The sequence below is a fragment of the Rattus rattus genome, chromosome 4 (genome assembly GCF_011064425.1).
Source record: "Rattus rattus isolate New Zealand chromosome 4, Rrattus_CSIRO_v1, whole genome shotgun sequence".
NCBI classification, from domain to species: domain Eukaryota; kingdom Metazoa; phylum Chordata; class Mammalia; order Rodentia; family Muridae; genus Rattus; species Rattus rattus.
The window spans coordinates 81,806,159-81,877,680 of record NC_046157.1 but is presented as its reverse complement, the minus strand read 5'-3'; the positions used below and the strand labels follow the sequence as shown (position 1 = coordinate 81,877,680).

At 50.4% G+C, this 71,522-nt stretch overlaps 1 protein-coding gene across 1 annotated transcript; it reads right to left on the bottom strand.

Moving 5' to 3' along the window:
- Positions 1 to 48,271: 48,271 nt before the first annotated feature.
- On the bottom strand, positions 48,272 to 53,918 carry LOC116898036 (the record flags this gene model as incomplete). The annotated part of the gene is made up of 3 exons (XM_032899428.1): positions 48,272 to 48,803; positions 48,946 to 49,096; positions 53,852 to 53,918. Coding segments are annotated over 3 exons (729 nt in total), but the record flags the coding sequence as incomplete, so codon positions are not given.
- Positions 53,919 to 71,522: the final 17,604 nt, after the last annotated feature.

Below are 71,522 nucleotides of genomic sequence, written 5' to 3'. Positions count from 1 at the left end.
GGGCTCAGCTCCTGGTACTGCCCACTCTCTGGGTGAGCCAGGTGGATGTTCTTGGTCTCTTTCCATCCATCTATTAAATGGGAACATTTACTCTCTCTACCTCAGAAGACGGCCACGATGACTACCCAAGAGAAGGAATTCATCAAGTGCAAGTGGCACAGAAAGCACTCAGAACATTCCCTTAGTGTTAGCTGGTTCCTGATCACCTGTGGCAGAACCGATGTGGAGAATTCTAGAATGTTATAATTGGCTTTTTGTATTCTACCAAACACATGTATTTATGAATAATACCAGTGGTAAACATGTTTCCCCCAGGAAATTAAATGGCCGACAAGAAGCAAAAGGCAGGTTCCATTCTTAACATACTGGGTCAACTCAGCCAGTCTGTCAGATTCTTTTAAGTCTTCCTTCAGGGGTTCCCGGTCCTTTGCACCCTGCCTCATCCCCACCATAGGCTCTCTTTTTGGTCCTCCCTGCCTGTGTCCCCTGAGTCTGCTCTGCTGATCCTGGCCCAGGCCAGAGCTCCTCCTGCCTGGCTGCAGGAGCCAGGCGCGGGAGCCCCAGCTCAGGGCTAAGCTGGGCCGGGGCCAGCTCCACATCTGGCATCCATTACTAACGGTGGCTGCCGAGTGGACGCCTCTGCCTGCCACTCACCTATCTGCTGGGGTGACAGAGGAGATGTGGAAAAGGTTTTCACAGCTGGAATAAATTGAGGGAAAGTGGAGGGGGAGGGTTGAAAAGAGACAAAAAACAACATTGAACTCAAGACAGAAAGAAAAGACAGTATTTGAGGAGGTAATGAGGAAAATATGTGTGTGTTCATGCACCCGGGCTTGCATGTGCATGTGTGTCTGGGGAAGGCGTGAATATGTGCCCGTGTTTGCAGATCAGTGTGTCTGGAAAAGTATGAATGCAAGTAGGTTTGTTTACATGTCTATGTAGGATACGTATGAGCATGTGCACCTGTGTGCTTGTGTGTGTGCAGTAAGTATATGCATGTGTCTGGGTTATGTGTGTGTGTGTGTGTGTGTGTTTGTGTGTGTGCAGTAAGTGTATGTATGTGTATGGGTTATGTGTGTGTGTGTGTGTGTGCAGTAAGTGTATGTATGTGTCTGGGATACATGTATGTGTGTGTGTTTGTGTGTGTGCAGTAAGTGTATGTATGTGTCTTGGATAAGTGTGTGTTTGTGTATATGTAATAAGTATATATATATATATATGTCTGGGATAAATGTGTGGATTTGTGTGTGTGTGCAGTAAGTGTATGTATCTTGGAAAAGTGTGTGTGTGTAGTAAGTGTATGTATGTGTCTTGGATAAGTGTGTCTGTAATAAGTATATATATATTGTGTGTCTGGGATAAGTGTGTGTGTTTGTGTGTGTGCAGTAAGTGTATGTATCTTGTATAAGTGTGTGTGTGTGTATGTATGTGCAGTAAGTGTATGTATGTGTCTGAGATAAGTATGTGTATATACATATAGTGCGTGTGTGTTTGTGTGTGTAATAAATAAATAAATAAATATATATATATGTCTGGGATAAGTGTGTGTGTGCAGTAAGTGTATATATCTTGGATAAGGTGTGTGTATATGTGTGCAGTAAGTGTATGTATGTGTCTGGGATAAGTATGTGTATATACATATAGTGCGTGTGTGTGTGTCTGTGTGTGTAGGCAAATCAACCATGATCTTTAATTTCCTGTTGCTGTGTTTTATTTGGGAGTTCTGCCTACATCAACTGAAGCCAGGCAGGGGTCTGCTTCTGGTCTTCCAGGACAGGCTGCATTTGAGGAAGGAGAAAGGGTTGAGGAAGAGACTAGAGAAGGAAGGGAGATGCCAGGCGCACCTTTCCATCCAACATCTGCAGGCAGAGGCAGACAGATTTCTGAGTTTGATGCTAGCCTGGTCTATAATAGTGAGTTCCAGGCCAGCCAGGGCTAAGTAGTGAAAACCTGTCTCAAAAGAAGGTGTGTGTGTGTGTGTGTGTGTTCTGATGTGGTTGGGGGAGCATGATAAAGAAGAAGAAGGCAGCAATAGAATAACTTGGACTTCAGAACAGAAAAGGTAGGAAGCCCCAGCAGCCTCCTTTCCAGCCCACCACCTGGTGCCGGTTCCCTCCCCGCTTCGTGTCCTTTCCGTGCCACACCTCAAGCCAGGCAGCAGAAATTCCCCTCCTCCTCCATCGGCTCCCCACTGACACGGCAGAGCCTTCAATTGCCTGCTCATTAGTCACCAAGATTCCCCCCAGCCCCTCCCCCCGTCCTCCGCTTCCTCTGAGCCACAGTTCAAGGGTCTGAGCCTCCCACCAGGCCCTTGTCTGCCACAAACCGCCCTGTCATAATGTCCTCAGACACAGAGGAACTGGGAGTGGAGCCGCCCTCTGAGGCCTCTGAAGTGTGTTGGAGGGGCCCCTGACTGTGAGCGGCCCACTTGAGGTGGCAGCCGCCCCCCTCATAATATTAGCCCTGTTGAGTTCATAAAAGCCCCCTCTAGTGTTACGGCATTTGAGAGACTATTAAGTTTTAAGGCTTTGGACCTCCGGGGAGGAGGCACCATGTCATAGGTGTGGCAGTCAGAATGGGGACTGACTGACTGGCTGCAAAGACACCAGGGCTGGGCATGGGGTGGGACAAGTTTGGGGCTCAGAGTGGCTTGGTCAAGCCCAACACGTCCATCAGACTGGCCTTCCCTGGAGTGAGTGGCTTCACAGGGCCGAGAGCCTCTCTTGACCTCTGGCTCTTGTGTATGAATGTGGGGGAGGAGGAGGAGGAAGGAGGGAAACTTAGGCCTAGCCTGTGTCACTTTGCTCTTTGAGACAGGGATGTGTGCCCCCCACCGCCCCCCCCGGGATCTGCCAGCATCTGTAAAAAGCCAGACTTGGCCCATTGAGATGGTGTAGAAAGTAAAAGTGCTCGCTGAACTTGATGACCTGCGTTCCATCCCTGGAGCCCACCGTGGAAGGAGAGGACAGACTCAGGAAAGTTGTCCTCTGACCTCTACAGGCACACCTCCCCTCCCCCACCCAGCCGCCCCATCTACTGTCCCAAGATTGATCGATTGATTTCTTTCCTTTTTTTCTTTCTTCCTTCCTTCTTCCCTTCCTTCCTTCTTTCCTGGCTTCCTTCTTTTCTTTTCTTTTCTTTTTTTTTTGTAGGCAGTCTTGGCGGTACGCATCTTTATCCCAGCAATGGGAAGGTGGACACAAGGGAATCCTTGCTGTTGGCTGCCCATCCAACCTGAACAAATTGCTGAGCTCCAAGTTTCGTGAGGGACCCTGTTTCAATAAATAATGTGGAGAATGACAGCGGAGATGCCCAACGTCAACTTCTGCACATATGTTCACAAGCACATATGTTCACATGCACATATGTTCACACAAGCACACACTTCCCCCTTCACACATACACACACACACACACACAGATCATACAAAGGCACACACAAAGACACACAGACACAGAGAGATGGTTTTCTAGTTATTCTTAGCATAAATCCAGGGCACTCCTTCACAGCCAGTCCCTCTGGACCCTGTCTTTTCTCCTCTGGATACATAGTGGCATCCTCCCCGCTGCTGTGTGGAAAGAGCTGGGGAACAGTCACTACAAAGTACTTAGCACACAGGGAGCCAGCCTGGAGGGCCCCTTGCCTCTCAGTTATTTCTATGATTAACACTTTGTCTTCATTGTCTTCGTAGACTGGGAGACCTGGCTTCAGCCAGTTCAAGAAGACGATTTCCCAGAGGGAGACGGCCCAGTGGAGTCATTGCTACCCAGGGTTCATCTGGAGGCAAGAGGAAGCTAAGGAAGGCTGCCCCCAACACTGTCCCTGTATCTTTTTTTCCAAGGGCCCATGACTTGGAGGTGACTGTAAAAACAATACCTCACATTTATAGAGCGCTGTCTTTAGGATTCCAATTTAATTCGACAAATATTTGCTGTGTGTCTAGCATGTGAGGAGCCTTCAGATTGATTACTTTCTGCTAATAGGCAGACTGTCTCCCCCGGCCCCAGCCCCACAGCCCATCTACCTGCTCGCACACTAGTGTGAGCCCAGAAACACACCTATACATGTGCACACTGTAGGTGGCCCTTCCTGCCACCTCTGTCTCCAAGTGAGTTCACCTTGGACTCTGGGCCTCTGAGCAGACAGAGTTGCTGACCTCCAAAGCCACCAAAGCCCTCTCAGAACGCATGGTCCCATGGGTCATGGAAAGGCAGGATTCTGGGTGGTTATCACACAGACTTTGGAACCACCAACCCCTGTTCAAATTCTCACTCTCCTTTGACATTTTGGGTCTCCGGACACATGACAGCCTTTCGGTGCCTCAGCTTGGTTGTCTATACAGAGATGGTGATGACAGCCACCTCTTAGGGTCACCACGATGAGCAAGGAGGACCTCAGGGTAGTCATCAGGCACTGACCTGAGGTGTTGAACCGGTTCCCAGCACTGACGGCTCCTCACAGGTGACAGAAGCATCTCTGTCAGGGAACCCAGCGGAAATATATGTCCCTTGGTCTCTTACTGTCAAACTTTGAGGCTAATGTATGTGTCCACTCTTTGACCATCCCTGAAGCTCGATAGCTTACTATCTTCATGTGAATGTGTTTAGCCGATGAGGTCTCCCCCAGAATGCTTCCTATCCCTTCCTGTATGCAAGGTCCTGGAGAGAGGCTTACATAGAGAGGGGGAAACATCCGGGACAGGAGATCACTGAGCGGAGGAGCCCAGGTGAGGGGCCTGCCTACAGATGGAGGAGAAGGTATGACAACAGGGGAAGGGACCAGAGTTTAGAGCTAAGACAAGTTCAGGACTACATCCCTAGTCCTCTACCTTAGTTTCTCCCTACTCTGGGGCACTTGCTAACATTGTTCAAGTTTAATCAGAGGTCTAACACTCCACCCACATCCTACCTCCCTTCCCTTTCATCCATCCATCCATTCATGCATCTATCTGTTCATGTATCCATCCATCCATCCATCCATCCATCCATCCATCCATCCATCCATCCACAAAAAAGGGTGTCATGTATTCCAGACTGATCTTAAACTCCTAGGAAACTCGAAAAGGACTGCTTTGAGCTTCTGAGCCTCCACACCTTATATGCCACCACACCCAGTTTGTGAGGTGTTGGGGGCTCAAACTGAGGGCTTCGGGAATGTTGATACAAGCATTCAATTAACTGAAGCAGCCATCCAGTCTTCCCCTGCTCCCATGTATACCGTACCCATTTAAAAACACTGTGTGTTAGTGGTTAATAGCATTGGCCGCTCTTGCAGAGAACTGGGGTTTAGTTTCCAGTGTACACATGGCATCTCACAGTCATCTATAACTCTAGATCCAAGGGTCTGATTTCTTCCTTCATTGAAGGAAGACAGGACAGGAACTCAAATAGGGCAGGAACCTGGAGGCAGCATCAGTTCTCAACCTGTGTGTAAGACACCTTGGTGTGTGTGTGTGTGTGCGCACGAGCGTGTGTGTGTATTTGTGTGTGTGTGTGTATTTGTGTGTGTGTGTGTGTGTGTGTGTGTGTGTGAAATGACCTTTTCACAGGGGTTGCCTAAAACCATTGGGAAGCACAGGTGTTTTCATTAAGATTCATAACATTAGTAAAAGTATAGTTATGAAGAAAATAATTTTATGGCTGAGGGTCACCGTAACGTCATATTAAAGGGTTGCAGCATTAGGAAGGTTGAGAGCCACTTCCGTGGAGGAATGGAGGAACGCTGCTTAGTAACTTGCTAGCAAGGCGACCGGCAAGCAAGCAAAGAGCAAAACCTTCCTTCTTCTGAGTCTGTAGGCTTCCAGCAGGAGTGGCCCAGATTAAAGGCATGTGCCTTTGGGCCTCAAAGATCTGATTAGATATGAATATACCTTCTTTAAATTAAGCAAAACCCCCTCACGGGTGCGCCCTCCACCATAGGATTTTAGGTAACTCCAGCTCTAGTCAAGTTAAGACCCAAGGATGGCCATCATTGCCTAAAACATCACTTCTCTTTTTTTCTTCCTATGTCTTCTTGATTTCAAATTTTGTTGTATGCCTATGGCTATCTTACCTGCAAGGATGTCAGTGCACCATACTCATACCCGGTGCCTGTGGAGGTCAGGAGAGGGCTTTGGATCCCCTAGGACTGGAGTTATAGACGTGGTGAGAAGCCAGGTGGGTGTTGGGAACTGAACCTAGGTCCTCTGCCAGAGCAGTCTGTGTTCTTTTAACTTAAACAAGTAAACAAACACCAACCAAATACTCCACCCCCTGCCCTAGGCTCTTGGCTGCCCTGGAACTTACTATGTAGACCTGGTTGTCCTCAAACTCACAGAGATGCACCTGCCTCTGCAGTTCTGGGACTAATGACATGAGCCACCATTTCCAACCTGTAACCAGTGTTCTCAACACTGGCCAGCCCCAGCCCCAGCCCTAGCCTTGAATTCTTAAATACTCTGGTTCTAAGCATTTTAGATAAGGTCTGCTTACCAAAGCCATGCACACACATACATGAATCTAAGTGTACAGTGTGACTAGTTGATGCCCTACTGAGTGCACCTGTATAAACAACATTCTGAGGAAGAACTTAGAAATTGGCTTTTTTGTTTGTTTGTTGTTTTGTTTGTCTGTTTGAGGCAGGGTCTCATGTAGCCCAGATCGGTCTCAAACTCTCTAAGTAGCTGAGGCTGGCCTTGAACTCCTGACCCTTCTGCCTCCACCTTCTGCATACTGGGATTACAGCCATGCTCAATCATACTCCGCTTACGAAACACAGTCTTGAGCAGCATCTTGAAATGTCGCTCGGGTTAGCCACCATCCACTGCCCAAGGAAGGGACCACTAGACCATCCTAGCTTTTAATATTATGTTTGACTTGCTAGCCTTCGAACTTCCCATCCATGTACAGTCGGCAAACTGGCTTTCATAACTCAAACGTATAAGTGCGAAATTTGATGATGTTGTTACACAAAGAAGTAGCACTTCTTTAAGTATTGACTCGTTGGTTGTGCCTGATGGTCTGTGCACACATGTGTGGGATGTGTGTGTGTAATTGTGTGTGTACACATGTGTGTGTGATAATGTGTGTGCATGAGGCATGGATTAGACGCAGGATGCATATGGAGGTCAGAGGACAAGTTTTCAGAAGCTGGTTCTGTTTTCTCACACTACCAGGCAGGGTCTCTCCTGCTCCTGCCCCGTGCTGTGTTCTCTAAGCTTCTGGATAAGTGTCCTGTCCACCTCCCGTCTTGTCACAGGAGTCCTGGGATTCCAGGTGTGGTCTGGCTTCTAGAGATTAACTCTGGTCATCAGGCTCCGTTGACTATTGTCATCATTAGGGGCTGAGTCGTCTCGACTCTGTCAGCTGCCATTCTTTTCCTTCATGGTGTCCCACTGTGTAATACTCTTTGTTGATTGTTTCATCCGCTCTTGACTTTTTCAGGATTTCTGATCTTCTCTATCACGTGACACGGACATTTGCCGACAATAGAGTTTCTGGGTCATGGGTTATGCGTGTGCTTGGTTTTGGTAGTTAATGCAAAGTAGGCCATGCTAACTTGCCGAGTCAATGCATACCCCCCTTAGTAGGGCAGCAGAACTTTATACCGCCATCAACCACTTGGCTGGCTGTATGCACGGCGGTTTTAACTCTTACCTTTCTCTGAATAGCCAATAAAATTAAAATGGAAACTTTTCTGTCTTAATTGTTGAATTTTAATTGTACAAAATAACGGGCTGAGTGTGATCTTTGATCTTTTTAGATTACTGTATCTTCAGGTGTATGAGTGTTTCGCCTGCACGCATGTGTGTACACCACTTACGTGCCCGGTACCTGCAGAGGTCAGAAGAAGGTTATGAATCGGAACTGTGGTTCTCTGTAAAGGCAAAAGTGCTCAACCTGTGGGCTCCATCTCTCCAGCCTGAGGGGTTTTCTTGTAGCGGGGAGATCTACTTTAAATGTGGACATCACCTTCTGGTGGCAGCCCAGATAAAAGGGATAGAAGAAGGGAGCTTCGCTCTTTGACTGCTTGCTCTCACTCTTGCTGACGAGTCCATCCACACTGCTGCTGCGGCCTGCCTTCGTGGCTATTAGAACCTACTACCTCATAAGGATTCCAGCATAGCCTGGAGACCAGCAGTTCTACAGGAATCCTCTCAGTGCTAGATTGGGACCTCAAAGACATCCAACCTTATAGGCCGAACACATGACCACTGGATCCTTGGCCCCTCCGGTGTGAGGCAGCCATTGTAAGGCAATCTGATAGATCCTTTTTAATAAATGAATTCATTCTATCAGTTATGTCTTGTTATGGAAGCTCGCCTAACGCACCAGGCAAGCGCCGTACCTCCCCCTGAGCCATGTTCCAGCTTGCTCACATATTTTGCCCAAGTTTCTGGTGATATTTATTTATTTATTTACTTATTTAATTTTGGGATGTTTCGCTATGTAGCCCAGGCTGTCCTGGAGCTCACTATGTAGACCAGGCTACCCTCTGATTCACAGAGATCCACTTACTTCTGCCTCCCGAGTGCTGGGCTTAAAGGGGTGCAGCTACCACACGCGGTTGTCCATAGGATCCGTCTGTGTGTCTTTCTGTCGTCTGTCTCCGGGGTGTGAGTCGTGAGCTGGGTTTGTGTTTTACTAATGCTGTCCTCCACCTGCTGGCCTATCTTCTCCCTCCCTACCAGGTCTCTTGATGGAGAGAAGTTTTAATTCTCCTGTTGGTCAACTTAGCAGTTCTGTGCTGTAAGTACTCTTTGTGTTTTCTTTATAAACAGAACACACACACACACACACACACACACACACACACACACACACACACTGTTGCCAAACCCACAGCCTCAAAGCTCTTCTCTGTTTCATCTTAAAAGTCACTGCTTCATTGTTCCACTGAAGCCACAATCCATCTGGAGTCTATGTTTGTATATCCTGTGAGGTAGGGGTCAAGATTCATTTTTAAAATGCGGGCTAGCACCATCTTGACCTCTGACCCCACCCACTCCTGATGAAAGACCTACTTTAATCAAGAAGGGCTTTTGTGTCCAAATGTATACTTTGACAGCTGAATTCAGGAGCAGCTTTGGGGCCTCCGAGTAGGGGTCAGGGTGGCTCATTCAACATGGGAGGTCCTGACCATGTGTGCACGACTCATCTCTTCCACGGACATGGTTTTCAGAAGAGGGGTGCTTGGATCCAGGGAGGAAGTGCTCCCCTCAACTATCAGTCAGGACTCTGTCCCTGAACCAAGAAGGTTTGTAGAATCCCAACTGTGCTGGGGGACCTTAGACACTGTCCACACCAATTCATACACCTCAGTTTGTCTGCTCTGCACTGGCCACTGGTCAGGGAGGATGCAGCCATACACAAAACAGATAGCAGAGCCCAGGCCTGTCTCACACTCGGAAGGTGAGTGAGTTGGGAGTTCAAGGCCACCCTAGGCTGCATAGCAAGTTGGAGGCTGGCCTGAGCTCCATAAGACCTCACCTCAAAAGCCTGGGTGGTAGTGGCGCATGCCTCTAACCCCTGTGCATGGCTTCTCAGATGACAGAGTAAGTCCAATTGAGTTGGGTTTATAGTAAAAAGGCTGGTTTGTTGGGGCAGCTCGGTTCACTGACCTTACTAGAGGTCAGTGAATTCACAAGGCTGGTCTGGGGTAGGGATTTCTTAACGGGACATTAGGTGAGGTACTGGGGTGAGTTCGGAGCCCCGAAGGTGGGTCTTAGGTGCAGTGGTCACTTTGGAATCCAGCACTAGGAGCTGCTGGCTTTGTTCAGTGTTTTGAGTGGGGTTTTACAAGTTCGGGCTCCTGGTCAGAAGAGAAGGGTGGGGCCCTTTTGGCCCAGACCATCTTCCCTTTGTCCCAAAACCTCGAGCACTCAGTTGGCAGAGGCAGGCAGATCTCTGAGTTGAGAGCAGCCTGTTCTACAGAGGAAGTTCCAGGATAGTCGGGGCTACACAGAGAAACCCTGTCTCAAAGTGGGGGTGGGGGGGGCAAACAAACAAAAATTTGGAAGCAAGCCAACAACCTCCTCCCTGCTCAAATAAAAATTTAGAACCCCCATTCAAGTGGGGGAAGGAAGGCAATTAAACAGCAGAAGGTAGGGCTGCAGAGGCGGCCTCGCTGGAAGAGTACAGGCGTGATTGTGGGGATCTGAGTTCAAATCCCAGAACCCATGTAAAATGTCAGGTGTGACTGCTTAAGTAAGTGTGTGTGAATGGGGGGTTTCTGGTGTGTGTGTGTGTGTGTGTGTGTGTGTGTGTGTGAGAGAGAGAGAGAGAGAGAGAGAGAGAGAGAGAGAGAGAGAGAACAGGAGGATGGATTGGGTTTGCTGGTTGTCAAAATAGCTCCAGACACAATGAGAGTCCGTCTCACAGAAACAAGGTGGAAAACAGTTGGACTCTCCACTTTAGCATCTGTCACAAGCACATAATGCACACTCATACGCACACTCAGAGTGTGAGAGAGGACTAAAATGTATACAGAAAAATATGAAAGAATACGGTGAGAGCTACAGGAGAGAGATAGAGCAGGAAAGGGAGTTACCACGTGCCTGGTGATTAATTTCAAGTTGGGGGCTCAGGGGAGAGAGGCTTCCTGGAGAAGGTGACCCTTGAGCAAAGTCTAAGGGCTCAGGGGTGGGGGTGGCACGGGGGTAGGGGTGTGACCAAATATAAAGAAGAACAAATACAAAATCCCAGAAGTGGTTATAAGGGTGTGGGCGGAAGTGGCTCTGTGGGAACTCAGGGACTACGGTCACCTGAGGACTAGCGTGTAGAGCAGCTGTGCCAGAGGGGCTAGAAGTACCCTGTCCTTACTCCTCCCTCCCTCCACTAGTCAGTGTCTCCCATTGGCAAGCCACTGGTCGGGAGCTAGGAGCAGCAGCACCCAGGGGCAGCCCCCTGAAACAGGAAGGCAGCAGGGTGGAGGAGAACAGGATTAGAGGGGGCTCAGTCGGTAGTCTTTGCTTGGCTTGCACGGGGGTGGGGGGATGGGGCAGCGGGGGGGGGTCCTGGCATGGAACCCTGGCACTGCATACTTAGGGTGTGGGAGGTAGAGGCAGGAGAGCCAGAGATCAGGGTTATCTCTACTACACAGTAAACTTGAGGGCAGCCTGAGATATAGGATGGGGGGGGGGGGGGGGGAGGGGTGGGTGATGGGGTGAGTGGTGGTCCTGGTAGAAACTCAGTAAACGAGCAAACTGACTCGGACAATTGCCGGCTCTGAACAACCAACCGCTGGCAGGAACAGAGCTGCTGCAGGATCTCAGATGCACATGACTCTAAGACAGTGAAACCGCACAGAAACTCCCTGGGAGCGAGCGTCTAACCCAGCGGTCACATCTAACCTAGCGATTTCACTACGAGGGATATTGTCCCAAGGGCTGTGAATGGGGCTCTGCTGGTCAAGTGATGGTCTAGTGTGCACTGAGGCCTTGATTCGATTCCCTCCTCGTACTACATGAATCAGGCCGAGAGGTACATGGCTGCAGTCTCGGCGCTCGGGTGGTAGAGGTGGGACGACACGAGATTCCCATCTCAAAATGAAAGCAAACAAGTAATGTGTGAGGACCTACTAAGCGCATATATGAGGACCTACTAGGTTCATACGTGAGGATCTAAGTTCCATTTCTAGGATTATCAAAACAAAACAAAACCAACCAACCAACCACACGTACACACAAGTTTGTGGACCAAATAAATAAGGACATTTTTTAAAATTTAAATTTTTCTTGTGTGTGTGTGTGTGTGTGTGTGTGTGTGTGTGTATGTGTGTGTGCATGTGTGTGTGTAGGTGAGTTAGGTGCTCAGAGGCATCAGGTGTCCCTGGAGCTGAAGTGGTTGTGAGCTGTCTAACATGGGTGCCTGAGGGGTCAAGCCAGGTGCTCCACAAAAGCAGTGCATGCTACCTCTCCAACCCAATAAACTTCAAGAAAAATAAGAAGACTTATAGGCAGGGGGCAGGGGCATGATGGGTCACGCCCAGCCCTCAGAAGGCAGAGGCAGGCAGATTTCTATGAGTTGGAGGCCAGCCTGCTTTATAGAGAGAACTGCATACCAGCCAGGGCTGTAGAGTGAGACCCTGGCACAAAGGAGGAGGAAGAGGAGGAGGAGGAGGAAGAAGGGGAGGAGGGGGGGAGGAGGAGGAGGAGGCGAGGGAGGGGGAGGGAGGGGAAGGGAGGAATCAGCTGTAGCATACTCACACAGTGGAATACTCAGCTCAGTAAAAATAAGTTTGCATTAGGAATGCATTGTGTGACATTCTATGCTATCCCTGCAGGGTGAATCTCCAAGACATTATACTGAGTGAAATAAGACAGTTGCAAAAGAGAAGCGAGCAGGGGAGATGCAATCTCGTGGTCCCATTCATAAAAGGATAGAGACAAGGAAATTTAATCTACAATGATGAGTTTTTTAAAAAGCGGCGGGGTGGGGGGGGCTTGCCTGGGGGCTGAGGGTTGGAAGGGGCAGACTTTGAGAAATCTGCATCCATATCCTCGTTTATCTTATGTGCTATGGGTGTTTTCTTTGCATGTTTGTACCATGCATGAGATGTATAGGGCTTGCAGAGCCAGAAGAGTGCATACGATGCCCCTAGAACTGGGGTTACTGATAGTTGTGAGCCTCCATGTGGGTGCCGGACCCAAGCCGGGTCATCTGTAAGAGCAACAAGTGCTCTTTAACCGCCGAGCCATCTCTCCAGCCCTTCTCTCTATTTTGAATAAAATCTCCAAGTCTGCTTTATGCTAGCTACTCCTGGGTCAAAGCCAAGAATCCCGGGTTTGCCCGAGTTGAAGTCCCTGAAGGGTTAAGGAAACCCCTTGGGCTACTGAGGGTAACAGTGTGGGGCTGTGTCTCTGTCCGCACACAGCTGATACAAGGACCGGAAGTGGAAACAGAGGTCTGTTATAAGGGTGGAGTCTTGAGTGATTGACAGCAGCTCCTGTGTAAGCGCTGACTAACGCAGCCTCCAGGGCATCTCTAGGCGCCGTCCCCCTACCTCTCCGGCCCATTTTGCAGTAACTGGGATCCAGTCAAACCAGTCCGCCCGAAGTCGCTATTCCCTCCTATCCGGCTTGTCCAACTGCGCTGGTGTCCCTGCCGCTCTGCTTCTACTGAATGCCGAAGGTGATCTGCCTTCATGGTCTATACCAGCCAAACCTCTCCCAGGAGAGCTGGGGAAGGAGGAGGGCCAGGCAGCCAAGCTTCTGAAGTGACAAAAGAAACAAAGCATTTGCTGGTGAGATGGCCCGGCAGGTAAGGGCACTTGCTCCCAAGCCTGCCCACCTGAACTGGTTCCCAGGATCCACACTGACAGGAGTGAATCAGCTTGCAAACGTTGTCCTCTGATCTCTGTGGTAGGGACACACACTCTCTTTCCTGCTCTCTAAATAATAAATAAGTAAATAAATATAATTTAAACAATAAAAGGAAATAAAGCTAATTCAGGCCCCACTTCCCTGGTCTGGTTCCTTGACTGCTTAAGCCTTGCTGGACCCTAGTGTGAGCTCCCTCTTCTGAGCTTCCCAGCCCTGCCCCTCTTCCCACCATGGGACACTAATGTCAGAGTCTGACTGGGCTAATTTTTACACACGAATCGGACGCCCTTTGTCTGTGTGTAGGTTAAGAGTCTTCTGTTGAACAAGGAGTCCATGCTTGGAGAATCCTACCTAGTGATTGAGTGATTGGAAATAGGTGAATGGGAGCACTGGGACAGCTCGTGGAGGGCATCCAGCTTCCCCACGACTGTAATTTCTCACGCTTAGCTTGAGGCAACCTCGAGGTTGTAGCTGCAGTGGGGAGAGACACCTGAGGGCTGCCAGGCATGGTGGTGCGTACCTGAAACCCCGGCACGTGGGAGGCAGGAGGACGCTCAGAAATTCCCCAAGGTCATCCTCAGATACCTGGGGAGTTAACTGTTCATTGTTTATTGAGAGGAACCTCCTTATACTACACGTTCATGTTTCACAGCCAGGAACACAGGTCCGCCATGAACGACCATGGGGCACAAGCCAAAGAATCCTTCATATTCCGGGATCACCTTGCTCTCCGAACAGCACTAACTTCCTCAGCTCCTCTCTCACAGAATCATCGTTTCTGTAGGAAGCTGCACACGCCTTCTTTCTCGGTTTAGCCATGGCAAACTTACAGGGAGTTGCAACTCCTAGGGTCACAATGAAGGCACCAACCACATGAACCTACAGGTTTGGCCAGAAGACCAGGCACCCAAGGCTTCTGTAACACACCAGAGCTCTTGGTAGTGAACGTCCTTTATACAGACATCCTTCCCAGGTCTTGGAGAAATGGAGACTCGTTGTATGTTTACGATGATTGAACGCTATTGACCACACAGTCTAGGCCAACAGTGTGCCCTATTCATTTTGGGTTTCCGCATTATTGTGGGTGTCGACCGCTTTGCATACAGCAGGCACTTGATAAACGTTTAAAGTCTTGCTGGAGGGTGAGTGAGATGACGACTCAACAGATTAACGCTCCTGACCAGGTCCGATGACCTTAGTTTGGTCTCCAGAACCCACATAGCTGGAGAGAGAACTGACTCCCAAGGGTTGTCCTATGACTTCCGTGTGCATGAGTGCACACACACAGACACGGACAGACACACGGACACACACACATACTAGGGGTTTACCAGTTTTGATGGCCTGATCCTTGTAGGCATAAGTTTTGCTCAACCTACTTTAATAAACGTTCAGCCTCTCCTCTAGCCCGAGCAGAGGTAGTGGGAGGGAGAAGTTATCAGGCTATGGGGAAGTTATCAGGCACTTGCTCATCAGTAGTTCTTTGGGGGCGAACTCAACCTTCTTCGTCGTCAGATATTCAGTCCTGTAGCAAACACCACATACGACTCAGCAGCTGCAGCCCAGTCCTCTCGGCAGGCAGACGCCACACAGGAACCAGAAGCTGTACTTCAATCCTGAAGAAAACTGCAAGGCTCGCCAACCGGCCCAAGGCCCCTGAAGCCACACGAAGCTGCAGAAAACTCACCAGCAGTTCTTTGGTGAGTTTCTTTCAATGTCGGTGTTACCGCAAGTGGAGCCCAGCCACCAGTGTAAGGGGAACCAATATATGCTTGCCATTAGTGAAGAATAGTGAGGCAGAGCAAACCAAGCCAATGTTCCCCTCCCACTCTCTGTGGGTCCTACTTAACACTCCATGAGCCCTTTCACATGTCTGTTTTAGCAAGGCATCCTTTCTCCCCCAGTAAAACATCATTGGACATAATGGACTTTCCAAAGACACTAAAAGTTCCACTTCAGGTCCTGAACAAGCAAAGAGAGACGTTGGAAGGACTGCCGGAAACGTCGAGCCTTGGCTATCACGGTGGCTATGCTTGCTGGCTTCTATACCAAGGTCCAGAGCCCTAGCAGGTTTAGGGGCTAGAGTCCAGAATGAAACCTTTGAATGGATGTGACTGGGCTGGGAAGAGGGAGTCGCAGTTGGATAGTGAATTAAGGCGGCTAACAGCGAGGGTGTGACCCCAGTGCTCTGTGGGGTCCCCATCTCTGAGATTTACACAGCTCCGATGCTTCCTTGGGGCCCTAAGTCCTAACTCTCGTCCCAGATTATTTATCTCTGGTGTGTCAGCTGAGAAGATGAATTCCAGAGCCTCTCAGCAGAGCACACAAGGGAATGAGCTGGAGTGGGGGACAGGGCAAGAAAGCAGTGCATCCAGACAGACAGACAGACAGACGGATGGATGGATGGACGGCCATGCAGACAGGTCACAATCCACTCATAATTCTACTTCCTTTTGTAACGACAAGCCTCTGAGCTAGACTCCGGTCCACTCTGCAGTTGCCCGAGGAACTGTGGAAGTTATTTTCAGGTTGTTTTCATATCCTTATCTTTCCCACCCCCATCCAGCAAACAGTCAGACAGAAAAACAAACAGGCCAAGGCCCACAGGGGCTGTTCACAGGGAGAGGCCAGCCCTGCTTTCCTGTCCCAGTCCCAGATTCTGCCTGGCACATTCCTCCAGGGAGGGCCCCTTTGCTGGATCAGAGGTCGAACCCCAGCATTCACTGACTCTTCCTCTCTTCTGGAAAACTCCTTTCCCTGGTCTACAAAACGCCTTGTTGTCTAGAAATTCTTTGGTAGAGTGTTGGCTAAAATGAGATTGGGATTTTGCTAACCAAGGAAACCCCAATGCTCTGAGCTGAGCCAGCCTGGCCGTTTGGTCAGGGATGCCAAGAGGGCCTTTTTTTCCCTCCTTTCCTTTTCTTTTTTCTTGTTGCCACATGGTGATTTGCAACCTGTCGGAGATTGGGGAAATGCTCAATTCCTGTCTGTACAGATCTGGAAACCTTACAGGGAGAGTTAAAGCCAGATTCTCGGGGGTCTTCTGTGGGTTCCAGGGTGGTTGGAGGACAGAGCTTGCAGACATAAATGCCGATGTCACCTATTTGTTTGCTTAGTGACTGGCCAGTGTGGTCCCAGCTCCAGTGGTAACAGGCCTGACTGTCTGGGGGGTGGGATGGGATGGAGTGCACTGGAGTTTAGATTCTAGTTAGGATAGGGGTGGGGCACAGGGGAAAAGATGTTGGAGCAGAGGGGGAGAATTCGGAGAAGCCGAGGAGAGTTGGTCTAGGGTTCCTGGGACCTGTGAGCTCCAAACAGCACAGATTCCGCTCACACAAGATGGGAAAGACAAGGGGGACACCTTTTCTAGACAAAGCCTGCAGTCCATGCTTTTGCTGAGACAGAAAGGGGTCCCCCGAGGGATCTGTGACTTGGGGTTCTCTTCCAGGTGGGTGCTGCCCTGGTAGAAACTGGGTATAGTTTTCAGCTAGTGAGTTCTGAGGCAGCCTGTAGGCTCAGCACCGGGCAAGGGTTCCTACTGCTCTCCTACCTCATGCTCCTACTCCCCCTCCCCCCCAGTCTGCCCCTCATTCTCCTTCCTCACTCCCCATCTGGCACTCCAGGTGCTAAGCAGGTCTTGCTCCCATCTGACTTAGCTCAGGTCCTCTGGGTTCTGAATCTGGGTATTTGTGCCATTTGGGCAGTCACAAGGCAAAGGCGGCCCAAGTCACAATGAAGAGCTGACCCCAGGATTTATGGGCCAGCTCTGGGGCAAGGAATGGAGCTCTGTCCCCCATCTGGCACCCCTACATCTTTCCCCACTCCCACATTATCTCTCCTCTGTCATTGCAGGCAAAGGCCCCTCCTCTATTCTCTGTGCAGGATGGATAGTCTTAGGGCACCAATGAAGCCCATTAGACAATTGGTCAATCAATCATCATCCATCAACCATCGTGGGAGGGACAAAACTCCAACCGAGACAAAGCTCACTAATTTGGAGAGTTTGTGGGTGTGTAATTAAAACGGACAACTCTTCCCTGTACTGGGATGAAAGTATCCTTCCTGGACTTGTGCTTTTAGTGGCTTTTTGGTGGCTTTTGTTTTCCCATGGAGGAGGGGAAAGTAGGCTGTGTGTGTGTGTGTGTGTGTGTGTGTGTGTGTGTGTGTGTGTGTGTTTTAAAGTTGAGACATAGTATCTTTCAATGGAGTCTGGCTGGAATTCTGTATATGCAGACCAGTCTGGTCTCGAACTCACAGAAGTCTATCTGCTCTCCAGAGCTGGGATTAAAGGCATGTGCACCACACAGGACCAAAGTGGCAAACTCCCATAATTTCATTATTAACACTGCATAGGGCCTAAGGGCTAGTGAATGAATGGGAAGTGTGTGTGTGTGTGTGTGTGTGTGTGTGTGTGTGTGTGTGTGTGTGTGTTTGTATATGTTGTGTGTGTGTATATGTGTGTGTGTGCGCGCATGTGTGTGTTCTTAACCTATGTTAACAATTCTTTACTCATAACCCGAAGGTGGCATAAAGGAGAATATTGTCCACTGTTGGAAGCCCTAAGTGTTAGAAGTGTGGGTTCTGTCTGGTCCCTTAAAGACCTAGAGACCCCAACAGATGCAACCCCTTTCCCCAGGTCTCTGTCTCCTCCTATTCTCTATCTCCCCGCCCAGCCTGATTGATATCTGCATGAACTGGACAGGGAGGTGAGAACAAATCTGTCACTGCGTATTGGGGTCAAGGAAGCCTCAAAAGATCAGTGGCTGCCACCCAGGAATTGAGAATCTACCTTAGGAGCCATGTTGGACCAACTCACTCTGCTCCCTGCACAAAGCCAGGAGCATCCACACAGAAGTCCTGCTCAAGCCCACAGGCCTAGGTCCCACAACCGCAGCATCTCAATATGACCCCTCCTTCCCTCTCTGCTGTCTCCCTCACTGCCTCTCCTCTCCTGCGCAGCGAAACTCTGGTCATCATTTCTCTCCATGGCCCCTTGAGCTCACAGTGGGCCTGGTCTCCTAGGTTGAGCAACAAGCGGGCTCTGGTGCCTGGGAAGATGGCGGGTTGTCACAGCCTCCAAAAGTGACAGACACAGGCCTTGAAGTTCCATGCCAGGCGGGACCACTTGCTATCTTGCGAGCTCTGTGGTGGCACCCTGCATCCGTGTTTCCGAGGAGTGTGGAATGCAGAGGTGGGCATGGGGGAGCTCCCAGGCTGTTCAGGGTTGGCACAGAGGGCACCTCCTCTTTCTCGGCCAGGGTGAGCAGATTAGAATGGTGTCCTGAGACACACAGGCCAGTGACACACTTGCCTCCACTTGTCACCTGTACCTTCTCAAGGGTGTACACAGACCGAGGAGTGGGAAGCGTCGAGGAATGCATATGTAGGATGGAGGGGCTCAGAGTCGCTCTCCTCAGAGTGCATGGGTCACCCGATCTTGTGTGTGTGTCCCTCTGTCTCTCTCAAGTGCATCTCGATGGCTGGACTTCCCTGTATCCTTCCTTTGCCCTCGCCTCTCTACTTGCCAGCCTCGTCTTGTTCTTTGTCTGACTGTCTGTCCGTCTCTGTCACTGGTCCCCTTGCGTATTGGGGTCAAGCAAACACCCCTTGCTCACTCGGAGTGTTTATCGCATTGTTTTTCTGCAAGCTCCAAGGCAGGCTCTCCTGCCGTCAAACTCTGCCATCTCCACTCTGCCCGTGTAATTTAAAGCTATAGTTAAATTATGACTTCTCCGGACCTGTTGTGGCACCCACGCCTAAGCCTAATTAAATGATCACATCCATTCTGAAGGCAGCTCTCCTCTCCCCTCCAACGTTAATTACAACATAAGAGGCTTTAATGGCCCGCCTCACCTCCAGCTCCTGGAAAGAAAGGTCAGGCGATTAATTTTCATCATTAATCTTTTCCCAATGTGGACACTGTGCTGTCATCGGAGCCTATTAAACCCCCTTTGTCCCCCCTGCCAGCCTCCCTCATCCCCTCACCCCCTCCTCCTTGTGTGACTACAGAGAAGGAAAATATTTAAGAATACGTGGTCTCTTCGCTTTCCTGGAGACAGCTTCTCTTTAAGGGGATTGGGGGTGGGGTGGGGGCACGCCCCGGAAGACTCTGCCTATCTAAAGTGCTATGACTGGAATGAGGCTAGAGGGCCTTGAGGCTGGGTAGGTGGCCTCCTATCACTCCTGCTGTGGGCCAGGGGTGGGGACGGGGGTCACCTGCTGCTTGTGTCCTTCGTTTGGTCCTTATAGGAAGACATGAAAGGGACGTGTTGGTTGGTACTCAAGGATTTCCACGTAGGACTGGCTAGTTTCCTCTGTGGTGGTTTAGGTCCCTTCTCTTCCTTTTTTTTTTTTTTTTTTTCTTCAGCCCCCTCGGGTGAGGGGACAGTTTAGATTTTTGCAGTCACAGAAGGCTGAGCAAAGGCGTCTCTGGAGACACCAGCTCTACCAGATGCCATTGTTAGGAGCCTGGGCTCACTCCGGCGTGGATGGCAGTCTGTAGCGTTGGGTGTACGGTGAGAAGCATTTATAAGCTGCGGAAGACCAGCACACGGAAAACGACTGACTTGGGAGGTGCATGAGACCCAGGAGAGCCAGCCAGAGCAGGGTTCGAGGATGGGCAGAGGCTGTGCTCTCTCAACTTGCTACGTCTCAACGGAAGGAGGAGGAGGAGGAGGAGGAGGAGGAGGAGGAGGAGGAGGAGGAAGAGGAGGAGGAGGAGGAAGAGGAGGAGGAAGAGGAGGAGGAGGAGGAGGAAGAGGAGGAGGAGGAAGAGGAGGAGGAGGAGGAGGATGGTCAATAGTCTCTCCGCAGACAGCTTCTCTTCCAAACCCAAGATTCAGCTGATGAAATTCTAGTGCAAGCTTGGTCTGTGGTGTAGGCCTGGAATCCTTGCTACTTGGGAACTCATGTGGCCTCCGCCCCTCCTGTCTCCTTCCTTGTCCTGTCTCTGCTCAGCCTCTGACCATGGCTGGTGTCTTGGACCTGTAATTCTAGCTGCTCCAGAAGTGAAGGCAGGAAGACAGAAAGTGTCAGGTCTGCCTGGGCTACGGAAGAATTCGAGAGCCAAACAGGGCCATTCGGCTTTCGGATATAAAGTAGAAAGGGGTGGGGTGGCTGGGAAGATGGAAAAGTCAGTCGGAAAATCGTGGTGAGGCTTTGAGTTTGCAACTGTCCTTAGAACATGGAAGAGCTGGTGGTGCGTGTCTGTAATTCCACTGTTGCAGGGGCGGAGGCAGGGGAATACCTGACACTTGCTGATCAGAGAGTCTATCTAATTGGTGAGCCCTAGGTTCGGCAAGAGACCATGTTTGTACAACAGTAGGTGGATAACAGTGGAGGAGGACCCCAAAAGGTGACTTTAGCCTTTACGATCTCTCGCATCTACATACCCAACACATAAGCACCCTATGAACACATACACACGAACACGCTCACACATAAATACCAGTGAGCTTGAGGTGTAGTTCTGTGGTTGAGCACATGCTGTCATGCATGGTGGCCTACCACCCAAAAAGGAGGAGTGTGGTTAAAAAGAAAGAGAGTTTCCAGGAAGTAGAGGAGGTGAGGCTTGCCCAGGGACGACCAGCTGGCCAGAGCAGAAGTGGAGTGAGATACACAGGTATGAGATAGACCAAGACATATAAGCAGTCTGTGCTTGGCCCCTTAATTGCTCTGACTCCCTATATGGCCCTCTGAGAAATGGGAGGGGCCCTTTGCACTCCAACTCCGTCAGGGCGGCCCTCTGGCTCTGGACTGGGGCTGGGCGCAGGTGAAGACGGTGGTTCACCAAAAGGCCTCAAAAGCGCTACAGTGAGCCAAACGGTCTATGTCCAGCGAGCCTGGCGACGTTCCAGGCACTGACATTTGAGAATAAGATGCCTAGGGTGAGCTCACCCTTGGATGAGCATGTCACAAACGACCCACCCTCAAGTCTACCCCATCCCTGTCCCCAAAACCTGAATCCTCCTGGCATCTGTCCGACTCGGGCATCTGAATACTCATGTGGCCCAGATTGGATCTCTCCATCCACAGCCAGCCCTCCCCTGTGCCCCCTACACCACCCCAAGGACATTGGGGACATCACGTCTACAGAGCCCTGCACGGCGGGTAATAATAATTAATAACCATTAGGAACAATAAGACCAGTGCCCACTCAGCCCAACGTGCAGCTCTTTTTTTTTTCTTTCTTTCTTCTTCTTCTTTTTGATTTGACTTTGAAGAAAGTGACTTTTTTTTTTTAAGTAAAAGCTGGATTGAGTTCTTCCTCGGCCCTCCCCCCCGCTCTCCCCCCTTCCTTCAGAGCGCCTCCTCTCATCTTGCCCCCTCCCCATTTTTCTCTTTCCCTTTTTTCTTTTTCTTTTAATACTCTGCGTTCTATCATGCAAATCCCCTTTCAAATTATGAGAGTATTAGAGCCATCAACGGTAATGTCACCGCCACAAAATGAGAGTGGGGACTTAAGCACCTAACGAACAATGAAATGTGCGAGCCGTGGGACAGGACAATTAAGAACTGGGCTTAGCCAGCCAGGGAAATTTATTGCTATCAAATCCATATTTCTATTTTCCCCCTGAACAGTAACCTATTTGAATATGATTAAAGGGTTTCATTACGGCAGAGAGAAAGGCCCATGTCCCACGGTTCCTTGTGAGCTCACAAACACAGGCTTGGAGCTGATCCCATAGGGGAGGCAAGGAGGAGAAGGTTGTAGAGGTCTGGGTGGGGGGGGATGTCCACATACTGACCCCTGGAGCTGGGCTCCCCATGAACAGTGAGGGCATCGGAAGTTGTCTAGAGGTGGGGTCCTAGAGTCTCTCATGATGGAAGGCTCCATAGCACATGGGGAAACTGAGGCAATAAGCTGAACATGTTGGTGATGGAAACGTTGGAAGATTGAGGGGTAGATCCAGGGATCTGAGGGTGGAAGGCCAGCGCTGCTCTGCCTCTCATAGCCTCCCCATCTCTACTCTTTTTTTCACGTCTGCGCTAAGTGTCGTGGCTACACACTAGAACCAGGAGCCCAGACCACACCAGGGGAAGACACTCAGTTTCAACTGCTGAGGCCTGGACAGAGGGTGCTGAGGATGGCCAGGGACCACGAGTGACGGATGAGTTGCATCAGCTCAGAGTGAATGGTGGAGGAGCTCAGGAGGGTCTGCAGAACACACACACTTGGGTGCTCACATATACATACACATACCTGCACACAGCACATGCACACACATGCACACACATACATACATACTCACCAACCCACATAAACCACACATGCAGACAAACGCATACACGTGCGCATGCGTGCACACACACACACACACACACACACACACACACACACACACACACACACACACACACACACACACACACACACACACACACACACTGTACACCATTCTGACAGACCGTACCCAGACTGGCCACTGCCCCTACCTGCTTTGTCAGTGGTACTCAAGTCCAGGGCAATTCCAAACAGACCCCAATGTTCCTGTGGGCTATGTACCGACCAAGAAAACCCTTTCTTATCCCTCGTGTCAAATCCTCAGGACGCCCCCTTTAAAAGAGGCAGGTTTGGGCTGGCGAGATGGCTCACCAGGTAGAGACACTGGCCACCAAGCCTCCCAACGTGAGTTCAATCCTAGGGGCCCACATGGTGGAAGGAAAGAACTGTTTTGATCAATCTGTTTTTGGATCTCTACACACATGCTGTGGTACATGTGTGCTCCCACCTCCTGTGCACACACAATTAATAAATAAAACTGTGTGTATGTGTGTGCATGTGTGAGAGAGATCAAGAGTGAGGGAGAGAGAGAGTGAGAGAGAGCAAGAGAAAGCAAGAGAGTGAGAGAGCGCGAGAGGGTGTGTGAAAGCGAGAGAAAGTAAGCAAGAGAGGGACAGAGACAGACAGAGACAGACAGACAGAGACAGAGAGAGAGAGAGAGAGAGAGAGAGAGAGAGAGAGAGAGAGAGAGAGAACATGAGAGTGAGAGAGCAAAAGAGCGAGAACAAGAGAGAGAGGTTTAAAAAATGGGGCCCAGAGAGGTCAAACATGTTGAAAGACACACCAATGACCGGTGACAGAGCTGGGGTTTGAACCAGGCTCTGACTCTCAGCCCTGCTTACAGGGCTTCTGCCAGTGACTTCTGCCGGGTGCTGAGACACACCCTTGGGCCACGGAGATGTTCACACTTCCTATTTGTATCAGCTTCTTGCTCACTGGCAGCCGAGATAGAGGCCTTGCCAGACAGATCAGCTGTGGCGATCCTGGCAGGCTGCAGGACAGCTGCTCTGGAAGATCAGCCTTGCACAGGAACAAGCGGAGACTCCAAATGCTAAGTGGGAAATGGCGAGGGACCGGACAGGGAGGAAGCTGACATGGGGCAGGAATGAGGCCAGTATATGGGACCAAATGGTAACATGTGGAAGTCCTGTCCTGCCCTTCCAGTGGACCTAAATGGAAAGAAGACCGGTTGGGAGTTGACATCAGCAAAGGCCTGCTTTGATGATCTGAGGGAGGTCACTGCATGGTGTGACTGGAATCAGGGACAAGGCTGACATGCTCTTCAGTTCTCCTAACTTTGTCACTCCCCTGCCCTTACTTGAGAAAGGTCTCATGTTGCCTAGGTTAGCCCCTAGCTGGTTATAGAGCCAAGGCTGGACTTGAACTCCTGATCTTCTTACCTCTACCTCCTGAGTCCTGGGTTTTCTGGCCTGCTCCTCTAGCCTTTCTGGTCGCATCTCATCCCCTAACTCTCTTCAAAGGTTAGGCCTGGAGCACAGAGGCAGCAGGACTTACACCCTGCAGTGCGACATGGTCTTACTGACAGGAGGATCTGCCCCGTGTCATCAGTAGCTGGCTCACCACCAAGAGAAAGGGCTGGCTTGGTGTATCAGGAGGGAGGGTGCACAGAGAGGCTGGTCTAGGCCAGGAGAAGATTCAGCTGATATCCTTCATGGTCCTCCATGGGGATTCTTTCCCAGCCTTCCTCAACTCATAACACCTCCCCACCCCGTCAACGGCCCCTTATCTTTAGTGCTGTTATATCCATCTATTCCTCTTGCTGTGCCCATCGCTCAAAGCAAAGCAAAGCAAAACAAAACAAAAATAACAACAACAACAACAAAAACAAAAAAACCCCAAGGAAACCACCAAGCACTCTGGAACGTGAAGATGTTTTACCCTGAGTCCTCATGTTTAAGGAGTTCCTTGTCTATTATATATTAAAGAAACATGCATGCCTAGTGTGCACAGTGCACAGCATAGAATAGTGGCCAGAAGGATGGGGGACGGACTTGCCACATCACCTTCCAAGGGGCAGGGTGGATATTGTCCCCACTGGAGGGCTGGGTACACTGAGGTTCAATGAACTCGACTGAAATCCAAGGTGACATTAAATGAAGAGTCAAAAGTCAGCCCATCCGTTTCTACCTACATCCTTCCTCCAAATCTCCTCATCTCACGCTCAGCTGTGTCTTCTGTTCAACTCCCCACCCATGAGGATCTGCTAGTACCAGGCAGTGAGAAAAGACTCTGGAGCCTGGTCCTGGTCCCAGGGCCCTCGGCTGGGCGGGTGCTAATATTCTTTTGCTGACTCTCAAGGTCATCCAGCAAGCCCCAGAGTAGAGGCTAAAATGGCAGTTAGCTGGCCTTTGGCTAAGACCAAGAGCGGTCTATTGTTTATCTGATCGTCCACCCTTCTGTGAACTCTATCCACCCGTAAGCCCATCTTCCCACTTCTGAGGCAGGAAGATGGCTGAAATTTTGGAGGCCAGACTGATCTCCACACAGTGAGACTCTGCCTTAAAACAACAACAGCAGACAGGTGTGGCGGCAGGCCTCAGCACCTGGGAGTCAGGGGCAGTGGAATCTCCATGAGTTCGAGGTCAGCTTGGTCTGTATATCGGAGTTCTAAGCCAGCCAGGGCAGAATAGTGAAATTCTGTTTCAAAACCAACAAACAGCACCAGGCTGGCAACAAAAGACTGAGCTCAACCTCCCAGCTTCCCCTGGACCTGTCACATGTCCCGTCTCCATCTCTAAAAGTCCTGATGAATCTCAGTTCACTGTCACATGTCTGTACACAGAGACTGTGCTGACTTAGACTCGCTGCTTGCTCACCGCCCCCCCCCTCTCTCTGGCAGGCAGGAGCCTCACCTCCTGCAGAGAAGGAGTGGCTGGATCCCCTGCTCCTCCATGCTCCCTTCTCACCCATTTTCCTTCCTTCCTGGGGCTGACAGTTTAATGGACAGGTATTTAATTCCAGCCTGGCAGGTGTCTGGAAATGCCAGCGCTGCCGCACTTCAGCGCGTGAAGTTCACTCTTAGGAGAGCAGCAGATGAACCCTGCCGTCTGCAGATCAGTGCGCCTCTCCGTTCTGTGTCTGATGTTTTTCACGGTGTGGCAGGGCTGAGCTTGGGGAGCTCTCGGAGGGACAGAGAGCCTCCCCAAGGGCTGCCCGTGGTGGCTGGCTTCCCGAGTGCTGGTGCCATCAATTATAATTATGTCCCCGGCATGCGATGGGACTGCTTTTTAACTATTAAAGCATGTAATAGCTAAGGCATACTTCTCCTGCAGCCTGGGGCAGAGAGGCAGCACAGTGCTGTTCTTGCTCTCAGACCCTTACCGAATGTAGCCAGGAGTTGTCTGCTCACTCTCAGCCTGGAGAAAAGGTAGAGGAAGCCTCTGGGATCTTCCCAGGGAGCCCTGGAATCATGGATACTGGGGCAGTATTATGGGCACAGCTGGCCGTGTTAATGTCATTCCCAGAAGGACTCTATGCCTTCTCAGCCCCTCTACGAGTCTTAGGGAGAAGGCCCCGGGGCTTGCATTAGGTACAGGCCTATAGTTGAAAAGGATGGCCTTAGCCAGGTATAACAGTAGCACACACCTTTAATCTCTGTGAATTCGAGGCCAGCCAGGTCTGCAGAACAGGTTCTAGGACAGCCAAGGCTACACAGAAAAGTCAAACTCAAAACAGAACAAAACAAACCAAAAAAAAAAAAAAAAAAAAAGGGTCGGGGAGATGATCTTTGGGAGTTTGGGGGTGAAGCTTGGGAAACTGGGTCAAATGAAAGAGACTTCCAAGTTCGTGAAATGGTTCATCCGATAAAGGCCACCAAGCCTGAAGACCTGAGTTTGATCCGGAGGACCCATACGGTGAGAGGAACCAACACTCCCACGTGTTGTTCCCTAACCCCACGTCCTGTCGCGTGCCCCCTCCCACATACCATGTAGAGACTTGGGAGCACAGCAGCTACGGCAGCTGAAAGAACGGAACAGCTCAGCTCAGGGGAAACCCTGAGTGGCATCTCAGGGGAACCATGGGCTATGGGGAGTTTAGGAGCGAGCAGACCCCTGCAGCTTCCTTCTGGTTATTTTCCTGCCCACCCTCATCCACTCCTCTCCCGCTCATTTATATGTTTCTCTTTTTCGACACCCGTTTTACCTGTCCCCAGTCCCCCAAGACCTCCACCTACCTTCCCACACACCCCAACGAGGCATCACGATTCCTAACGAAATGGAACCACTGCCAGACGAAATATATTACTATTAAATACTTAATTCTTCTAGTGAGCAGAGAGCAGGCAGTATGAATACGATTATTAAAGAAAATTACTTTGGCTGATCAGATATTTCTGCATGCTAATTTCTGACCCTTCTTCCCTCACTCTCGTTTCTTGTCCCTTAGAGACCAAGACAGATAAAATTCCATCACAAATAGCTAATTACCAAGGCTTGCATGGAAAAAAAAATCACGTTTTCCCTCGCTCTGGTATCTTCTTTATGCTTATGTCCTTGCTTAGAGAAGGGGTAAACCCTAGATAGCGGCTACGGGTTAGATATTAGGGAAGCCCTATTCTTTTCTTTCTAACTCCATATCTACCATTCCAACTAGTTCCCTAGATGGGTACATCCGCTCAAGAGATTGCTCTTCGGTCTCTAATCACAGCCTCTTGCTTCAGCGTTTTGTCCTTAAGTCCGTGGTAGGGCTGTCCACCAGCCAAGATGGCTGACACCAGGTGGGATGGGGGGGAGGGTGCTTAAGAGAGGAGCAGGAAGTTACATGGAGACTCTGCCCCGAGGGGAGGGACTTCCTTACTGTGCAGAGGTTTCTGATTGGAGTTTTAGGTTTCTGTAGGAACAACTAGGGAAAGCCTTTCGAAATGTAGTCACCCATTAAGTCCCCAAAGCTTTTCTGTGTGAATAGGTGATATACTTTTATATCTATCATCTGACTCAGAATTAGTTTGCTTCTATGCCTTTTTTTTTTTAATCTGCAAAATGAACCGCCTTCCCCCATGATGTGTACCTCATGAGATTAGTGTGAGGACTCATAAGTTTGAATGTGGATCCCAGAGCACTGCCTGGCATCAGACAAGTACCATGTGAGGACTTGCTATCGTGACCAGTGCTATTACTCATATTATATTACTTGTGGCTATGTGTGATTTTTAAATGTGTCTTCCACCTGCTCGTGAATGATGGGACCTGCTCACAGAGCCTTTCTCCAGCTACCTTTTTTCTACATCATTTACACCAAAGTTGGTTTTTTTTTTTTTTGTTTTTTTTGGGTTTTTTTCTTGGTTGGCAGGATTTCCTTGGCTAATCAGGAGCCCATCATGTAGACCAGGCTGGTTTTGATTTTACAGAGCCTGCCTCTGCCTCTCAAGTGCTGAGACTTTTCCCCACCCCTTCAGTCTTGCTATGTAGCCCTGAGCGCATCTTTCTCTCAGAAGCCTTCAGCTAGAGGGTTGGGATTACAGATGTGTATCACTGAGTCCTGATTTGTGTAGGTTCTTTTTAAGTTTTTTCATTTATTCATTCATTCATTCATTCATTCATTCATTCGGTGCATGCATGCGTGTGTGTGTGTGTGTGTGTGTGTGTGTGTGTGTGTGTGTGTGTGTGTGCCACACTGCACTTGAGGTCAAGTCAGGCTTCTGGAGTCTCTTCTATCATGAAGGTCCTGGGCATTGAACTTACCTCAGCTACTTAGTGGCAAGCATCTTTACCTGCTGAGCCGCCTCTCCGGCCTTTGACAAGTTTCTTACCTACCTCTTGGATTGGCTGCTGAACAATCCCTAAAACCTATTGGGAACCCCTTCTCAGTTCAGCTCACCAACGCCAGAGCGCTTCCCGTGGTTCTGACAGTTGGAGGTGGTGGAGAGGAGCCTGCTAAAAATACAGCCGTCCCCACAACCCCAAAAGCCTTCAATTTACCTGCTTTTATAAAAAGGTGCTTTCTTAGGTGTCACCTAGAGGAAGGTATAATTACAACCTGGGAATGTTAATTCCCTTACTCCTGGTATCTGGATCTCTGCTCTGCGGGGGCTCCTGTCCTCCTCAGAGCATGGGAAGAGGAGATGGGCAGGCACTGGGAGGGGACCACGGTGGGGGCCATTCCAGACCCAGAGTCTGAAGGGTGTGAACCTTTAATGAGACTGGGCACAGGACAACTAGGTGAAGCCTAGCAGAATCTCCTGCCTGTCTGGGGCTGGACAAGGCAGTACCTGGCACATAGACCCAGCCAGGCTGTGGAAGGTACCTGTTTCACACGGTAACATCAAGCTTCATTAGTGGGGTCCTGCCAGCTCTCAGCTCATTTTCCTCAGGTTTCTCGGGGTCAGGGATGGGTGCTGGACACAGAGTCCTTTCCCCTTGGTCATAGTGAGATGACAACATACTTTGGGTCTATGGGAAGCATCTTCTAGTAACCTATACTATCTTTCCTTCCTAAAATATTTTCCATGCAAACCCAGTGTCTGCTTTGAAGTAGGCACTGGTTACAACGGCAGAATTCACCCTATAGACAAACACAAACACAAAGAAAATGAATCTTAGATTGCGTATACTGGTGCATACCTTTAATTCCAGAACTCAGGAGGCAGAGATAGGAGGATCTCTATGAGTTCAAGACCAGCCTGGTCTAGATGGTGAGTTCCTGGACTGCCAGGGCTACATAGAGACATCCTGGCTCAAACACATGACAAAACAGAAGCTGAATGTGTAAACCTAGTGGAAACTAAGCTGCTAAAGAAGAAAGGACCCAGGCTCGATGGCTGTTCACAACCATCTGCAACTCCAAGTCCGGGGGATCCGATACCCTCTTCTTCCGGCTGCACATACGTGGTGTACAGACCACACTCACACTCATAAAATAATATTTAATAAATCTTTACTCACCTTTTGACATCTATTATTATTTTTGTTGTTGTTGTTGTTATTTTTGTATCTAGATAGTTTGCCTGCATGTATGTCGGCACAGCACGCTCAGACATAGTGCCGGAGGAAAGCGGGAAGAGGGCATTGGGTTCTCCGAAACTAGAGTCACAGATGGTTGTTAGCAGCCATGTGGGTGCTGGGAGGTGAACTTGGCGAGCCATATTTCCAGTCCCCATAAAATAAATCTTAAAAAGAAAGAGGAAGAGGAGGCAGAGGAAGAGGAGGAGGAGGAGGAAGAGGGGTCTGAATCAAGCTAGATAGACCTTGGACCCCCATCCCCACCCCTCAGACCTCTTAGCCGCTTCAGAGGGAACTCAAAATGGTTTCTGAAAGAGACAAGGGTCCAGAATGGCCTGGGAGGATGGGGCAGACGGCTCTCTCTCAACAAACCCTAAGAGGGAGAAGAGGAGGGCTGCGTTCCACCCATAGGCCTGTCTCCGGCCAGGGCAGAGTAGGTGAGGCTTCAGGGTGATCTAATGGTCCGGGGTGAGGTGGCCCACCTCCGCGCACTGGAGGATCTTGGGAGCAGAGGTGGGGGTGGGGCTCACTGACCCTCTGGGGAGCTGGCTGGCCTGAGACGCTGTGAAACACTGGTCCCAAAGCTGTATATACACAGGGCTGGAATGTTTATTTTTCCTTATTGACTTTCTCCAAATAAACCCCTGGCCAGCAGAAAGGGGCTCCCAGCAGCAGCTGTTTACCCAGTGTTTGTGATAAAGGCCTTCTCCATAGCAACAGGTGGTGATGTGCAGCTCTTGGGGAACAGGGTTGTGCTTACTCAGTGGGAAAGAGGAGGAGGAGGAGGAAGAGCGGGAGGAGGAGGAGGAGCAGAAAAAGGAGGAGGAGGGAGAGCAGGAGGAGGGGGAGGAGAAGGAGCAAAAAAAGGAGGAGGGAGGAAGAGGGAGGGGAGGGGGGGAGGAGGAGGAGGGGGACTAGGAGGATGGGAAAGAGGAGGAGGGGGGAGGAGGGGGAGGGGAAGGAAGAGGAAAAGAAGGAGGAGGGGAAAAGGGAGAAGAGGGAGAAGAGAAGGAGGAGAAGGAGGAGGAGGAGGAGGAGGAGGAGGGGGAGGAGGAGGAGGGGAACTAGGAGGATGGGAAAGAGGAGGAGGGGAGGAGGAGGGAGGGAACCGGATGGTAGGAAGGAGGAGAGGGAAAGAGAGGGAAGGGACTGAGAGAGGGAGGGAAAGAGGAAAGAGAAGAGGGAGAGAGACAGATCCATTAGGAGGTGGGTGATGCATGGCAGAGGGTATGGAGGGAAGGAGGAGGCTGGAAAGTGAACAGAGGGAGCAGGGAAGAAGCCCTGAAGGAACTGAATAGTTTGTCTTCACAGAAGCTTCCCTTTCTTTAAAAAAAATAGTGTATATATGCATGTACACATTATATATGTATATATAAATATATATGTATATATCTTATACATGTGTATCTATACATATTAATGATTGGTTTCTCCTTTTATGGCAGCTCTTCTTTCTAAAAAATATATAGTGTATACATAAATGTATATATGTACACATGCACATATGTGTATATATAAATATATGTATGTGTCATATATAAATGAGTATATATACACATACAATTGATGAAGTTTCTGTCTTCATGGCAGCTCTTCTTTCTAAAAAATATGTAGTGTATATGTAGATGTATATATGTGCACATGTACCTATATGTATATATAAATATATATGTATATATCATACATGAAATGAGTATATATGCATATATATGATTGAATAATTTCTGTCTTTATGGCAGCTCTTCTTAAAAATATATATAAATGTATATGTACACATGTACATTATATATAAATATTTTTGTATATATAAATGTATAATATATAGAGACACATTTGTTTTATGTGTGTTTTGCCTACACATGCGTATGTGTGCCACAGGCGAGTCTGTCTGCATGCAGGTGGATGGTGTTGAATGCCCTGGAACTGGAGTTATGGATGGCTGCAAACCGCCATGTGGGTGCTACAAACCCACTTGCTTCCTTTGCAAAAGTAATGGGCGCTCTTAAGCACTGAGCTATCTTTCCACGCTCTAAAGATTTATTTTACTTTTATTTATGTGCATGTGTGCATGTTTCTCTGTGTGTTTACACATGTGGGTGTCCAGGGAGGATAGGAAAGGGCATCTATTCCCTGGGGGCTAGAGTCACAGGGGTCAGTGTCTATCTCAGGCTTCCACTTCTGGCTACTACGACTAGGGAAGGCCATACTCCTGGTGCTAGAAGGCACCGAGTTGGTAGGGTATCCCTAAAGAAACCCCAAGGCATTAATACCACTCCCTTCCCCATTTAACATGGGAAGGGGGCATGTTAAGTGCACCCTCTTGGCTGAGGGGGTAGACATTTGCCCGGGGGCTCCTGGGAGGAGACACACACACACACACACACACACACACACACACACACACACGTGCAGAATAATTTAAATAAATCCCTTACATCCATGCTCCACCCCAAGGCTTGAGAGTCTGCATGACTCTCTATCAAGCAGTTGCCATCAGTGTAAGTCTGAAGTCAAGTCAAGGGCAGCTCCAGAACTCTGCCCCTCTTCCTGCTTCAGGTGCTGGCATCCTCCATACTTCTTGGCTTGCAGACGCGTCTGTCTTGCTTCCCTGTTGGCTGGCATGCCCCCGTGTTTCTGTAGAGACAGCTGGATAGTTTCCTTTCCAGAAGATTACCAGCCCACGTCCAGTCTGACTTCACCTTACCTGATTGCACCAGTAAAGAACTGATTTCCAAACCAGGTCTCATGAATGGGTGTCAAGGATAGGACCTGTAGATATCTTATTGGGTGACCCGATAGTGGTGGTGGGCCATCTGTGGTGGTCCTCTCAGCTTCTTTGACTGTACCAGCAGTGTCTCGGTCTCGGGAGGATGCGGAAGAAATCTGAATGATGGATGGAACACAGCAGGCACAATCTGAAGTTGGGTCCGTTCTTGCAGTGTTTCTGTGAGCCTTGCTTTCTCCCAAGCTGTCTATGGAAGCTCCCTTGGGACGCCCTCACCAGGACAGTGTCCACTCTTATTGACGATAGCCAATGTTCTGTGAGCCCGGGGTCGATGAGGGCAGGTGGACCTGACTCTGGCAGAGTCTGTCTCAGAAACCTGGAGACAGTGAGGACACTGGTGAGGAATCTACAGGCTGATGTAGGGCAGCCACATCTCCTAGCTCACCAAGTCCTCCTGAGAGAAGTCTCCGTGGGAACAGTGTGACAGGGCTCAGTGGCCAGACCGAAAAGCCACACGCATGCATTTCAGAGACACAGACACGTGCACACCTCATAGACACACCTGCATGTCAGACATAACCCAGACATGCTTCACATGTACCTGACACACAAACATTTCACGCACACACACATATACTTCACAGACACGCCTGACACACATGTATCTCATGTACCTCATACACACTCTCACACACATACCTCATAAACACACCTTATACATATTTTACATCTACCTCATACACACACACCTCAAGACATACTTCAGACATATTTCACATCTACCTCACACATACACGCACCTCACAATATATTTCAAACATATTTTACATATATTTCACACACACACCTCACACGCGGGCCTCATACTACTTTACACACTCATCCACCACATGCATACATCCCACAGACATCTCTTTTGCACGCATATACCTCATGCATGTCTAACACACACACACACACACACACACACACACACACACACACACCCCTTATGTATACCTCACACACATATACCCTCCAGCCTCTCTCACAGGCACTTGGAAACTCGTCTCAATCCCTCACACAGCACAGGTCTACACAGTACAGCACAGACACATTCATTTGTTCATACGCAACCTTCCTTGAACAGCTGCTGTGTGCTGGGCGCTGCTCTAGTCCTTGGAGAACCCGCAGGCCGCAGACATGGAGACAGACAGCAAGAAAACCCAAACCGCAAGTCATTCTGTTCAGGAGAAGGAGTTTAGAGCTGTGTGGGGGAAGGCAGAGGAAAGGGGTGGGGGCAAGTTAAATGCCAGCTGAGGGGGCAGACATTTGCCCGGGGACTCCTGGGCAGCTCTGGTGGCCTCTATGGGGTCCCCAGCAGGCGGCCCTCCCCCAGGAGACATTGCTCTCTTACTGCAGTGTGTCAGCCTTGTTACTATTTTCACCCTCATTATAGAGCTGTCCTCACACTCAAACACAACAAGCACGCAGCGCTGGCTGTTCCACGCCGCCCGCCTGCCACGGGGAGACAGGGCATGTTGAGCTGCTGGAGAGGGCGGTTGCAGCCACTGGGGGGGGGGGAGGACGAGTTGACGCCTTTGGTGGGGGCGGGGAAGGCAGCCTCTGCTGGGTGTCAACTCTTTCTCTCCTCTCTGTCCTGTTTCCAAGGAGGCTCCTGCTAATTGTTTACCGTAGCTGGTGCCTGCCACCAGCTCTTGGGTGAGGACTTCCGAGCTCACCCTTGCCCTGTTCCTCCTCTTATCTTTGCAGCCAAGCATTTGCAATACTGCCAGGCACTTAGTAGGTGCTTTTTATAAAGGGTGCTTAGTGGGTGCTCTATTAACAGCACTCAAAAGCAGGCCAGGATTGGAGTAAAGCTAGATTTAGTGCTGGTAGTGATGTTTTTCTGGCTTGGCCAGGCCCTCGCATCTAATAAACAGAACTACTAATAAACAGAGTTTGCCGTCGCCTCTGTCCTGTGGGTGGGACAGATGTAGGAAGGATGTAGGAAGAACAAGAACTCTCCTCACTCTTGCAGTATAGGCTTTTCCAGAATCAGTCTTTGAATCTCTACCATGATAGACTCATCCCTTTGTGTTTAACTCCCTCCAGCCCCCGCCTTGGCTCTCCTGGGAAAGGCAGACTTGGCGCCTGTGAAAGAGAATGTGCTTGGAGACCACTGAGGTGGAATGGAGTGACCTTGAACGGATCCCACGATTTTCTGCCATCTCAGGGGCCTGCTGGGTAAAGTGGAATTCTGCTTATGCTACGCCATGGCCTGGGCCAGGGCAGTAACCCACCACACAGCTCCTCCACACAGTGACCGGTAGCAGCCCAGTGCCGTGCCTGACATTGGTGTAGGAAGCAGGTGGGTGCCGCTGGGGTTGGGGTGGGATGAAGGAAAACTGGCTGACCATCTCCCCAACAGTTCCTGGCCTTACAATGGCTAGACAGACTGGGGGGGGTAGGGTCTGGAGGACAGAAAAGAGCCCCCCACCCCCGAGGGATCCGGAAGCTGCGGCAGCTGCATGGACTCAGGCCCCTGGAAATGGATTGCTGTAAAAACTGGGGGAGGAGTGGCTAAGAGGCAGACACGGAAGGTGAGGAACAGGAGAACTAGCAGGTTTTCTTCCTGCCCTGGTGATGAGCACAGGGGAGACAGCTAGAGAACAGAGCCCTCAAAGTTTCCAGCACATTCCTGCTAAAATTAGCCCCGTCTTGCGTGAGCAACTATATTTAAACCAGTGGACTGTCAGAGACACCGTGTTGAACTGAGGCACGAGCCGGAGGGTGGAGGACCAGAGAGGTGCTGAGGTAGCCCGTAGGGCATGGGCAAGCCATCCAAAGCCTGGGTGAGGCCTCGACCACAGGACACCTGTTGGTGTGGCATTTTACCAGGAGTATATAGGAATGGGACTCCCACACAGGCTTCCAGGACACCCAGCTCTTTTCCCAACTGCAAGGCAGAACCCAGATAGGCAAGAGAGTGCACACACAGACAAGGGCTGTAGTCCAGTGTAGCCCAAGCAGGCAGAGGGAGGGGCATTCAAGGAGGTGGGAGGGGAGGAGGAGGAGGGAACCAGAAAAAGAGGAAGGGGCAAGCATAGCTCACATGTAGGAGACTAATTCGAGGAATGGCTGTGGTGGAAAGTGGTCTCCAGGAGAGTCTTTCAGAGAGGTCCTGGCCTTGGGACTACACAGTACCAGTTGCTCTAAAGTGAGGGGAGCCCAAGATGCCCCTTCACCATCTTTCCCTAATTGCTGCAGCCTTTCCAGGGAAGGGTGTGCATTCTGATAAGATATTCTTTTCTGAGGCTAGGCTATTAAGTTTGATGCTGAGGGAAAGGGGTTGTGTATTGCCTAGGAATCTGTCTGCATCTCTTAGTGGGGTCTAGCTCAGCCCGGACCCTGCAGCTCCTTCAGGCAATTTAAATTGCCTCTATTTGACCCCGCTGTTCGGAGTAAGCCCCGCAGGGAAGCATTTTCTATGGGTCCAGTTGACCCCTGCCCCCCTGCTTTATTATATGTATGCGTGCGTGTGCATTTGTGTGCACGTATATTTGTGTGTTCATATGCTAGGAACAAGGTGACCCACGAGACCCCTCTTTTGCTCTCTGAGAGCTAGTCTTTCCCAGCCCATTCTAGAGAGCTCTGTGTGCTTAGTCCTTCAGACTTGCTAACCAAATTGAGCTGGGCAAAATCCCATGCCTCCTTACCCCAAAGCCTGTAAAGCACCCAGTGTAGGAAGCACTTACGGTGGTGTGGTGTTCTGTGGGTGGAAGCTGCGTCTGTTCTGCTGCCCCAGCGGGTCATCTTCCTGTCTCACATCTCACAAGGTGGGCTTCTCCACTTAGTAGGCTGGGCCTGGCACTCTCCCTTGTTGATCAACCCTGTATTCTAGTCTCGAAAGAAACAACTTTCAAGGGCCGGGAGGGCAGGTTAAGCAGGTAGAGTGTTTGCCTGCTGTGCAAGCATAAGGACCCGAGGTCCCCCAGAACCCACATTAAAAAAACAAAACAAGCAAACAGAACCCCACTGCCAGTCACCCAAACCTTGAACCCCAGCACTCAGGAAGCAAAGGCAGGTAAATCCGAGTTCGAGGCCAGCCCGGTCTAGAGATTGAGTTCCAGGACATCCAGGGCTGCACAGAGAAACCCTGGCTCAAAGGATCAAAACTAAAAACAAACAAACATCCACGTTGGTGCCAGTGTTCTTTTATAAGCTGAGGTTTGGAGAGGCAGAGTCAGGGCAAGCCTAGAGTCCAGACCTAGCCAGTGTAATCTACTTGTTGAGCTCTAGGCCACTGAGAGAATTTGTCTTTGAAAACTGGAGAATACCACTAGAGGAAAAACACCTGAGGTTCTCTGACTTCCTCATACACATGATCCCACATGTGTGCATGTGTGTGTGCATGCACATGTGCACACACACACACACACACACACACACACACATCATACTTTTCCTGAGAGCCCACCAAGCTCTGGTGAAATCCATGTGCATGATCAGAGAGAGAGGTTCTAGACTCCATCTTTGGCCCTAGGCCACTCCGATCCTATCCTACCCTGTCTCTAGCCCCAAGATGGAACCACCCATGATTTCAGAAGCTAGACCCTGTGCAGCCTGGGACTCTGCCGTTTTCCTGGCTCACTCCTGCGCAGACGTAATCCTCACACAGGGTACCGGCAGCACAACGCTTGCGGTTCACTCCATATTCAGAAACCCTTAGTGAAATTACAGCTTTAATTAAGTACAGCTGGCTGTACGTTATACTCCGTATAATTATCATGTTATTATTATTATCACTTACACAAAAGTTCAAACAAAGTTTATTGTAAATACCGTGTGGCAGAAATAACTGGGGGGAGCTGAGGGCTCTGGGCTTGTCTGAGTGACAAGGGGGACAGAGGTGAAGGAAGGGGTCTTCTGGGAGAAGCAGGTGAACTTGGAGCGAAGGAAGATGAGCAGAGGGAAGAGGCCTGCTAGGCGGCTCTGCCACCCTGGACAAGTTCTGCTCCTGTCTCTGGGACTCGGCTACCTTCCCCTAGATGGAGAAGAACTCCCAGAGTCCACAGATAACGGCTGAGATCTATGTCCTAGGCTTTGGAGCTCAGAAGTCAGCCAAGTAGACAGAAGGTCTACCTTCCCAGAGCTGGTATAAAGGTGAGAGCTAACCAAGAGGTGCAAGCATTAGGCTTGAACTATGATGTCAGAGAGCCAAGGGTGTACAGAGGGGAAAGGCAGCAGCGGCAGGCAAGGGCGATTGGGGTGAACGGGGTGCTATTGCAGGAGAGCCAACTCATCCATTTGAGCGAGAATAAGAAGGTAAAGAGGAGTGAAGGGAAAACCACTTCAGTGGAGGAACTGTGAGCTTCCTCGAGGCAGGAGCCTGGCTGGCTTTGTCAAGGAATGGCTACAAAGCCAGAGTACATGGAGCAGAGGAAAGCGGGAACAGTATTAAGAGGTAATTTTGGAAGGAGAGTAGGGCACAGAGCCTGAGACACCTGCCAGGCCTTGAAGCAGACTAGAGTTTACCCAGAAGGTGACCAGGGGGGCTCAGCAGTAGAGTACTTGCTGTCCGTTCCAAGGACCCGAGTTCAATTCCAAGCACCCACATCAGGGAGCTCACGACTGTTTCACAGGATACAGCGCCCTCCTCTGGCCTCTGTGGGAACCGGCACACCTGTAGCACTCATTCGCACGGATATACAGACACATAAAATAATTTAAAATTAATCTTTAAAAAAGCTATGGGAGGCCATTTTGAGGTCATGATCAGATCAGAATTAGATTCAAATTAGGAATGCTGGGCTGGGGAGGGGGCTTAATGGGTAAGAACATTTGCACCTATGTAAAAAACCAGGTATGTGCTTGTGTGAGTCTAGCCCCTGGGACAGGGTCAGTAACAGGATGCTCTATTAAGACCTGCTAGCTCTGGGTTCAGTGAGAGACCCTGCTTCAATGTAACGAGGTAGAGACTGACATTCAGGACACCTGACATCCTTTGCTGACCTCTGGCGCTTCATGCATTGCGTGTACACACACACACACACACACACACACACACACACACACACACACACACACACGCCGTCCACGAGTGCACGCACAAACAAATTAGTATTGCCAACGTTTCCTCTGACCCTCCTACCTCTGAGATCCTAAGACTTGGTCCTTTCGGATAGATTTACTGTCTGTCACAGCTGTACAATGGCTGGGCTCAGCAGGGTGTCTTTTCTGTGGGGTCTCTCACTTGGTTCCAACAGGAGGCAGCTGGGACTGGAGCCAGACGAAGTTGGACTGGGAAGTACATCTAGGCGATCTGTTTCCCTCACACGTCTAGCATCTCAACTGGGGTGGACACAACTGCCGGGCACTGGGCCAGGCAACCTTCTCTCTCTGTTCTGGTGACCCCTCCACGAAGCTACCTGGTGTGTTCATCATGGTGTGTTCAGCCAAGTGGACTCCTCACATGGTACTCGACAGGGAACTTGAGGAGAGGCAAGCTTACTGTGTCCTACCCTTGGACGTCACACAGGGCTACTTTATCCTGCCCATTGCAGACTCAACAGGAGAGGTCCTTTCAGCACAAGGGCATGAATTTGAGGCAACCTTTGAACCCATTAGAAAACCTACAAAAATAGCAGCAGTAGCTATTCCTTGAGAGTTTCCTGTGGGTTAGGCCCTCATCTGATTTCCACACATTAACAATTCCCTCACAAGCTGTGAGGCAGAAGGCCGTATTACCGATCGCAGTGTCTGCATGGGAAACCCGAGGCTCAGAGACGCCTAGCATCCGGCTCAAAGTTACTCAGCTAGACAGTGGGAAATGGGACTGAATCCAGGCTTTCTGGCTCCGGCTTTGCTCCTGCAGACTTCGGCTTCCTCAGCAGCTGGAGGAGCACTTCAAAACAGCTGGAGGCAGGGCACCCTTCCCTGGACTCCCCGGCTTCCCTGCTCCGGGACGGGGAAAGTCACTGTGTGCCTGGATGCTTTGTCGGCATGTATGTCTGTTCACCACACGTGTGCCTGGCGCCCTTGGAGGCCAAAAGAGGGTGTGTGACCCCCTGGGACTGGAGTTAGCAGAAGGCTGTGAGCCACCATGTGGGGAGCTGGGAATAGAACCTAGGTCCTATAAAACAGTCTGTCAGTCAGTCAGTCAGTCAGCCAGTCTGTCTGTCTATTGGCAGGGTCTCTCTACACAGTTCTGACTGTCCTGGAACTCACTCTGTAGATGAGGCTGGCCTCAAATTCACAGAGATCTGCCTGCCTCTGTCTCCTGAGTGCTGGGATTAAAGGCGTGTGCCATCACACCTGGCTTCAGCCTGTGACGTTTCCCCAGTCTCTCACTGAATTTGTTTTATGAAACATGTAGAACAGAAGGAATGTCTCCATGGATAGCGGCCTGCACGCCACCCTAGCTATGCCTAGGTGACTTTAAGGAAGGTCATGCCCATGGTTCCTGATGCAGGTATGGGAAAGGGTTGAAACGGGCTTGAATGGGCCTGCTACGCTTTTCTCCGGAGTCTCGCACCCACTCTACCCTGGTGTGGGAACAAGGGGCAGTTTACTCTGACGGTCCCAACTCTGTCAAGGATCTGTTGTTGCCTTCTTCCCTGCCCATCACCTGGCTGGGCCCCCAGAACAGGTTGTCGCTGACACAGGCAGAGGTTCCCAGGCTGATACCCCATGGCAGCCACGCTCGCACAGATCTTTAATTGTTTAGTTTAAAGAATTGTGTTTTGACCGCAAGGGGATTTTGGCTGGAGCTCAAGAAGTGATAACGATATTCCGCTGCCAAGCCGTCTCCGCCGCTCTCTCTGTGTTAATGTGCACTTTCAAGACGCTCCAATTAACTGCATCAGCTCTGGGGATAGAAAGGGAGAGGCAGGGGGAGCATGGGGGGGAGAGCAGACAGGGCCCCCCAGTCTTTTTATTAGCAAACAAGGGGGGGCGGATGGGTGACAAAATTCTTCAAGCCTGGTCCCAGTGAAGTGGTGTCTCTGCTGTGGAAGGCGGAGACTCTGGAGAGAGAGAGAGAGAGAGAGAGAGAGAGAGAGAGAGAGAGAGAGAGAGAGAGAGAGACTCAGAAGGCAGCTAGCTAGCCTTCCCAGAGGCCAAGGCCGGAAGTTCTCCACGGGGACCTGCTCCACCTGCAGTGGTTCTCAGTCTCCCCGCTGCTGCCACTCTTAAATCGTTGTGAGCCCCCTCCCAGTTATAAAATTAGTTTGGTTGCTGCTCTATAACTGTAAGTTTGCTACTGTTATGAATCGTGATGTAAATTTCTAATACGCAGGATATCTGACCTGTGACATTTGACTCCCCCAGCGGGGTCAAGACTCATAGGTTGAGAACCACTGCTCCATCCCACCCCTCCGTCTTTCCCCTCTCTGTGTTGGGATAGGCCCCCAAGGATCCCTCTTCTCCAAGGGGAAAGCAGGCCCTTAGCCCTCTTCTGTTCCTCTCTCACACCCTCACAGATATTTCTGGAACTTTCTGGGCCAGGCTTACTTTCAGACAGTGACTTCCCACGTGGCTGTCCCTTGGCTGGGAGTGCCAGGTATCTCCTGAGCTAGCACCCTCACTTCCCGGAGGGCTCCAGGCTCGGTCCCAGCACGAATGCACACCCTGTCACCTGCTAACCTTCCCTAGCTTTGTTTCCACAGCCTTGACCACTGTGCGACATAACCACCAGTAAGCACAGAGGGGCAGACTTCGTGTTTTACTCGCAGTTCCATTGAACGTGGGACAGAATGGGTGCACACAGGTCTTTTAGTACTGAGGATTGACCCAGGACCTCACTCACATAAGGCAAGCACTCCACTGCTGAACTATGACCCCAGATCCTTTCCTTTCTAAGACATCTGGGATATCCCAGTCTGTCTTCTATGTAGTTGAGGATAGCCTTGAACTTCTGGTCTTCCTGTTTCTATCTCCCAAGTTTTGGGGTTACAGGACCCAGCTACATGTACACGAAGCAGGGGCTCTACCGCCCAGCCCTTTTATGTTTGTTTTGTTTTTAGAAGCTTCTTGCTGTGTAATCCAGACTGACCTGGGATTTGTGGCAATCCCCCTGCCACTGCATGCTGGGGTTAAGCTGTGTCCCCCTACACCTGGTTGCATAAGGCAGGAGTGGAGTTTACTTAACCCTGCAGGCCTTGACAGGCACACTTCCCTCCTCCATCTCTGTGGGCATCCTAACCACATCTGCCGGTTCCCTGACCCCAGCCCTCAGCTCTGTGTCTTGACCCCTTAGCCTTGTTGACTCTCTCTTGGGTTCAACAGCGGCCTAACCCTGCCCTTCACCTCCGCGGTCGCCCCTCCCCCACTCAGACAGCCCCCTTTTGATGAAATGCCCTTCAGCTTTCAGAAGCCTGAACTCGACCGCAAGGGGTTTTGGGATCCCACTTGACCCTGGTTCGGATTGCAGGCAGGCAGTCAGATCCCTGAAAAGCAGATTCAGGGTTCTGTCAAGTTCGCAGGTGGTGTAGGCCAGGGAAAATCTGACCTTTCTCTGGCTTCCCGGTCTGTCGTGTCCCTTCCTAGTAGCTTATGAGGAGGGTCTGCAGGTGGCTGTCTAGACCCGAGATGGTCAGGCACTGACTCTGCTCTCTTCCAACTCCAGTAGAAAAAAAATGACTTTTCCGCATGCGATCTCCCCTTAGCCAGTCCACCTCACACACACTTGCATACCCGATTCTAGCCCGAAGACTCTAGAAGCAGGGAGCTCCCTTTCAAAGCATACACACATTCCCTTACTTCAGCATTCCAGGGTGTGGAGCGGGGGGGGGGAGACCCCCATGGCTGAGGGACCAGGGCAGCCACTGAGTTGGGCGGGAGTTGACCCCGGCTAAAGAGAAGCAAAGAAGGCTCAGACTTTCTTGGGCTTCCCCCTCCTCCAGCATCCCTCCTGGTCCCCCTAGGCCTCCGGGGGAGGGTCAGCGCGGGAGGCTCAGGTTACACGGAGTCGAAGACAGGAAGATTTAGCGAGGGAGCCTCACAGCCGCACAGTGCGCCATTTGTCCGCCTTTGAAACCGGAGGCTGAGGGCCGAGCTGGGGGGCGGCGGGAGGCCGCAGGACGCCCGGGTGAATTATCGCCCGCTCGGGTCCCCTCCCCCAGTCCGGCTCCTGTTTCTCCAGGTGCTGGGGTGTTTTGCTACGTGTTAATTTGCCCCAGTTGACGCGCCCATTCGTGGCCCCAGCCCCGCAGCGGGAGGCCAGCCCGCCCTGGGGTGGCCGGCGGGGACCCTGCAGTGCATAGAGGGGTTGCGCGAGCCCTCCAGGGACCTGGACTGGGTGGGGAGTTTGCCGAGTTGGGGATGCCCGCACACGGATGGATTGCACCCCGTCTCCCCGCAGCTCTTCCAGTGCAGATGGGAGAACTCTAATAGCGACCCCTGCAGGCCCCTGGCACCCCCTTTCCTCCAGGGAGTTTAATAGGGTTTGAGGATACTTGCAGCTTCCCAACTATCCTGCTACAGGATCCTTTTAAGTCTAGTCTGGCTCCAGCAGCTATGATAAAAAAACAAAAAAACAAAACAAAAAAAAAACAACCCTTTATTATTTTTGTGTCTGTGTGCTGGCCTGCACGAGTTTATGTGTATCGTATGTGTCAGGAGCCCCTGGAAGCCAGAAGAGGGCGCTAGATTCTCCCAACTGGAGTAAACTACAACTACCTTGTAGTTGCTGAGAAAGGGAACCGAGGTTCTCTACAAAGGAAGAACTCTAAACTGCTAAGCTCTATTTCCAGCTCCTTCTACTCCCCTTTCTTTTTGAGACAGGGTCTCGCTTTGTAGCCCTGGCTGTCCTAGAACTCACTCTGTAGAGCAGGCGGGCCCGGAACTCCCAGGGACGCATCTATCTGCCTCTCCAGTACAGGGATTGAAAGGTACGCACACCATTACAGCTGGAAGCCTGCGTCTGTGAAGCGTATGATTCTAGAGCTAGAGAGTCTGAGGCTCTAAGCTAAGCAATTTGCTCAAGGTCACCCAACTACTCAGAAGCAAGACCTGGAGGAGTGTGGTGTTCCGAACCCAGTGTTCTTGGACAGAGTTGAGTAAGGTGGCCAGTGTCCCCATGGTTGGGGTGGGGATGGGAGATGGGGGAGTCAGGATGCTGGCTAGCAATCGGGAAAGACTGGTAAACTTTCTTTGCCTCTTGACCCTGAATGCTTGATTCTCTCTGCTCTCTTGAGGCTGGGCTAGAGAGAAGGCTTGGGTGTGAGTCAGCCACTTGTCCTAGCTGACTCTCAGGGCAGCTAGCCAGCCTGAGGGGTACCCCCTTCTCCACACCTTCTGCCTTCCCATGTTGTCCTTGAAAGTGGAAGAAGGGATGGGTTCCTGGAATGATTGCAAAAGCCAACCCCTCATATCTGACCTCTCTACTCTTCCCTTCTTATCTCCCTTCTACTTGGAGCCTCTCCCCTTCCCTTCCTTCCTCAGAATGATGTAACCATTTCCAGGACACTCACATTTCTCAGCCCCACAGTGACCCATGTCTGTAATGACCTCCCTCCTATCATGTCTCAGTTCCTATGAGCCTTGTAAAGGGCTGTGGCAGGCTAATCAGGGAAGGGAGAAGAGATCCCTTCTTCCCTACCCAGGGGAACATGAAACCCCCTGAACAAAGCTGTGTCCTCAGAGAACAGAAGCATTCCGAATTTGGGTGCTTATATCCCCTCCTAACTCTCTGACCATCTGCTCCTCTCACATCCCCCTCACAGCAGAGGGCCAGCCCAAACCCCCAACTCACACCTTGACCTCATCTCTGACTTTCTGACTTGCAGGAGGGGTGTGGTTTCCTTACCTCCTACTCTTGTCCCAGAACCCAAGGATGAAGAGGTAGATAAAGGGTGAGCTTACCCATGGAGAGAGGGCTTCCAGCCCTTTTCCAGCCCCACTAGGCCTAACATAAGCAAGCCAGTTGGCCTTCGACTTGAGTTGAATCTGGTGTGCCCTCTCATGTGGGAATCTCCTTTGGGGATCTGTCTTCTGGGGTGGTTGGGAAGTTAGGAAGAGATACAGTGAGTGCTTTGCCTATGATAACCTTTTAGGTCTATTGGGCAGTGGGTGCCTGTGATGTGGGAGGGGTCAGGAGAGGGTGAGTCTGTGAAGTGGGAGGGGTGAGAAGAGGGTGTGTCTGTGATGTGGGAGGGGTCAGGAGAGGGTGTGTCTGTGATGTAGGAAGGGTGAGAAGAGGGTGTGTCTGTGATGTGGGAGGAGTCAGGAAAGGGTGTGCCTGTGAAGTAGGAGGGGTGAGAAGAGGGTGTGTTTGTGATGTGGGAGGGGTCAGGAGAGGGTGTGTCTGATGTGGGAGGGGCCAAGAGAGGGTGTGCCTGTGAAGTGTGTGTGTATTGGGGTTTCAGAAGAGGCGGTGCTTGTGAAGTGAGTTATGTAGGGCTTGGCCTGTGAAGTAGGAGGGGCCATGAGAGGAGAGGCCTGTGGAGTGGGAGGGGCCAGTAAAAGGTGAATCCATGAAATGGGTGGAGCTAGGAGAGGGAGAGCCCATTAGCAGAGGCGGGGCAAGGCAGGGAAGGTGTATAGGTTGCTCTGGAGTGGAGAAAGGGAAGGGCAGATGATGATTCAGGTCTCGGTTGCTAGGTGGTGGTTTCGGTAGTGTGTGCGTGCTAGAGGCGTTCGGCAGACGGGGAGATAGCTGCAAGGAGGCTCTCTGGAGAGAGAGCCAAGGACGAGGGCAGCTAGAGTTCCCCATTTTCCTAACACCGCCAACCCTGCAGTACCACCTGCTTTCCATGTGATATGCTAGTAGCTGGCCCCACTAGGTATCCTTGTCTTCCTTAGTATTACGATGGATCGGGGACCCCTTGGCTGCACCTTCGCCTGCTCAGAAGAGAGAGTCTAGCTGCCAGATCCTTCTGTAGCTCAGCGCGACCTTGACACAGTTCGGGCTAATGCTCACATGTCAGTTGGGATCCTTGGAGGATGTTTTGCTGCTGACCGAAATGTGGGTGTGATTGCTGGAACTCGAGGAGCCCTGTTGGGTCATGAGGTAGAAGCCGTGGATTCAGGAAGATGACTCAAGAGGAGCTGCCTGGAGTTCTGAGGACTTTGCGAACTACGAAACTAACTCTGAGCTCAAAAAATAGAATTGTTTGTGTCGTGTGTGTGTGTGTGTGTGTGTGTGTGTGTGTGTGCTCCTCGTGGCATGCATGCAGAGGTTGGAGGACTTTGTGGAGTCAGTTCATCTTTATGTGCTTTCTGGGGACTAAACTCAGATCTACAGCCTGTGCTACAAGCCGTTTACCCACTGAGCCATCCTGCCAGACCCCTGAGTTCCTTAAGTATGAGGTTTTCCACTGTGGGAGAAATAAACGTGTATCTCTTATAAGTAACTATTATCCTGGGATTTTGGACACACACATTTAATCCTAAGTAAAACGTCAGCAGAGAGGGGGTGTCTAGAGTAGGGGCATGTTCGGTCTTGACAGTGAGGGGCAGCACTGAACTCTGCCCCACCATCACATTCTGTTTTTCTGTCCCAAGAGGGTTTGGGAACCTGTCCTGGATGGTGAAGGTGGGGATATGGGGTGGGTAGGAGTGTGGGGGAGTGGAAGGGTGGGGGATATAAGGGTGGGGGTGTGGGGAGGCGTTCCTCAGCCAGGTCTCAGGAAGTGATGACCCTGTCTGTCCCTTCCCCAGGATGCTCCTGTCCTGCAATGCTTCTCACCTCTGTCTGGGCCTAGGGAGGTGGCTGCTCCCTTTCTCTTGGGTGTGGTGAATAGAAAAAGCTAAGGATGGGTGGAGGAGGGTGGAGCAGCCTGGAGCCTCTGGGGAGGCTGCATTCTGGAGTCTGCAGTTCCTTCAGGGCCTCTGCTCCTGGAGGCTGCAGTCTTTGCTGGACTCATAACATGCCTGCCTTCTCACCCTTTCCAGGGGGGACTGACACTCAGCACTGCTGGCCTCCGTAGTGTCTATGTCCACAGCTCCTCCTCTGGGCTCCAGAAATGGCCTTTCTATAAGTCCTCATTACAACTTCACTCTTGAACCAACTCTGGGGGTTGCTGCTTTCCTTCTGGGACCCTGACCCGACAGGTCCTGAGGAAAGCCAGGGGCAAAGGCAGACCCAAGGATAGGAGGGGGTCACCAAGGCAGAAGCAGACAGCACGAGGCAGGCTTAGAAGGTAGAGAGAGCGAAGGATGGAAAAAGACAAGGGGGACAGGGACTAGAAATGGACAAAGAGGAAAAGCTAGGCGTTGGTGTTCAGCATGGTGGTGCACGCCTTTAATCCCAGCACTTGAGAGAAAGAGGCAGGTGGATCTGTGAGTTCAAGGCCATTCTGGTCTACACAATGAGGTCCAGGCCAGAGAAAACCACACAGTGAGACCTTGGGGTTGGGGGTAGGGAAGTCAGGCATGGAGGAAGGAACGGATAGACGAGTCAGGGGCATCAGAGGAAGGACTGGCACCAAGAAGCACAGAGACAGAGGCAGAAGGTGTTAAACAGTCAGATAGGATGACCAATGTAGAGAAAGGGGAAATTCTAGGAACTTCAAAGATCTCAGCTGTGGGCCAAGGGGATAGATAGCTAAGTGGGTATGGCACTTGTGCAATTGGGAGCACCTGAGATAAATAAGAACACCCGTGGTGCTAGAGGTGGAGACAGGAGGATTCTGGGAGCTTGCTGGGCCAGCTACTTCAGCAAAATGTAAGTTGTGTGGGTGGTGGAGAAGGGGGTGTGTGGGAGGGGATCAGGGATCAGTTATCTGTGGCTGCTCTTCTAGAGGACCCGAGTTCAATCTCCAGCACCCACACGGTGGCTCCTAACAGTCTGTGACTGTAATTCTATGGGCGTTTGCCTGTGTGCGAGTATGTATGCCACATGCATGCCTAGTGTCTGAGGAAGCCAGCTGAGACCACTGGAGGCGGGAATTTATGATCTGAACTGGTGAGGTAGCGACAGACGGATCCTTGGGGGGCTGGCTGGCCAGTCAGTCTAGACAAATTGGCAAGTTCTAGGCCGGTGGGAGACCCTGTCTTTAATTAAATTAATTAATTTATTTTTGTTTTTTTTGAGACAGAGTTTCTTTGTGTAGCTCTGGATGTCCTGAAACTTGCATCGTAGGGCAGGCTGGCCTTGAGCTCAGAGAATCTGTCTGCCTCTGCCTCCTGAGTGCTGGGATTGAAGGCATGCATACACGTGCACATGCAACTGTACATGTTAGTGCATGTGCATACACACACACACACACACACACACACACACACACACACACAACTCTCTGACTGTAGTACTAACAAGCACACACAGTACTTACATCTAGGCTTCCAGTAAAATGGAGCAGGGTACCTTGGAGAGACAGCTGAGTCTAGACCAGGATAGGACACTCACAAGTCAGCAACAAGTTCTGAGCACTAACTTTTACTTCGCTTTGAGACAAGGTTTCCCTAGGTAGCCCTGGCTGGCCTGGAACTTGTGGCAATCCTCCTGCTTCTGACTCCCAAGTGCCAGGATTATGGACATGTGTCACATGCCTAACTTCTTGGTGCTTGGTTCCGGGGTGCGTGAAATTGCTTAAGTGAACCAAGGCAAAAGAAGCTCACGTTGACAGGAGTATGCCAAAGGGACGCAGGATACAACGGCAGAACCCCCCCCCCGGACCGGAAGCAGAACAACTTGAGCAGTCTAATAAATACACCATTGTTAAATACTCCAAGTGTAACATAGAATATCCCCGAGTCCATACTGACATAAATAATTGAATAAATGAGGGTGAGATCTACCATGCTGGAGCAATGGTAAATTAAAGCTAAGGCTGTAACTCAGACCATGCACTGGGCACTGTTGGGACATGCCTGTGGTCCATGCTATCCAGAGGTAGGGGGATTAGAAGTTCGAGGTCTTCCTTGGCTGGATAGCAAATTTGAGATCAGTCTGGGCAGCGGGAGACCCTGTTGGGAGTTGGGGGAGGGAGGAATCTGACCTATGCTTCAATCTTTTAAAAACATCGTGAAGGTTCCATGAGCTAATACATCTCAAAGCGCCTAGAACTGTGCTAGACTGTTGCCGGTGTAACAAAAATATTTATTTTGAAGGAAGATGAGGCAAAGGGTTGCCCCAGGCACCTGGGGTATGGGAGTCCTCCTTGGCGGAGGGTGTGTGTTGTCCTTTAAGAGCAGAGCTTTTGGATGTAGGGCTGATAATCGGAGGCCACATTGACATTGGGGTCTGCTGTTGCCCCCTCTTGGGGATAGTAGATCTCTTAGGGGAGACCTTGGGAGGAAGTCTGGGAACTGCTTTGGGGGTCTTCAGTCTGGATCCTGGTAGAGGCTCCATCAGAGGCTGATTTCTTAGCCAGCTAGACTCTTCTCTAGATGTCAATGAGGGCAAGCTTTTAGGGGTGGGGCAGGAAGTCATGGCGGGCAGGGGGTGGAGCCTCATCTTTGAACTCAGTCTGCAGCTGCAGAAGCAGGGTCCGCGGAGTGGGGGCAGGGAGAAATCTTCCCACCACCGGGCTTGCTCTGGGGAGGGCCTGGGCCAAGCCATCAGGCCCCACACTGAGTTCTGATTGGGTACTCCGAGAAGGGCCTTGATCCTGAGCAAAAGGAAGGAAGAGTGGAGTCAGGGAGAGGAGACTGAGGAGCAGCCGGCCAATATGGTCATAGACAGATCTCCAGAGCAGGGAGGGATGGGAGAAGGAAGGAAGGAAGGAAGGAAGACGCCGTGTCTTAACACACCTGCCGTCTTCTTTCTCTTTCTCTTGGTCTACATTCTCCTTCTCCTTTTCTTCTTCTTCTTCCTCTTCCTCATGCTTTTCTTTGTCCCAAATATCTTCCACTGATGAGATCTTGGAGATAGGATTGAAGATAGAATTCACCCATCTTTCCTCTTTAAAAAAAAAAAAATAGGGGTGGTAGGAACCTCACATGAAGAGAATCCAGGATTGACAGACTCAGGGTTGGGGAAGAACCAGTCTCGCTATCTTAGCCCCACCTTCCCTAGCTAACCCTCTCTCCCCAGACTTAGGTTTTAGGACTATTTAGATGCTAATCTTGCCACTTAGACTATATTGACAACCCTCCTTAACTTTTTTTTTTTTTTTTTTGAGGCAGTGTTTCACTATGTAGCCCAGGCTAGCCCCAAACTCTTAATTCCCCTGGCTGGTGCAGTCTTCCAAGTGCTGGATCACAGATATGTGACACTACACCTGGCTCTCAGTCCCTCTGCCTGACAAAATACCACGTAGGTGAAGCAAGCCCAAAGCCTGGACCATTCATCACCTTGGCAGACACCTCAGGTTGGTCCCCTCAACCCCTCTTTCCTCTCCGATGGCTACCATTACCTACGTTTGTACCTGGCATGTCAGGGACACTTACAGAGAGCCTTACTGAGCCATAATGGGGCCTTCTTCCACACACACACACACACACATACATGCATGCATACATATACATACACATGTACACACATATACATACATATATGCATATATATACATACATGTATATGTATGTATATTTCTAACCAGCACTTATGTATAGATTTGGGGTTGAGATTATTTCTGCTCTAGTTTGTCCATGAGACAGACCTCCGAAGTCACTTGCCCAGTGGCTGACAGGCCATGGCACCTGCCCATGCCACTCCATCCTCTCCACTCAGAAGCAGAAGGGAAGGGAATGTGAGAAAGAACTGCTTTATCTTAGCTTAAAGGGGAGAGCCACACCTCCAAACCTATTGTGACATCACCCTTTTGAGTCATGTGTCCAAAGGAGCCATAGTGTCTTTACCAAATCTGGCTTCTTAGGCTCTGTGGGATGTTGGCTGTCCTTCCATTTCCCCGGCTCCTCTGTGGAATGGGTGACATATCACACAGAGCCTACAGTTCAGCCGGGGACCCCTCTCCTCTGAAGAGTCAGGCGCTGCTGGGATTAAACGCTAGCAGCATCGATGCCTGACTGTTTTTTGAGGCCAGATCTCCTTATGCAGTCCAAGTCAGTCTGGTACTTATGATCCGTTTGCCTCCCCCTTCAGAGCTTAGTATGTGAGCTAAACCACTGTGCCTACATTGAGGCTTTCTAGACACTGATGATAAACTTTGATGCTCACTAAATTTAACTGGAAAACAAGAATCTGATGTGGGTGGATTCTTTTTTTTTTTTTCCTTTTGACAGCTCTCTTGGTTAGGCCAGGCTGCCTTCAGACTCATTATCCTCTGGTCTCAGCCTCCTGAGTACTGGAATAACACGTATGGAAGCCTAAATTTCTACAGTAGTATCGCTGGAGTCCTAAGTTTGGGGCTGATTTCTGAGCAGGGAAATGGAGTCCTGGCAAGATCTCCAGTTGGTGATGGAATGCCAGTGACCTGGAATGCCACCACCGTCGTCTGTTTCTGCAGTGGAGTTTTGAGGTGTGTGATTGTCTTGGGAGTATGCAAGGGGGTGGGGGGTGACTATGCCTGTGTGGTTCTTTTGTTGTCTCTCTTCCTGGTTTTTATTGGCTAGATAGAGTAAGGGCATCAAGGGCAGCACCACAGCTAGTCTGCCTATCTAGGGAATCTTAAAGGAGAAGAAAGGTCTAGGTTTTGAGGACTTAGAAGGCACACGACCAGGGCCAAGGAAGGAAACCCACAAAGGTTGTAGGAAAAGGTAAGTATGGGGAAGTAGGTGTGAACGTTTGGGATGTCCTTACTGGCTACCTTAGGCAACCGCCTCCATCTCCTAGAGCCTCAGTTTCTTCATCTGCAAAATGGGAAGCAAGTTAGTTCCCATCTCTCCAGCTTGTGCAGAGTGGAAGGCGCAAACGAAAAGTAGCGGCTGGCACGCAGTAGGTTCTCAGATATTTCAAGTAATACATATTACTGGCAACAAAATGTTGCATACTTTCTTTCGAGTTTCACCTCTCTTACCATCTGCCTCTACTTAAAAACAATCCCTCCCTCCCACGTGAGTAATTTTCCCTCTCGGTAGCTCCCTGCAGCTGACAGCAACCAACTCTGGGCGGAGTCCGGCAGAGGCTGCTGCCCATTAGTCAGGGTTTCCAAGGCCCTGCCTGGGACTCCCCCCTCCTCCTTTCAGGCCGGGACAGGAAGTGGGCACTTTGAGAGTTACAGTCTTCCCCCGTAGTTGTTATGCCTGGAGTAGTCAGTTTCTCCCCGTGGAGGGTGAAACTTTGGCCACCTGCTTCTGCTTTCTACTGTTCAGCCCCTGCAGGGGTTCTGAAGGCTGGGCAACTGGGCAACCCGTGTGGGCCTGAGCGCTAGTATAAATTTACTACGTGCCGTTGAAGAAGCTGTTCTCTGGGTCTCAGTGTGATAAAAGAGAAAACGCGGCTGCCCTTTGCTGCCAAGTGTGATGACCTAAGTTCCAGGGACCCATAGCATGGAAGGCAAAACCTGGCTCCCCCAAGTTGTCCTCTGATCACCGCCTCTCCCAATAAAAGTTAATTTGAAAAACGACAAAAAGAGTTACACTTTCATGATTTAATGAGATATGTTGTTCAGATAGGGGAAGGGGAGGAAGTTGAGATGGGAGTTTATCTAGCAGAGTCCAGGAGCTGGTCTTTAAGGGACATCGATTCGGGGAGTTATCTGAATTATGGTCCTCAATTACCCAGGTAATCTCAGGATCGAGACCAGTTTGACCAACGTCTTTCTAACTTTTCTTCTCTAGTTGCTGCCATGGAGGATGGAGGTAGTGTGTGTGTGTGTGTGTGTGTGTGTGTGTGTGTGTGTGTGTGTGTGTGTGTGTGTGTGTGTTGGAGTGGGGGAGCCTTCCAAACGTTTTAACCCTGTTTACAGAAAATGGGAATTTGCATGATGAAAATAACTCCGGCCGGACTGCGAATTTTTACTGCGCTTGGCACAGGGCTCGGAAAAAGCGGCTGCATAGCCAATTACTGGAATTTTTAAACACAAATAATATTTTATGGGATCAGTGGGCTGGCTCAGGGCCGCCGCACCCGGCTCAGCCCCTCCGCCTACAAACAAGCTCGGATTGTGCAGCGAGTCAGTGTGCCAGGCCTCGGACAGGCCCAGGGGTGTGGAATGGGGGGGAGGAGAACACCGTGGAGCAGCGGACTTGGGGGCGGGGGATGAGTCCTGGGTGCGGGCAGGTGCAGCACGGGGTTCAAGCCTCCCCGCCGGTAGGGGGCGTCCGCGAGGCTCAGTCTGGGGCCAGTGTGCAGGGTGCCTGGCTCACCTGCAGCGCCTAGCCTGGAAGCGAGCCGCGCGACCGGCCGTGTCGCCTGGGAGGACCCTGGCCGCTGCAAGGCCTCCGGAAAGTCGGCTTCCCGGAATGGCCGGGGGCCGGCAGGGAGTCGTCGCCTCCCTCCTAAAGCCACCCCGATTTGTTCACCAGCCTTGCTGCGTCCCACCGGGGTCCAAGGGCACATCCGAGCGCATCGGAAGTTCTGTCTCTATTGGGATCCCCTTTGCTTCTGCTGCTGGAGATCTCCAAGCCTGGCCAAGGGCCCAAGGGAGGTGTCCCCCAGCCTCTGCTGCGGGTTAGCCCGCCCCCGCCAACCCAGCGCTCAGCAAGCACAGGGTTAAGCAGGAGCAGGTGTGTAGCCAGATGCTGCGGCCGGTCCCCTCCCCCGCGGCCCGGTCGGCGTCCTCCTCCTCCTCCGCCCACCCTCTGAACCCAACAGTCCCAAATAAAAGTGCCATTGTTGCCGGGCCTTCCCCCACCCCCGTCTCTGCCCCGCCACCTGGAGCAGAGCCCGGTCTCTCTTCACCTGCCCCCGGGCCGGCTGGGGGTGGCGGGAATGGGGCCTCGGAGCGGGAACTTCCGCTCCCCCTGCTCCTCCTCCTCCTCCTTCTCCAAGCCCCCTGTCACTGACCCCTGAGTCCCTAAGGGCAGGGCAGACACCGTGGCTTTGTGCTGGGGTTTCTTTCCGGCCTGACGGCTCCACTTTGGCCGGTCCGTCCCTCTAATCCCCTCATTCTCCATGACTAGAGAGGTGACGTTTCTTTACAAAGCTGGGAGGACACAAGGCCTGGTGCCAGGAGTCCAGGACAGTGCCACGTTCGTCAAGAACAGCTGTTGCTTTTTTTTTTTTTTTTAAATCATTTGTTCATCTATGGGACAGGAAGGCAGGGCAAGAGCGATTCCTTTTATACAGAAAAGGAAACTGAGACACCTCGGAGAGGAAGAGCGTTGAGCTCACAGGGCTGGTAATTATGGAAGTCAAGTCCCTCGACTCCCTGGTTGCATGGGGTCTCCAATGCTCAGTGGATAGCCGAAATATTGGGCACCCAGACACTGTCTGGCACAACTTTGGGGTTCACTGTGGGGCCTCGGGCAGGTTAGGCTTCCTAGTTCTCACACTGCCACTTGGAATCCAAGGGATGACACCCAGTAGATCTGGGAGACCCAGCCTGGGACTTCACGAAGGGGTTCGACCACAGGGCCTAGCCTGTCGCGAGCAGGAATATTCTTCCTTGTCCTTCCTGGCCAGCTCCAGGAGGCTGATCAACAAGGTTAACTAAATGGCTCTAGGAAGTGAGACAAGACCGTTGAAGGGACAGAAAAGAAATCCAGACCTCGGAGGAGATCCCTCCCTCATCCCTAAGAACCGCAGCTCCTCCGTCAAGGACCGCGGAACCCTGGGCCGCTCCAAGCCGCCAAGTTCTCACAGATAACCCACCAGCTGCAGGCACCGGCCTAGTGGTTGAGCTCCCGCAGCTCCAGCTCCGGAGACAGAGTGTGCGCAGTTACCGTATTTCTTCTTTTGCGCCCTAACTTTCTGGAGCACGTAGATCCCACGTGTCCATTGTGTGTGAGAGCATGCTTTCTTTTTACTGGGGGAAAGAGTTCCCTTGGGAGCTGAGAGACCAGAGTTTTTCGGCTTTGTTCTTTTAGCTCTGCCATTTATCTGTCCTTCTCTTCCACCCGAAGACCCAAGAAAACAGTTTCCTGTTACCACTCGAGCATCTAGTAGGCATCTCAGATTCCGTTCACTCAACTTCAAAAACCTGGTCACCCTACTCTACCCGGTCCTAACCATTAGTTAGTCCCTTTTTACCTCAGGAAAGGGCACACTCTTCTTCCCTGTGTCTCCAGAAGATCTTGGGGGTACTTACAAACTCTTCTGCCTTCTGAGGTGCCTTAACATAGTTTATTTTTTGCCTCCAGAGTAAGTCCAGAGTCTGCTGTTCCCCATAGAGCTTATGGTCCCAAGTCACCATATTTTCGTGCTTCCTTTAATCCCTCCCTGCGTTCCACCCTCTCTTTAAAAAAGATGCTGTATGTACACTCCCATAAGTTTCTGAGCACCACAGGCGTGCAGGAGCTGGGTGGCCAGAAGCAGGTGCCAGATCTTTGGAGCTGGAGTGATAGATGGTTGTGAACCACTCTGTTGGGCCTGGAACCATACCTGGGTCCTGTGCAAGAGCAGTCAGTGCACCTAGCAGCTGAACCCTCTCTCCAGCCCTTTTTTCTAAACAATATTTTTTTCCAAAAGGTTTTGCTTTTAATTGGGTATATTTGTTTGTGTGTGTGTGAGTGCACACGCGCGCGCGCGCACACACACACACACACACACACACACACACGCACACACACACACATGAGCTATTGTCCCCAGAGGCCAGAAGAGGTCCTTGAGTAACCTGGAGCTGGTTACAGCCATTAGTGAGCCATCCCTGCTGGGCGCTGGGGACTCAAAGAGGGCCCTTGCAAGAGCAGTCAGTAAGGGCTAATCTCAGGTGTTGAGCTATCATACTAGGCAAGTATTTAATCAAACATGTTTTTTTTTTAAAACGATTTATTTATGTCTACAAGTGCTCTATCTGCATGTACATGTCAGAAGAGGGCATCGGATCCCATTACGGTTGAGAGCCACCATGTGGTTGCTGGGAATTGAACTTAGGACCTCCGAAAGAGCAACCGGTGCCCTTAATTGCTGAGCCAGTTCTAGCCACCCGCCTCCCCACACACCATGTTTTCATGGTAGAATAACATTGCAAGATATTTGACTACACCGTGACCCGGGATTGTGCTATTTACTGGAAAAACCTGGTTTTAGTTGTGTTGTAGCTCAGCCTTGGCACGTACCTTTAATCTAAGAACTTTCTGCTCGAATACTGTAAACAAGATTAGAGAAAGCGAACTATAGGTCAAGAGGTAGAGCTAGCCACCAGTGGACAGGAAGTGAGCATATGATTATTAAGAGAAAAACCATAGAGAGTAAGAGGGAGTCAGGAGGACAACTAGAGAGGCAAGGAGGAAGTAGAAGGGAGGGGCATTCAGTTGAAGGAGGCTTTTTTGAGACCCAATGATAGAGGGCATTCCTTCCAGGACATTGGTTGAGGAGGGCACTCTCTCTGCCTCTCTGGGCTTGCAGGCTTTCAGCTCAGCATCTGGCCTCAGGGTCTTCACTGGTAAAATCAAACGATCGAGATTTCATTTAAAACAACAACAACAACAACAACAACAACAACAACAACAACAACAGAATTTTGCAATCCCCTGTCTTTGTGCCTCCTTGCTCTCAGATTCATCCTCCGTGGAGAAGCAAGGGTTATTTTGAAACCGAGGTCAGGTAATGTTTGTCTTCTGTCTAAAATCCTCCAGTGGCCACTCCTGTAATTCAGCTTTTAGAGCAGAAGGCCCATGTCCTTTGCCCCACTCTCCTGTGCCAGTGGCATTTATTGCTATACAGCATGCTGCATATTTACACACGAATTCTGCCTTCGCCTTCTAATGCAGGTGCCATAAATAAAGCGGCTCTGATTGACTTTAGAGAAAGAGAGAGAGAGAGAGAGAGAGAGAGAGAGATGGGGTCTCCCCAAGAGGCAGAGGCAAGCAGATCTCTGAGTTTGAAGCCAGCCTGGTCTATAGAGTGAGTTCTAGGACAGCCAGGGCTACTCAGAGAAAGCCCAATTCTGACCTACAAAAAGAAAGATGAGACCTCATGTTTCCAAGGCTGGCCTCTAACTCCCTTCCTACTACATAACCAAGGATGACCTCCTGACTCTGTCTTCTGAGTAGCTGGGATTTGAGGTGTGCAGCACCCCATGTAGTTTCTGTGGTGCTGGTGACTGAACACAGGGCATACTGCATACTTGGGCTGCCCTCTGCTACCTGAGCCCAAGACAAGAGGCTCTGAAAGAAATCTTAACCCACCCTCATGCCCGGCAAGTTTCATGCAAGGATCCCTAAGGAGATTCCTGTTGTTGGAGTGAACTGGCCACTCCTGGCTGCGGCTTACCTTCCCATCTGTATAAATGAATCAGACTCCATGTCTGTTGCCTTCTGCTTTGAGAGTCTCATGCTCAGAGAAGGTTGTGACTTGGGAAGCACAGATAACGAGGCTGAGACCTCATTTAGCTCGGTGCCCTGTGGACCAGTGCAAAATAGGGTTCTTCCAGGAAGATTGTCCAAAGGGCCATTCCATCCATCTGTCCATCATCTGTCCATCCATGCGTTCCTGCATGCCTCCATGTATCTACACATCCATCCATCCACCAATCCATTCATCCAACCATTCGTGCACTCACCCAACATGCATGCATCCATGCACCAATGCATTCATCCACGCCTCCACGCCTCCATCCATGCATTGTCCATTCATGCATCTGTCCATCGATCCATTCATCAATGTATGCATGCACTCATCCATCTATCCATCAATCCACTCCCCATGCATCCATTCACCCATGCATCAATCCATTCACCCATGCATCAATCCATTCATCCACGCATCAATCCATCTGTCCATGTGTGCATCAATCCATCCATCCATTCATCCACATATCAACCATTTATGCCTCCCTGCATGCCTCTGTGCATGCCTCCGTGCATACATCCATGCATCAATCCATCATCCATTCATCCATCCATCAATCCATACATCCAACCACTCATGCATCTACCCATCCATCCCTCCATCCACTCATGCATGCTCCCATCCTTATCTTCTATGATATGCTTAGCCTGGTATAAGTCCCTGGAAGAGGCTAGAACATCAGAAGGAGACTTGGGCCAGCAGTCGGGAGACCCAGGCTATCAGGCTGGCAGCAGTTCTGCTGGGGGTTGGTCATGTGACCCTGTGTGAGTCTTGGACCTCTTGGAACCTCAGTTCTCCTAGCTGTGAAGGATAGGTCGTTCTGCCTGCCCCGTGGCCTAGTGAATCAGACAGTCAAAGGATACTTGCCGGAAATCACCTTACCAGGCACACTTAAGTGAGGACAGGAGGAAACACCTAAAGCTTAGAATACAGTCTTTGTGGCTTAAAGCCCATTTCCTGGGTTCCCTAACCTCCAATTTCAGTCTGGCTCTCCTGACCCCACACAGTCAAATGAAGGCGCCCCCTTGTGGCACCTCCTGGAACAACAATACTCTTTGCTTAAATTAGACTTGCTGAGCTGGAGGAAGCCAAAATGAAGAAGCCTGGGAAAGAAGCAGGTCCTCACCGAAGAGTCTCATGCTCGAAGGGCAGGGGGGCTTCCTTCATAGGTCTGGCAGCGTGCAAAGCCCCTGTCCCCCGCGCGCCAGGGACTTCTAAGGATGGCTATGATATAGCACTGTAGCCTCTTCCAGGGTAGGACTTCCTCAAAGCCAGGGTCAGTTGACTGCTAACCTTCTGACCTAATCTCTGTCACCCCACTCCGCCCCATCTACATCAACATTGGAGACAGACAAAGCACTTGAATTATCATCTCCCACCTTGTCCTTTCTCCTCCTCCTCCTTTTTGAAACAGTCTCATATAGCCCAGGCTGGCCCCCACCTCTCTATATAGCAAAGAACTTCGGAACCAAATTCTGGAATTGAATTTGTGCACCACCACTCCCGTGTTTTGCAGTGTTTAGAATGGAGCCCAGGGCTTCATGTAGGTCAGGCAAGCATTCCAGGAACTGGGCTGTATAGCTCAGCCTTTCCTGAATTTTCTACTCTTACTGCCCACAGGCAAAAGAGAGAAAATGGATATGCAAGTGACCATACCTAGAGATTCAAAGTGGCCACTGACACCCAAGGGGAGTGCGTGCACGCGCGCGCGCGCGCGCGCGCACACACACACACACACACACACACACACACACACACACACGCATATCTTCACAGCTAAATTTCAAGAACTCTGACAACTAGGTCCATGACTACCGTCACAGCACGGACAATTTTAATCCGCTTGCCCATGTCTCTGGGCTGTGTATGTGTGTGTTATAGTTGCTAGGGTGTAGTACTTTATCTGAAATTCTGTGGTTTTGTTTTTATTTTTTTAATAAAGAATCAGGACAGTGAATTTAGTCCTTGCTGCTATAATGGATTTTGGCTCAATTTGGAAGCGGTGAATCCCCCAAGGTTAAGCACAATGGATGTGCCCAGCACTGCAAAGAACTTTACAGAAAGACTGGTGTAGTGTATGCAGAAGGTGTTCACTAGGGCTGGAGAGATGGCTCAGTGGTTAAGAGCAGCGACTGTTCTTCTAGAGGTCCTGAGTTCAACTCCCAGCAACTACATGGTGGCTCACAACCATCTGTAGTGGGATTCGATGACCCTTTCTGGTATGAGAGCAACAGTGTACTCATATACATAAAGTAAATAAATAAATCTCTTTTTAAAAAAAAAGGTGTTCACTAGTTACATATCCTATCCAGACAACAGCCCTGTTGGGACTACAGGAGGAGGTGTGGCTGCTTCCTAATGTGGGGAGACGCCCCCTCTGCTTTCCTTGGGTCCTGAAGTCTGGAGAACTCTCACTCTGTGATTTAGAAAAAGGAAGAGGAAAGGTGTGGGCTCAATGCAGCAGCAGAAGAGGAAGCCAAGACAGTCTGGGCTGGGCACGTTGTACAAGCCTGAGCGGAGGGGCTTCTGAATATTCCTTTGGCTGCTGGTTGTTGGAATCCCAGCTCTCTGATCACGCCAGTGAGCTCGAGGGTCACTGCTGTCATTCTGTCCTTGTCACACGAATGTGAAGTCTAGGGAGATGAACTCCTGAGGCCGGCAGTTGGGGGAATGTCCCAGGCACCATAAAACCTAGCACTGAATAGATCAGAAAGAAGGTTACCACATGCAGGCTGCCTGGTCTCATGTGGCAGCTTCCGTCTTGATACAGCTGCAACACTGGTGTCACCTGTCTAAGTCTCAGATCTTTTAGTAAAATGGAGAATGTCCCTCTTCAAACATTGTTGGAGGCGTTAGATGGATAGATTGTGTAAAGTGCTTGGGATACTGCCCGGTGGTTAGTAAATGCTCAATAAACACCAAACTCTGTCTAACCTCAGGAAAGGGCCTTCTGTCTGAGTTGGGTGAGTTCACAAGGTCAGTTCACAGACAAAGGTTCTTAGATCCTAAAACCTCTCTGGCTGTAACATTGTTCTGTGGCTCTAGAGGAGGACATGAAGCCCAGAGGAATATCATATTGGATGGGGGTCTTGCTCAAACCTTGGTGTCCAGGGGGCTATCTCAGGATGATGCCTCTCAGCATCCCAGGGTCATAGGTTGTTCTCCCCTTTGAGGAAAGAGAGTCTCATGGACAGGCGATAAGCTGGGAAAAGCTCCTAGTCTGTCTGTCATGTTTACTGAGCTGCACTGACTTATGGCTGGATGCAGAGATCTGGCTGCAGGCAATTGCCTAAATCATTTAGGGGTTGACAGGGGAGGGAGGGAGGGGACACGGGGAGCTGGAGGGAGAATGTCCCTGTAATTCTTCGGTCTGAGGTACATTAAGGAGCCATAAGCCATGTCGAGAGCTTGAATTACATTAGAGAGATTATTCTGTTACAGTCCATAATCCTGGGTAATATACCGTCATGCTGCACACCTGCTGTGATAAATCTCACCTGTAATGGCCTGACCCTGGGGACCCAGGGACGCCAGGGCAGCTGGCAGAGGCTGTCAGAGAGGACGGAGAGACACCTGTGATCCCTGAGGTCCTCCTGACTCATCTCTGGGTTTTGTATGCTGGGAGGGAACATAGCTAGAACCCCCAAATTCTTCAGTCCGCATCTCAGACTTACAATCACCACCCCAGTTTAGACCCTTCCTGTATTACTCCCAGACTCTTCTCAGAGCACTGCGCCCCCATCTCTGCAAAGGTAGCCTGACAATGCCCACAGAGACCTCTCTGAGGAGACAGTGAAATCTTCATTTTGGAATGGATGCGTCACTGGCCATCTATGGACTCACCAGAGCTTTTTCAAATGTCTCCCTCGCTAGATCTCAGATCAGGGACCATGATGACAGCCACTATAGGGCTCTGTCCTAGGTCACTCACAAGTCTGGCTTCACTTGTCACGAGCTGTTACATCCCTAGCGTGTGGTTTTGTTTTATATAGAGGATCATCACAAATTCAGAGCACAACTCTCCTTATGGGTCTTTATAAGGGCTGGGTCCTGCAGAGTCACCCTCCACTTTTCTAGGAGCTGGGCTTGACCAGATCTTTCTCAGCTCTGGCTCTTTGCCTCTTAGCTCATTCCCAGTTCCTGGGAGGCCCTGCAGGGATGAGGTGCCTGTTGTATGTTTGGTGACCCCCTGAGCCCCACCTACCCCTGACTCTGCTTCACAATCCCTTACTGTCCCTGAGCACATTCTGTGTGTACCATTACGTGGGAACACATAGAGGACACATTTGGGGACCTCTGGGTTGGTAATGGAATGGTTGTCATGGCTACCAAGTGTCAAGCACTCCCTAAGTGTCAAGCACTGGTCACACCTGCCTCTGTCTTACCCCATTACAGTTCTAGGAGGGTGAGAACTCTCTTCTTTCTAGTTTATGTAAGCTTGAGGCAGAGCTAGAACTCAAGATCCTCTTGCCAGGAGTTGAGAGGATGAGATGACTCAGAGGTACACAGGCATGAGGACATGGAGTTCGGGTCTCCAGAACCGACAGAAATGCCGGGTGGGTGTGGCAAAGTCCGGCAATGGGCAGTTGAGACCCAACGCAAGCTGGCTCACAAAACCACCTTATCAGTGGGCTCTGAGCTTCACAGATCCTACCTCAACGAATAAGACAGAGATGTAATGTTTCCTAATTTCAGCTCTAGGCTTTCAAGGTACACCCACACATGTGCATGCTTCCTCTCATACATGTGTGTGACCGCTGCATGCAAACATGCATGCACATATGAGAAAATGGGAAGAAAAAAATCCTCCTGCTTCTGTCTCCTAAGCACAGCATCATGCTAAGTTTCACGCTGACTTCTGTGGCCAGCACAGGGCTGTGTGGGGGCTGCCTCCTCAGCTTCTCCTGTGCTGGGCAGCTTCTCCTCACCCCTTCCTCTGTAAGCATTTCTCATGCTCGCAGCTGGCCAGCTGTCTCCAGCATCTTTCCTCACACCCACCTGTTGCCAGGTCTGAGAGGTCCTCTGAGTTCTACATCTCTCACTGTGGATTCCTCCCTCTTGTTCCCTATTTCCCCCCAGAGATAGAAACCACAATGATTGGGTAAACCACCCATCCATTTACTTCATTCAGTCATGAATCTTGGGAGGGCAGACAGATGAGCTCATGCAGTAGTTTTAAAACCAGAACACATTTAAAATTATTTATTTTTATGTGTTGTGTGTTTTGTGTGTGTGTGTGTGTGTGTGTGTGTGTGTGTGTGTGTGTGTGGTGTGTGAGCGTGTGCTGTGTGAGGTGGCTGTATGTGTGTGTTTGTGCTGTGTGAGGTGGCTGTGTGTATACCATGTCCATTCATGAACCTGTGGAGCTAAAGAGGCTGTTCAGACTCCTGGAACTGGATTACAGATGGTTGTGAGCCACCGTGTGGTGCTGGAAACTGAATTGAAATCCTCTGCAAGGGGCTGGGGATTTAGCTCAGTGGTTAGAGCGCTTACCTTGGAAGCGCAAGGCCCTGGGTTCGGTCCCCAGCTCCGAAAAAAAAAAAAAAAAAAAAAAAAGAAATCCTCTGCAAGAGCAGTAAGTGTTCTAAACCCCAGAGAACTAAAGTGTGTACATGTATGTGTACATGTGTGCGTACATGTGTGTACGTGTGTGTGTGTGATGTTCTGGAATAAGAAGAGCCACCTCGGGGGGCTGGAGAGATGGCTCAGAGGTTAAGAGCACTGACTGCTCTTCCAGAGGTCCTGAGTTCAAGTCCCAGCAACCACATGGTGGCTCACAACCATCTGTAATGAGATCCGATGCCCTCTTCTGGTGTGTCTGAAGACGACAGTGTACTCCCATATATAAAATAACTAAATTTTAAAAATAAAAGATTGGGCAAGTCACCCTCATAAGCCCTACATGGGAATAACAACTCTCTGGGCTTGGGTTTCCTATTGCCCAGACCTGAGTGAAGGGGTACACACAATATGCCTAGCATGGTGAAAGCAAGACAGGGCCATCAAAGCTCAAGGTTATCCTTGACTACATAGTGAATTTGAGCCCAGCCTGGGCTACATGAGACCCTGCCCCATCCCTCCCTCTTACAAAAAAAAAAAAAAAATCCTACCCAAAACAGAATTCAAAATTCTACTCTCTTGTACCCTCTTGTCCTGGGCATGACTGGCTTGGCTGGGAGGTTCCTCTCCGGTTCCTCTTTTGCTGTTTCCAGGCAGAAGATGAAGTGGTCTTGTGTACGACTGACTGAGATGCTGGCCTGGCTTGGCTTCCTGTTTTCTGGGCATCCCCGAGGCCCTCTGCTCTCTTCATTGTCATTAGGCACTGTAGCCTGTGTGACCTTGAGCAAGAAAAGGACAGAATTCTTTTGATCTTCCGCCTGTGTTTTCATCCATGATGGATAGAAGCAGCAGGGACGAGGAACCAGTTCAGCTGAAGAGTGCACGAGGCCCTGGTTTCCCCCTCCAACACCCCCTACACCACACGGGGTGGCTCATGACTGTAATCAGAGTGCTCCTCAGGCAGAGCCACAAGGATCAGCAGGGTCATCCTCTGCTACTCAGTAAGAGTGTAGCCACAGGCCATTGGCGACCCTGTCTCAAGAAACTAACTAGCAAGAAACTAACTAGCTCGCTAACTATCTTTCTTGGGCAGTAATCTCAAATGTAACTCCATGTAGCTAGTATCCTCATGTTACCTGGTGTCATTTTACTTCCTACTCTTACGTCAGGTAACTGGTGGGGACGGGGGTGGGGTGACTAGTGGCAAACACCCTTTGTACTCCTGATAATAAATAACACGGTTCTGGAGATAAAATAAACACAGGCGGGGAACAAACTCAAGGCATTGGGCAATCAGGGAGTCCAGGCGAAATGCTGATAGTGGGTCCTTGAGGAAGTTGGAGGGCAAGGAGCCTGGATGCGGGGGCAGGGGCCAGAGAATGGAGAGGGCGCCCTCAAGGAGCAGGGCATACAATGGTCAAAGCAGGGACGCAGGAGAGGTTTCAGACCCTAACTCTGCCTGATTTCTGGGTTCCCGGTGAGTTGGCCTGTCTTTGCCTTGGTTTGTGTTCATAAGGCTCAAATAATGAAACACAGAAAGGAGATGGCAAAACAGGCTATTGCAACATGGAAGGCTTGAACTGGGGATGTCGCCAACTATTGATGAGGAAGAAGGCAAGGGCAGGCGGGGAAGGTGGACATTTCTCCAGGATTTCCAGCATTTCAATGTATCATTGTCATGAACAAAATGTATTGCTTGGGAACAGTGCAATCGATCTATAGAAAGGAAAGAAAAAATAACCACAGCAAAAATCTCGCAATGTTTTAAGTAAGTTTATGGTTTTTTTTTTGTTTTTTTTTGTTTTTTTGTTTTTTTGTTTTTTGTTTTTGTTTTTTGTTTTTTGCTCTTTGGTTTTTTTGGAGCTGGGGACCAAACGGAGGGCCTTGCACTCTACCACTAAGCTAAATCCCCAATCCCAAGTTTACGGTTGTATATCAAGCTGTATACTTATTCAAAGCTGTCCTATGAGCCACAGGGTAGCGTGCTTGAGGACCTGTAGAAGAACAGTGCCTTGGGTCCCTTCCACCTATCACAGTTGGCAGGGTCTGCCCTGGTTCCCTCTCTCTGGGGCAGGCTTGAAAGCTGGGTTCAGGGAGGAACAGAGAAAGCAAGCCAGGAAGGACGCAGCCTGCATCACCTAGGGAGTGGGCTGGAGTCCACGAGGTCTCTCCTGGGCCCAAAGAGCCAATTCTGGGAATTTGGCTGTGACCAAAGCAGGCTTCAGGCACAGAGTGGCAGACTGTGAATAGGACACTAAAGCTTCCTACATCTGTGTGCATGCATACGTGTGTGTGTGGGGGGGGGCTATGTGAGACAGAGCTTGCTGAATGAGTATGAATGTGTGAGTGTGTGTGAGTGTGCGTGTGTGTGACAGTCTGTGAGTGTGTGATGAAGAGGAAAGAGGGTGGACCATCTGTCTGTTTTCCCCGAGGAACGGCTGTCTCCTTGAGCATGTCAGCAAGAGAAAGGAACAAGATAAACGATTGGCTCGCACACAGTGGCCTGTGGGTGTCAAGTTTTCTTGTTTTTTCAATTTTGTTGCTCTCCTTGTCTCTCCATCTCTCACTTTCTCTCTCATCTTTTTCCTTAATTTCTCATCTCACCTTAATTCGGAATTATTGATTTTACATATATGGGTGTTTGCTCTGCATGTATGTAGTGTACCATGGTCTGCATGTATGCAGTGTACTATGGTCTGCATGTATGTCAGTGTGGCCTGTGCTGCATGTATGTCAGTGTGGCCTGTGCTGCATGTATGTCAGTGTGCCCTGTGCTGCATGTATATCAGTGTGCCCTGTGCTGCATGTATGCCAGTGTGCCCTGTGCTGCATGTATGTCAGTGTGTCCTGTGCTGCATGTATGTCAGTGTGCCCTGTGCTGCATGTATGCCAGTGTGGCCTGTGCTGCATGTATGTCAGTGTGGCCATGTGCTGCATGTATGCCAGTGTGCCATGTGCTGCATGTATGTCAGTGTGCCCTGTGCTGCATGTATGTCAGTGTGCCCTGTGCTGCATGTATGTCAGTGTGCCATGTACTGTATGTATGTCAGTGTGCCCTGTGCTGCATGTATGTCAGTGTGCCCTGTGCTGCATGTATGTCAGTGTGCCCTGTGCTGCATGTATGCCGGTGTGCCATGCATGTCTAGCTCTGGCGGAGGCCTGAAGAGGGAGACAAATCCCTTGGGACTGGACGTATAGATGGTTGTGAGCTGCTGTGTGGGTGTTGGGATTTGCATCTTGGTCCTCTGGAAAAGCAGATGGTGATTTTGACTCCTGAACTCTCTCTCCAGCCTCCTCTGCCTTTCATCTCTCCTGAGACAGGCTGGCCTCTAACTAGTCTTCCTTCTGCTTCAGCCCCACAAGTGTGGGAATGACAGATATGTGGTCTTGTGTCTGGCTTTATGCTGTGTTTTTCTGTCTCTTCCAAATAGAAAACAGAAAAACATATATTTACACACATATATATGTATATGTACATATTTGTATGTATAATTTATAGGTGTATATATAACATACATTAAAAAGAAGTATACAACATGAAGATATGTGCATATATTATATATTCTTTAAAAAATATATGTACACATATTTGTTTATTTTGGTTTGTGTATATGAGCCTTTGCCTGCATGCCTGTGCGTGTGCCTCCCCTGCTCGCCATGCCCAGAGAGGTCAGAAGAGGGCATCGGATGTCCTGGAAACGGAGGTATGGATGGTGTGAACCATCATGTGGGTGTGGGAACTAAACCCAGGTCCTCTGTGAGAACAGAAAGTACTCTTAATGCTGAACTAACTCTCCGGCTCTAATAGTCATTCACTCACTCATTCATTCATTCATTCATTCATTCATTCATTCATTCATTCATTCGTCACTGTGTGTGTCACACATGCGGAGGCCAGAGGACAACCTTTGGGAGTCAGATTTATCCTTATGAAACAGCCACCACCTAGTGTTCTGTGTGGGGCTTCGGCATGGGGATACTCCCTCCCTGCCCCAGATAGCCCTGGATTGATGGCCCCATTAGGAGATGGCTACAGACCAATTAGCTATCTATCCCCATTCAACCCTGGGTGCTACCCTTCCCAAATTCCCTCCTTTAATATACACTTGGGCTGGTGGAGCTCAGTGGTAAGATGTTTATCTGCATGCACATGGCCCTGGCACCTATGGGTGGGTGTGGGGAAGCATCAGACACTTAAGTGTCAGTCATTGGTCTGGACCCAAGATCTAGGCTCTGTGATCCCCAAGTTCTCCTCATTGGTGCTCTTGCTTCTAAAGAGTTGGAAGGACAAGGAAACCCCTTTTCTTCAAGAGGCAAAAGAAGGCTCAGGAAGTACACCCCAGAGAGGTCTTCCCGCTCCCCTTCTCTGGGCTTCTGTCTCCCAGAGAAGATGCTCAGGGAAATCTGAACAGGAGAGAAACTAGTTCAAGTCATCTCCACTGCAGAGGAGCTGAAGGCAGACCAGTCTATCTTCCTGGTTGAGATTCTGATGGTATCCACTGCTGGGTTGTTGGGACAAGTAATGGGGAAAATGATCTCATGCCTAGTGAAATATAATCTCTCCTCTCTTCTTATCTCCTTTCTCCATCCATCCATCCATCCATCCATCCATCCATCCTCCTCTCTCTCTCTCTCTCTCTCTCTCTCTCTCTCTCTCTCTCTCTCCTTTTTCTTTTCCTCCTCTTTCCCCCTCTCTCTTCTGTCTCTCGTCTTTGGCCCTCTCTCTGTCTCTCCACTCTTTCTCCTCTCCTCTCTCTCTTATCTCTCCTCTCTCCATTTCTCCCATTTTTTCTCTTATCCTTTTTTCTATATTCATCTATGAATGACTCGCTAAGTGTCCCTGCTCTGGAGCCACAGGGAAGGAAAGGGCCAGGAGCCCTGCCTGCTCCCTGTCTCCCCAGGGAATGAGCCAAAGCCTCCGATCCCGCTCCCTGGCCTCTGCTTTCTTCCGGACCCATCTTCTTATTTTGGGGAATTGGGAAGACACTGAAGACATCTAATCAGATGAGTGTCATGATTAGAACCTGTGATTTGAGGGCAGTGTGTGTGTGTGTGTGTGTGTGTGAGAGAGAGAGAGAGAGAGAGAGAGAGAGAGAGAAACTGGGGCAGTGGAGTCTCTCTCTTTCTCCTTTCTTTTCCTTCACCTTCCCTCTCTGTCACCACAATACAGCTCTCTCTCTCTCTCTCTCTCTCTCTCTCTCTCTCTCTCTCTCTCTCCACCTCTTCCCTCTATCTCTCCCTTCCCTCAGCTCCCCCTGCGGCTTGCCAGCTGCCAGGAGATGACATCTCCTTTCATGTTTGGGGCTGAGCACGGCTTTGAATGTTCGTTTGATTCCGTTAAGATAATAGCTGGTTCACTGTCAGATGCAGACTGATCAGTTAAAACCTTAATCACTGCCTGTCTCCTCGCACGGCACTTATTTTTTAAGAGATTAATCCCCTCAGCCCTGCTCCGGCTCACATTCAGCCTGGAAGAAAAAAAGGCAGCGTTTGTGTTAGCTGTGTTATTGTTATCATTGCCGCTCTCATTATTCCGTGGGTGACCTCCCTCCCTCCGTCCCTTCAGCTACTCCGGTCTCTTCCGCTTCTGTGCTCTCAGTCTTCCCCAGATGACTTGTGCGTTCTCTCTCTCCCTTGTACACACACATGCACTCGCACATGTGCACACACTGACACACACACGCACATGTGCACACACACACACATACTCAGATATGGCTTTCTGTAGTGGGAGTTTTATCTCTCTGTGTATTTATGTGAGCCTGACATTCTCCTGTGCCCTTACCTGTCCTCCACACCATACAGGGCAGGACGTGGTTTCCAGCACAGAAAGGAAGACAGCTCAGAGAGGTGGCTGTGTGTCTTGGACAGAGTCGTTTTTCCAGTTGCTCATCTTGTCCCACCGGCCCTCAGATAACCACATCATGTGGCTTCAAGAGAAACCCCGTTTCTTTCATCGCCACAGGGTCTTGAGAGGGTCTTGGACCCCTTCAGCGACTGAGGGGTCCATCTCCATTGTCTATGCTGGCTCCAGCACCTGTGCTCTGGTGATCCCCTTGCCCCTCCCCAGTAGCTGGGACTTCAGGAGCACGCCAGTCCATAACTGGCTTCTTTGAGCTGTTTTAATAAGAAGAGACCATGTCTCTTCTTGTTTCCTCTTCTTTCTTTTTTTCTTTTCTTTTTTTCGGAGCTGGGGACCGAACCCAGGGCCTTGCGCTTGCTAGGCAAGCGCTCTACCACTGAGCTAAATCCCCAACCTCGTTTCCTCTTTTTTTTTTTTTTAAATTCTTTTTAAAGATGTATTTATTTATTCCATATGTATGTGAGTATTCTGTCATTCTCTTCAGACACACCAGAAGAGAGCATCAGATCCCATTACGGATGGTTGTGAGCCACCATGTGGTTGCTGGGAATTGAACTCAGGACCTCTGGAAGAGCAGTCAGTGCTCTTAACCACTGAGCCCTCTCTCCAGCCTTTGCTCCCTCTTTTAGTAGACAAACCCTAGCCAGGTTGGGAAAGGAGAGTACCTGACGCTAACCCCCGAAAGGCCTGCTTTTGACATTTGTAACCAAACAGATTTACAGAGAAAAGGGCCTACAATCCACTTAGCCTAACCATTCAAAGTACCCAAAGAGAGGCAGGCTCACACAAGACAAGGCTGACTTGTTCCTAGTATCACAGTAAGTTGCAGTACTGCTGGAGTATCAGTGTTGGCTCCACCTATGTCGCCCAAACACTGTGTACTGAGAACTCCAGTCCTAGGGGAGCCACACAGGGGGTTCCTGGGTAGCTAACACTGCCCTACTACAATGGTACTATATACCTAGGAAAGCTGGGGGGTATGTGTGGAAGGGTGGGACTCAGAGTTGCAGGACCATAAGAAGAGAGCCAGAGGCAAACAGCTGGGAATCCCTGAGGATGTAGAGCCTTCTTCTGGGCTGCAGCATCAGGGCCAGGGGAGAAGCCTGTCTAGAGGTAAGGAGCTGTGTGGGCAGCCCATGTCCTGGAGAGGAACAGACACACGGGCACAATGGGGTTTGCAGTTGCTGGTGTTGGCATCAGGTAGAAGGAAAGGAAAGATTCTGCTTCCGAAGCAGGGGGGGAGGTGACTCAGAAGTCTATCTAGCATCCTCACTGGCAACGTTTGCCCCTTGCTTAACAGGGCCGCGTGGAGAGTGGGGGGGGGTGTGTGTGTGTGTGTGTGTGTGTGTGTGTGTGTGTGTGTGTGTGTGGTGCGATGTGGCTGCTTTGGCATCACTAGCAGGTTGGAAATCTTGGAGGATTCACCATTCGGTCTATCTAGGACTTATTCTCCTTCTCTAAAATAAGAGTGCCGAGCAGAGCAATGGCTGACACTTGTAATCCCAGCACTTGGGCAGCTGAGGCAAGACAGTTGCCACAAATCCAAGCCTGGGTTATGCACTCAGTGAATTTGGGATAGCCTGAGCTACAGTGTGAGATTCTGTCTTAAGAAGTAGAAGAACTAGAGCTGGTTGTAGTGACTCACTCCTACAATCCTAGCACTTGGAAGGCTGAGTTGTGTGTGTGTGTGTGTGTGTGTGTGTGTGTGTGTGTGTGTGTTAGTGTGAATTTTAGGTCAGTCTGGACAGTATAAGATCCTATTTTACAAAATGAAATGATAAAATAAAAAATAAAAAAGAATAAAAATTAATAAAATAAAATAGACCAGAGATTGCATGCTTAGTGCGTGGTGCCAGCCGAGCAGCAAGTGCTACATGTTAGTCATACCTGTTCAATACAGGCACGCTGGACATACGCATGTGCCTGTTCTGTACCGGGCGCATGGATACACAGTTGAGCAAGTCTCCTGTCACCTGAGTGCCTGCTCACCTGAGTGCATAGGCAGAGAAGCCAACCTGCACGTTGTGTGTGTGTGTGTGGGGGGGGGGTGTACGTGCACACGTGAGCATTGAGGCCAGAGGTTAATGTCTGTCCGCATCAGGCTTTACAGGAGCAGAAGGAGGACAAGGGTCCTCTGGATCCAGGTTCCGATTGGAGCCCAGGACATAGGGATCACGTGACGGACAGGAGTGTGGGAAAGGAGGGGAAGATGGGACTGGAGCTGAAGGATGAAGAAAAGGCTGAGGTCTGGATGGTAGAACGGAGACACAGAGGTGCCTATGGCTTCTACTTCCAACCAGGAGCAGGGGCTGGAAGGGGTTGGAGGGGGCTGACACATCCTCTGGCTGTCTGTGCCAGCAGGAGGCGGCCCAGGGTTAATGGCATGACATCCCTGCGGCAGTCTGCCCGATGGGCTTCTGATGCCTTTTCTAATTTGGTAGCGCTGAAGATTAGAAGGCAGGGAGAAGAGAGTTTTCCTCTCGAAGGTTATTATCCTGCCGACTCCCCCGGCGCCCAAGGGAGGGAGTCAGCGTGTTCCAGGAGAAGAGGAAGCAGGGCCTGGCATTCTGGATCGGGCGCCCCTGGGGAGCCAGGAGAGAGCTGGGGCTGGAGCAAATAAAATTGATGCTATAAATGGATCCGGTGCTGGTTGAAATGGGAGCAGAGCCGTCTCAGCTGCAGAACTGGGAGGTGGTGGGGGAGGGGACTTCTTACCCGTAGACCTCACAGATGCTAAGAGCTGAAGGTCTCTCTACCTTGAAGGGTCCCCAGATTTACCTCCTTGTTCCCCCAAGCAGAGGGCAGTGCCACCAGGTTATCGAAAGTCTTTCCACCACGAAGACCCTTGGAGGCAGTGTCTGGCTGCGAGCTGACCTGGGCTCCCCGGGGAAAGTCGAGGGTCAGTGGATTGCAGATCACCTGGACCCTGTTCTGGAGGATTCCCTCCGTATCTGGCCGTACTCTCAGCACACATTGGAGACAGAGAAGGAAGAAAGAGAGTAGCAAAACTGGGAAGGAAGTGGGGGGGTGTTAAAACACAAAGGGAAGAGGAAGAGAGAGATGGAGAGAAGGAACGATGGGATGGCTTGAATTCAGGGTGCCGAGCTACGCTGAATCGCAGGGGGTACAGGAAGCAATTAAGGGAGTTGGGACCCTGGGGACTTACTACCTGTTGATGGCTGTATAAGATAACCAGTCCCATCGGGAAAGCCAAGGTGGGTGACACAACCCACCCTGTGTCAAACTAGGACTGACACAGCTGCATCATCATATGGACACCAGCCCGGGCCATGTAGTGAGCCTCCGAGAGAGGCGCTAAGGCAAGGTGCTTAGTGTACAGATCTTGATTTTGGTGAAGAGAGGGCTGGTACCCTCTTCTGAAGTGTCCTCTTGTAAAGCCACCAAACCTCCACTCCTCCCTGCCTGCTGTCATCGTTCTGGATCTGTTCCTACTTCCCCTGGGAAGATGATCTACGACCCCCTCCCCCTCTCCCCCAGCTTATAGCAGAAATTCTGCTTCCATTCTAAAAACCTACAACTTTGTCTTCACGGCTTGCTTGCTTTCCCTTGGAGACAGTAATCTTGACTTACTTATTTCTGTATCTG